The following is a 72089-nucleotide window of genomic DNA, read 5'->3' as shown; positions in this document are numbered from 1 at the left end:
GTATCCTGGGGTTGGACTTTCTTAGGAGCACAGGCTGCCAGTTAGACCTAAATAGGGGCACACTGAGCTTCCAGGGAGGGCCGGAGGTCACCATGGCCCCTAATGTCACATTCACTCAACCCAACAAACCCTTTACTCCAACAGTTAAAGCAGCAGAGACTCATGGCTGCCCCCCCTCCCCCACACCTGGGTGTGACTTTTCCCCAGCTCCCCTGTCACCTACGGCGTTGTGTTACATTCCCCCAGCTACCTCCACGGCACAGCCCTCTGTGAGCCCGGGCCGCGCCCCCCCAGCCCAGCTACCCCAGATGGGAGGGGAGAGGACACTGTCTGCAGTGAGGGAGATATGGGGGAGGAACTGTGTTGGTCTTGACCCCGAGCAGCAGGAACGGTTGAGGCAGTTGCTGTTTGAATTCAGAGACAGCTTTGCGCTGAGTGAGGAAGAGGTGGGTCAGACTCATCTGGTGCAGCATGAGATCGACACAGGTGATGCTCGACCTATCAAGATGCGTCCCCGCCGTATCCCGCTGGCACGCCAGGAGGCGGCAGACAAGGCTGTGTTGGAGATGCAGCGGGCAGACTTCATTGAGCCCTCAGACAGCCCCTGGGCGGCGCCAGTCGTCATGGTTCCGAAGAAGGGGGGCAAGCTGAGGTTCTGTGCGGACTACAGGCGGCTGAATGAGGTAACCAGGAAGGACTCATACCCCATACCACGTATCGATGAGTCGCTGGACCTGGTTAGGGGGTCCTCCTGGTTCTCCTCACTAGACCTCCGCAGTGGCTACTGGCAGGTGCCCCTCTCCCCAGAGGCCAGAGCCAAAACTGCATTCTCCACTAACAGAGGACACTGGCAGTTCAAGGTCCTGTGCTTTGGCCTGTGCAACGCTCCAGCTACTTTTGAGCGTTTGATGGACAGGGTGCTGGATGGCATCCCCCGACAGCAGTGTCTGGTATACCTCGATGACATCCTGGCCCATGGCAGCTCCTTCCAGTCAGCCCTGGGGGCACTACGGTGTGTGCTGGAGAGGGTGGCTGCCGCAGGTCTGAAGCTCCACCCCGAGAAGTGCCACTTCATGAGGAGAGAGGTGTCCTTCTTGGGCCACCGAGTGGGGAAGGAGGGGATCAGCACCATGGAGGACAAGGTAGCGGCTGTCAGAGACTGGCCCACCCCCACCGACCAGCGTCAGCTGAAGAGCTTCCTGGGCCTGGCCTCGTACTACAGGAGGTTTGTACGGGGCTTCTCAAGCGTTGCTGCTCCACTGAACCGCCTGCTGCCGAAGGACAAGGCTTTCACTTGGACAGTGGAGTGTGAGGAGGCGTTCAACACCCTCAAACGTGCACTGATCGAGGCCCCCGTGCTAGCCCCCCCTGACCTCACATTGCCCTTTATCCTGGACACAGACGCGAGCAATGTGGGCATGGGTGGGGTGCTGGCCCAGGTGGGGCCAGAGGGGGAGAGAGCGGTGGCGTACTTCAGCAAAACATTTGACAAACATGAGCGCCGCTACTGTGTCACCCGGCGGGAGCTCTTGGCTGTTGTGGCTTCCGTCAAACACTTCAAGTACTACCTGGGTGGTCTGCCCTTTACTGTAAGGACTGACCACTCTGCTCTCCAGTGGCTCATGTCTTTCAGAGAGCCAGAGGGGCAGGTGGCACGCTGGTTGGAGGAGCTTCAGCCGTATGACTTCACGGTGGTGCACAGGGCAGGGGCACGCCACTCCAACGCCGACGCCATGTCCCGTCGGCCCTGTACTGCAGACGGCTGCCGCCACTGTGAACGGAGAGAGGGACGGGAGAGAGAGCTGTGTGCAGAGGAGGGGGTCTGTGCCACAGTGTGTCGGGCGAGCGGGCCTGTCTGCTGTGAGCTGCAGACTGTCGACGTGGCTGAATGGGGGCAGCAGCAGGGACGGGACACAGACCTACAGCCAGTGCTACAGTGGGTAGAGGCGCAGGTGAGGCCACCATGGGAAGAGGTGACAGCGCTCTCACTCGCGACCAAAGGGTTGTGGTCAAAGTTTGAGCGACTGCGGCTGGCTGATGGCGTGTTACAGCGGGCATGGAAGGAGTCAGCTACGGGGGAGGAGAGGTGGCAGGTGGTGGTCCCAAAAGCATTGCGGGAGGCTGTGCTCCAGAGTACTCATGGGGGGGTGGGGACTGGACACTTTGGGGTCACAAAAACACTGCGCCGCCTCCGTCAGGGCTTTTACTGGGGGCAGCACAAGAGGGATGTGGAAGACTTTTGCCGCCGCTGTGACAACTGCACAGCGAGAAAGGGCCCCCCAGGCCGCTCTCATGCTCAGCTCCAACAGTTCCCAGTGGGGGCTCCCATGGAGAGGGTGGGAGTGGATGTAGTTGGGCCGTTCCCCACCACAGACAGTGGAAACCGCTGGGTGCTCACGGCCATGGACTATTTCACAAAATGGCCCGAGGCCTATGCTCTGCCTGACCAGGAGGCAGAGACCATCGTCGACGCCCTGACAGCGGGGATGTTCAGCAGGTTTGGAGCTGCAGAGTCCATCCACAGCGACCAAGGCAGAAACGTTGAGTCCCGTGTGTTCGCCACCATGTGTGAGAGGCTGGGTATGCACAAGACCCGCACTACTCCTCTCCATCCTCAAAGTGATGGCCTTGTGGAGCGCTTCAACAAAACGCTTGGACAGCAGCTGGCCATCGTCTCTTCCAAACACCAGCGTGACTGGGACAAGCACCTGCCTATGGTCCTCATGGCATGCCGCTCCGCTGTCCAAGACTCCACCTCCTGCACGCCTGCCCTCCTCATGCTGGGGAGAGAGATCCGTACCCCTGCGGAGATGGCGTTTGGTCGGCCCCTGGATAGCCCTCATGTTTCCCCGGGGCCGGAGTATGCCCGGAGACTCCAGGACCGCCTGGAGACAGCCAACACCTTCGCCAGAGAGCAGCTGCTGAATGCAGGTGTGAGGCAGAAGAGGAACTATGACGTGCACACCCGGGGAAGGCACTTTGTGGCTGGGGAGCTGGTCTGGGTCTACAGCCCGCTAAGGAAAAAAGGCAGATGCCCCAAGTTGGACAGTCACTGGGTGGGACCCTGCAGTGTCCTGGAGAGGGTAGGGGAGGTAGTTTACCGGGTGCAGCTTCCTCCCAGGGGGAGAAAGGTGACACTGCACCGGGACAGGTTAGCCCCATATAGAGGGGCCTCTTCACCCCAAACCCCAGGAACCCCCACAATTCCCCTCTCTGGCAATGACATTCTCCAGGCACCCACCCCCAGGTGCCGCAGACAAGGCTCCAGACAGCCCACTCCCCCTGTGTCACCGCGTGGTTCCCCAGAGCCACGGACTGTATTACCCGTTCCCGCTTCCTTGTCCCCCATGTCCTTGCCTTCATCCCCTGGTTCCCAGAGGGGCACTCTGCGGCCATCACAGCCACGCAGGCAAAGGAGACCTCCGGGTCGCTTCAGAGACTTTGTTTGTTCCCTCGGGGACGAGGGACTTTGTGGTGGGGGGGCTGTGTAGCGACCCGCACAGACAGCTGGGTGTTATGTGTTAGGCTAGTAGATGGTTGTGTTGTACCTACCAGTACCCAGTGTTCGCGGGGTCCGACATGTCAATCAACCTGCTATCTGCCAATCACGGGAATGCCTGGAATGTTCTGATGCCGGGCATCCTGGCGGTTGGCGGAGTGGCGTGGAGGGGGGTTGGGCAGGGGGATGGAGCATTGGAAGTTAAGACCAGGTTTAGCCTTTGTTCTCTCTCTTTACGTCTGGGCTTCACAAGAGAAGGTCACGATTGGCTTGTGGGTTATCTTTCATTTATTTGGCGTGGGCTACGGCCAAACAGTAGCCTGTGTAAAGTTGGTTTAATAAACCGTCCATTCGTAAACTCAATCCTCTGTCTGGACAGTTGTTCTTTTATGATCTAGTCAGGTCATTACAGTATTGACACTCCCAGCCTTAGTTACATTTGTTTGTTTTTGTCCAGAATATTGAGTCATTGAAACTGAAACAGTGCATCCCAAATGGAGGCAGCAAACAATGTACCAGGCTAACTGTGATTTACAACCTGATAGCAATATTTTTTGGACTGCCAAGAAATATATTGGTGAATTATATTAATCATGCATTGAACTGCATCCATGTATTCTGCCAACAATGCCTTCGTGTACATCATGGAACGTTGAGTCAATTATAACCTATTTTTAAAACCTCTTATTAACTTGGTTTTGTAGCATATACTGGGAATTTTATAATTTTGACTGATATTATGATTGTCTGTTTGTTTCATATCTGCAAAGTAGTTCTAATGCTGTCAGTTCCACTTTAAACTTTAGGTCACCGGTTACTTTGTGTGCTAAACATGAAATGTTTTTTACAATGGGAAGTAATAATTGTACATTTCGATTGGGAAATGCTTAGTGGTTGTGTTTTTGTATTCTTATGATTGGGACCTACAGTGAGGGAAAAAAGTATTTGATCCCCTGCTGATTTTGTACGTTTGCCCACTGACAAAGACATGATCAGTCTATAATTTTAATGGTAGGTTTATTTGAACAGTGAGAGACAGAATAACAACAACAAAATCCAGAAAAACGCATGCCAAAAATGTTATAAATTGATTTGCATTTTAATGAGGGAAATAAGTATTTGACCCCTCTGCAAAACATGACTTAGTACTTGGTGGCAAAACCCTTGTTGGCAATCAAAGAGGTCAGATGTTTCTTGTAGTTGGCCACCAGGTTTGCACACATCTCAGGAGGGATTTTGTCTCACTCCTCTTTGCAGATCTTCTCCAAGTCATGATTAAGGTTTTGAGGCTGACGTTTGGCAACTCGAACCTTCAGCTCCCTCCACAGATTTTCTATGGGATTAAGGTCTGGAGACTGGCTAGGCCACTCCAGGACCTTAATGTGCTTCTTCTTGAGCCACTCCTTTGTTGCCTTGGCTGTGTGTTTTGGGTCATTGTCATGCTGGAATACCCATTTTCAATGCCCTGGCTGAGGGAAGGTGGTTCTCACCCAAGATTTGACGGTACATGGCCCCGTCCATCGTCCCTTTGATGCGGTGAAGTTGTCCTGTCCCCTTAGCAGAAAAACACCCCCAAAGCATAATGTTTCCACCTCCATGTTTGACGGTGGGGATGGTGTTCTTGGGGTCATAGGCAGCATTCCTCCTCCTCCAAACACGGCGAGTTGAGTTGATGCCAAAGAGCTCGATTTTGGTCTCATCTGACCACAACACTTTCACCCAGTTCTCCTCTGAATCATTCAGATGTTCATTGGCAAACTTCAGACGGCCCTGTATATGTTCTTTCTTGAGCAGGGGGACCTTGCGGGCGCTGCAGGATTTCAGTCCTTCACGGCGTAGTGTGTTACCAATTGTTTTCATGGTGACTATGGTCCCAGCTGCCTTGAGATCATTGTCAAGATCCTCCCGTGTAGTTCTGGGCTGATTCCTCACCGTTCTCATGATCATTGCAACTCCACGAGGTGAGATCTTGCATGGAGCCCCAGGCCGAGGGAGATTGACAGTTCTTTTGTGTTTCTTCCATTTGCGAATAATCGCACCAACTGTTGTCACCTTCTCACCAAGCTGCTTGGCGATGGTCTTGTAGCCTATTCCAGCCTTGTGTAGGTCTACAATCTTGTCCCTGACATCCTTGGAGAGCTCTTTGGTCTTGGCCATGGTGGAGAGTTTGGAATCTGATTGATTGATTGCTTCTGTGGACAGGTGTCTTTTATACAGGTAACAAACTGAGATTAGGAGCACTCCCTTTAAGAGTGTGCTCCTAATCTCAGCTCGTTACCTGTATAAAAGACACCTGGGAGCCAGAAATCTTTCTGATTGAGAGGGGGTCAAATACTTATTTCCCTAATTAAAATGCAAATAAATGTATAACATTTTTGACACGCGTTTTTCTGGATTTTTATGTTGTTATTCTGTCTCTCACTGTTCAAATAAACCTACCATTAATTATATACTGATAATTTCTTTGTCAGTGGGCAAATGTACAAAATCAGCAGGGGATCAAATACTTTTTTCCCTCACTGTACTGGCTTATTATGTCCTAGTATATGGACTGCTTATCCTTTAACATCATGCTGTGTGTGACTTCTGTCTTTCCATCAGCCCTATGCAGTGGTGCCTGGAGAAGTGGGTATTCTCCAATTTTGACAAGAAGTTCCCAAACAGCCCGCCCAGTGAAGGAAAATCCTATGTTTTCCTGAGTTTTCCTATAGATTTTTCAGATTTTCACTCTCAAAATCACACCTTTTTTATATATATAGAAAAAAATAACAAAATGTGATGGTCTGAGTCCACGACAATGTTTAGCCACAGAAATCTGATTCGGTGGGCCTGTCAGGGCCTGGCTTCCCAGTGGGTGGGCCTCTGTCCACCCAGGCCCATCCATGTCTACGCCCCTGATGCAAACAGCACATGCTGACAATTGCGCATCACAAATAGCTTACTAACCAACACTTCGGACTAAACTTTTTCAATACCTGGTTTGCGTACTCATTGTTGCCTTAGTTAACGTCTTTCCTACCCTACCGCATTCTTCTGTGAGCTCCACGCCAAAACCAGTTGAGAACTGCACACTCTTGCTGCCTGCAGATGATATCCCGCTGAAACTGTGTGCGGTGCGCATGTGAATATATTTCACGTGCTTTGCAATTGTGTAGGCTACTTTGTGCATGATTTCTCTATTGTACTACATAATTGATAAGTCGTATACCTCCACTACACTACTTTGATACGCATCAGTAGGAATTAAGAAATGAGTATACAGGTCGAATCATGATGATGTCAGTGATCATCAGGTTGGTGCTCTAGAAAGAGGCCCGAGTTCCCGACTTGCAATTCCGAGTTGGATGACCGTTCAAAACGTATTTTCGCAGTCGGAGCTAGTTTTTGTCTGAGTTTCCAGTTGTCTTGAACTCACTGATGTCTGAGATTTCCCAGTTCCGAGTTTCCAGTTGTTTTGAGCGTGGCAGAAGTAATGTTGGATTGACAGCATGGCCAATGTTGAATGTTTATCCCTTTAAACTTGGAAAAGAGACCCTTAAACCCAGACTTGGACCACACACCCACTCCACTGAATAGCAGGCTAGTGATTGCTTTGCAATGCTTGCAGTTAGCCACTGATATCTTCCAAACCACTCATTGTTTAAATGATTTCCAACTTGTTGTGTAATGTTTATGTCCAATGGCCGATGAGCACCGATATGTTTTATCTATAATTTCTCTTCATTATTTCTCTTCATATGACAAGGATTGAAAAGGATTTGCCAGTAGATTGTTGACTTGATTCATGATGATGACTGCTAGCTTGCTAGCTAAGATTTTGAAAGTATGACGTTGAAATGACCAGTCCAATCAAAGCTACGGTAGATATAACGTGATTTGATGTAATTTTATCTGTGGCCAATGACCTTGAGCCTTCTTGGATGGGCACTTCTAATGTAACTCCATGGCAGCACCCAAGGGGCTTGAATTTTCTAGCTCTAACCATAGATTTTGCGGTGAGGTAGTGTCCCCATGAGTGACAGAGAACTGAGCCAATCACGGCACAACTAGAGAACATTACCAACCTCTACGCTCTGCCCTACCTGCCCTAAATGACGGGTCGCCACTGAGTGGGTATACTGCTTATACCTGAGTATAGCCTCCACTACACTACTGGACTTTGGTGCTTTACAAAAAGTGCACTCTTACCTGAGTGCGCTGTTATTACGGTTGCTGTCCTTTCAGAATCACAAACCTGTCACACTGAAGGCCTATAGGTTCGCCACTGCGCAAACATGTCTGTAATAGATATCAAGGCTGTTAAGATACTGTATTAATGTTTCAATAATATTTGGTATGGCGAAGCAGTTTTATGCACTGACTGAATGGAAGCTGCATAAATATGTTTTTTACTCCGCTGGTCTTGGGAAGAAATTAAGAGTCCTCACTGTCTGAGACCGAGTCAAGACCGAGTACAAATGTATTTGACAGCGAGACAAGGCCGAAACACCCAATATGTGGTCTCGAGACCGAGACCAGTCTCGAGTACTACAACACTGACTGCAGTTACTGCAATTTCAAAACTGCAATCGTATTTTGCAAGGGATAAAATCAAGTTATGAAAACAACTGATTTCAGCACCCAAAGAATAGCCCGCAATTACACGGAACAATGTTGTTTATATTATGTGACGTTAGAGCACCAGTCTGCCCACACTAGTCCCCGCTCAACCCAGCTAACAATGATCTGTCAGTCCGCCAGCATTTTTTGGGTGGCACGCCGTCAGTGGCTTGTCGCGGTTGGGCATCCGGCGGCAGACCATCCGCAAGCCGATGGTCTGCAATCGCTCATCGGTCCACTAGCGTTTCTTGAGCGGCAAGCCGCTATGCTAGGTGGAGGTCTGACCTTCAGTGGAGGAACTTCGGCATGTTGATATGCGGACCCGTGCGTGTGACCTGCTGTAACGGCTTCTCATAAATTGAATAAATACTGCTACTATTGCTGAAAACAATTTATATATACTACCATTCAAAAGTTTGGGGTCACAAAGAAAAGCAATTTTTTTGTCCATTAAAATAACAACAAATTGATCAGAAATACAGTGTAGACATTGTTAATGTTGTAAATGGCTATTGTAGAAACAAATAACTTTCTTCTGAAACTCGTCAGTCTATTCTTGTTCTGAGAAATGAAGGCTATTCCATGCGAGAAATTGGCAAGAAACTGAAGATCTCGTACAATGCTGAGAACACTCCCTTCACAGAACAGCGCAAACTGGCTCTAACCAGAATAGAAAGAGGAGTGGGAGGCCCCGGTGCACAACTGAGCAAGAGGACAAATACATTAGAGTGTCTAGTTTGAGAAACAGACGCCTCACAGGTCCTCAACTGGCAGCTTCATTAAATAGTACCCGCAATACACCAGTCTCAACGTCAACAGTGAAGAGGCGACTCCGGGATGCTGACCTTCTAGGCAGAGTTGCAAAGAAAAAGCCAAATCTCAGACTGGCCAATAAAAAGAAAAGATTAAGATAGGCAGTCTGAGATATGGCTTTTTCTTTGCAACTCTGTCGCTAACTCTGCCACCGGTGGACCGCTACTGACCTGCCGGCCATATGTTTGCTGGGAACATTCATCGTAAATTGTGGAGTTGACTTTAATCGGCTAATCTAAATTAGGCTTTAAAATAGAAATCTGCACCCCCCCAGTCAAAAAATTATTCTGCCGTCTCTGACTGCAGCCTAAAGTGCATTTTCTATTGGACTATTTGCGAGTTAGGGTAGGGTGCAGGCCTCAGATTGTCACTTTATCACATATAGTCAGACTGTTGCGGATGGGTTATTGGCAATTGCGGGCGGGTGGGGGTGAACAAACAGCTCACTCATGCGTCACTAAATGCTACTTGTACTTGACTACTTGAACACATAGGCATGTTATAGAAAATATAAGGGTTAATGTGACAATAGAAAGGTTTTGACAATGTTTTCACCAACTTTTGAATTGGTTTGAGCGGGCACCGGGGAGGGGAAGGAGGAAACATGTATGTCCTGCTAAGCCACAAACTGAGGAATGGTTTGTTTGGGGGTGGAGAAAATGTCATGACACTAATAGACAATAGCAAAGAATTCAGAAGGCAGAGGATTTTGTAGAAGCTTAAACATTTATTGAATTCTTTTAACTTATTTTGCTAAGTCATCAAACTACATAGAGTATACACATTTCCAGTTTAAAAAAGGTTTTAAAAGCAAAAATGTTTTCAGATATACCTAAATCATAGCTAACATGGCTAACATCAAATTAATACAGAGTTTTTCCCAAACAAGGAAATACCATAGACAAATGTCCAATTAACCTAGAAAAGAATCCCAATAATGATAACACAAACAAACATAACTTAAAAGCTTGATTTAACTCTTTACATCTATACTGAACAAAAATATAAACGCAACATGCAACACATTTTTTTTTCTTCCTGAGTTACAGTTCACATAACGTAATCTGTCAATATAATAAATTAATTGGGCTCTAATCTATGGATTTCACATGATTGGGCATAGGCCTACCTACTTGGAAGCCAGGCCCAACCAATCAGAATGAGTTTTCCCCCCAAAAGGGCTTTATTACAGACAGAAATACTCCAGTTTCATCAGCTGTCCGGGTGGCTGGTCTCAGACGATCCCGCCGGTAAAGAAGCCGGATGTGGAGGTCCTGGGCTGGCGTGGTTACAAGTGGTCTGTGCTTGTGAGGCCGGTTGGACGTACTGCCAAATTCTCTAAAACGACGTTGGAGGTGGCTTATGGTGGAGAAATGAACATTCAATTCTCTGACAACAGTTCTGGTGGACATTCCTGCAGTCAGCATGCCAATTGCATGCTCCCTCAAAACGTGAGACATCTGTGGAATTGTGTTGTGTGACAAAATTGCACATTTTAGAGTGTTGCCTTTTATTGTCCCCAGCACAAGGTGCACTTATGTAATGATCATGCTGTTTAATCAGCTTCTTGATATGCCACACCTCTCAGGTGGATGGATTATTTTGGCAAAGGAAAAATGCTCACTAACAGGGATGTACACATTTGTGCACAACATTTTAGAGAAATAACCTTTTTGTGCGTATGGAACATTTCTGGGATCTTTTATTTCACCTCATGAAACATGGGACCAACACTTTACATGTTGCGTTCATATTTTTGTTCAGTATACATTCTAATCTTGCCAGATAAATACAATAATTACTTTAGGCAAAAAGGAATGTGCAGGGTGGACAAAGATACAATTCCTAGTCAACACAAGATAAACCACATTGTTGGGAACTACCAGGTCAAATCATGATGTCAGTAATCTTCAGGTCAGAAAGTCTGAGCTCTAGAAAGAGGCCCGAGTTGGAAATAGGTTTTTCCCAGTCTGAGCTAGTTTTTTTTCGGAGTTCCCAGTTGTTTTGAACGCACTGAAGTCGGAAGTCTGAGATTTCCGAGTTCCCAGTTGTTTTGAACGTGGCAAGACAGACCAGTCTAGCAACTGGCCTCCTTCCTTTGGTCTAGGTCATCACGTAGCTCAAGAATGGGGGCAACTTATGAGGTCATACAGCAATTGCATTATTCATTGTAAACTGGGTGATCAGTGGAGCTCCCAAACAGCAAGGAGGGCTGGATAATGGGATAATTAATAGTGAACGTCAAATTTAAATAGTTGTTTGAAATGAGCATTCATAACCAACACCAGAGAGAGAAAATATTATTTGTTAGCTGAACTCCCTATTGAAGATTAATGAACTGTCAGTCAGTATGAACAGTCATTGGTTATTTAATGATGACTGACAGATTTCCATCCTACTAAAGTGTCAGAAGACATCTGCTAAATTATGTTAATGGTAACTTGCCAATTGTATGTTTAATTGAATGCTTTCCATAAGTGCAACTGAATGAGGGCTAGTCTGTGTTGAACGACTGCATTTCCAAGTGAGCCATAAAACAAATTGAGAGATTTCCAGAGGCATCAAAGACAAATAAAATTATTTAATAGAAATAATTAAGAAGTTTAGCTGGTATATGGTACACTTTAACAGATGTTTCCTCATTGGCCTAAATGATACAAGCTTAATGCAGGACTTACATTCATGGACAGATTGGTGCTAACATTTGATGAGTGCGTGTGGGTGTGTGAACCATCAACCTACACGTATATCAACCTCTGCATATGTATGTGTATAGGCCACACAGAGGGCTTCATCCCCTTACACTAGGACTTTGGTCATGAAGGCAGTGGTCAGGGTGGCGAGGGCCAGGGGCAGGATGCTCATTCGGTGCAGGTCCGGGGCAGCGTTACACAGGTCCTTGTCACAGCAGCTCTTGGTTAGGTTGTATACTGTGTGGTTGGAGTCGGAAGGGAAATTGGTTGTGGTCGTCTTGTTGCATTCGTCCAGTTTCAGGCAGCCTTTCATCTTGATGTCCACAATCTTAACTGTGGATGAAAAGGAAAAAATGTGATGCCTCTCAACTGAATTACTTAAGCTTGGTCAAGCCAAGTGGCACATACAGTAAGGCCTCTTAAATGGACAAACTATGAAACACACGTTTTTCATTAACTTTTTGCCCCAAGACAGAACACTGGAAAGTGACATTTGCGCATCTGCAAAAGGAATGTTAGCAGGTTGTCTTCCTTCCTTGTTTGCTTCTGAAGAGGACAGAGGCACTATGGGGTGTAAAAACAGACTAGCAAAAAATAATAAAAATGTCCCTTGCATTCGCAGTTGTCTTTTCTTACCAACACTGATTTTGCTGATAGCTGCTTTGAGAAAAGTTCTTACTTGCAACATGTGGTTGTTTATCTGCAGTACCTTAGTTGAATGGAACTGGATAAGAGCGTCTGCTAAATTCTTACAATGTAAATGAAAGACACCTATGAGCCACCTATGACCGGTGTCAGCCAGGCCTTGGGCCCTTTAGTCTTGGGTCCTTACTTGCATGTCCGACACCGCTGAAACAATACTCCCCGGCATTGCAGTTGACTTCGGTGGTATAGCACATGTTCCAAAAGCCCACGTCACATTTGTAGCACTTCAGTGCCTGGCCTGGGATAACAGAGATGGAAAGAAAAAATAAGCAATAAATTACCATATGCAATTCTTAAAATTCTCTTCATATTCAAGTAAACATTCTTGTAGATAACTCCCTTGACCTAATGCTTGTTGATGCAATCCTACGTCATTGGGACTGTTTGTCTCTAAACATGGGATGGGCCAAACACAACGGTTTAGCCGTTGACTCTCCCCGGTTTTGTTGACTGTGCACTTCAGTGGATGAAAGGCCCAACCTGTGCAGGTCATTATTATGTTAGTCATAGAAGGGCATAGTTGTTTGACAATTTGTCCACTTCTGAAAACACAGGGCGAATGCTTTGAGTGTAGCCCTCTTAGGTCTTGATGGGGACATACAAAATGGCTGCTTCACAGTAAGTGCCACTCCAGACAGAGAACCAATCGGGTCAGGAAGACGGAATGTCCCTGAGCAAGTTTACTTCTTAAACCTGTCCATCAAGTTGTATGTGTGACTAATTCATCCCATGACAGGATCCGTCATGGAAAGGCAAACATTTGTAGGTGACGTGCACACATTGACACATACAGTACATACACCATTTTGTTTGTTCCTTGTTTGAGTAACTTTGAGTAAAGTTACTCAGTCCATTTGCATTCATGTCATTAAAGTGGTAAAGACCTATTCATGGGACGATTCTACAGAACAGAGCATAGCTGCCATTTTAAATGAGCAACACATATTTGTCACATTTAGGTACCAACTTCACTATTTTTAAAAGAGGGAAAACATGGCGTGGCCTTCAGTTATGAATGTCTGGTTGACAAAACAACAAATAATCTAAGCAATTTGTGATTGAGCCAAGGAGCATTGAGCTGCTTAGCAAGGTATAAAAGGTTTAAAAAAGTATTATTATTATTATTATTAAAAACGCCATGCCAAAACCTGCCCTCCCTTCCCCTCCCAAACACTGGTTTCGGTCACACCCCACGGCAGAGGAGTTCACAAGAGACTTGGGTTACAAAGAAAATGCCACTCCTGATCCCCCCCCAAAAAACACACAAAACATACATTGAACAAAAATATAAACGCAACATGTAATGTGTTGGTCCCATGTTTCATGAGCTTAAATAAAATATCCCAGGAATGTTCCATATGCACAAAAAGCTTATTTCTCTCAAATGTTGTGCACACATTTGTTTACATCCCTGTTGGTGAGCATTTATCCTTTGCCAAGATAATCCATCCACCTGACAGGTGTGGCATATCAAGAAGCTAATTAAACAGCATGATCATTACACAGGAACACTGTGTGCTGGGGACAATAAAAGGCCACTCTAAAATGTGCAGTTGTCACACAACACAATGTCACAGATGTCTCAAGTTTCAAGGGAGCCTGCAAATGGCATGCTGACTACAGGAATGTCCACCAGAGCTGTTGCCTGAGAATTGAATGTTCATTTCTCTACCATATGCCGGCTCCAAGGTTGTTTTAGAGAATTTGGCAGTACGTCCAACCGGCCTCACAACCGCAGACCACGTGTATGGCATCGTGTGGGCGAGCGGTTTGCTGATGTCAACGTTATGAACCGAGTGCCCCATGGTGGCATTGGGGTTATGGTATGGGCAGGCATAAGCTACAGACAACGAACACAATTGCATTTTATCGATGACAATTTGAATGCACAAAGATATCGTGACGAGATCCTGAGGCCCATTGTGAGGCCCATTTTTCCAACAGATGCATATCTGTATTCCCAGTCATGTGAAATCCATAGATTAGGGCCTAATACATTTATTTCAATTGACTAATTTCCTCACATGAACTGCAACTCAGTATAATCAATGAAATTGTTGCATGTTGCATATTTTTGTTCAGTGTACATTGAGAGCATGAGTGGATCCCCACAATCCAACCAAATGACTCAACTGTTTGATCATATGTAAAGAGGGACGCAACAGAATCTCTTTGTCGGCTTGGGTATCCACTTATATCAAAGATCATTATGCGATCTTGCAGACATCGATTCAGCTTTGATCTAACTTTATTTAACAAGCATTATTCACCGGAGTAGCCTGTTCTCTACGTATAAAGTAGAAAATATGCACATGCACAGAAGCTTTGGGAAGCCGCAGCCACTCCGTATATCAAAGCATCTCATTACCAAGTGATCTGATCATTCAATCAATGTTTGAATTCCATTCTTTAGGTTCAAATATGAAATAAGGTGTCTTTCCGGGAAGGACAAATGCATCCTTGAGAGAATAGCCAGAGAACACAGATAGGTAAGACATGTCAACGCACAAGTAAACTTCCACTTGTCAAAAACCCTCCCACTCAAGAATGCTTTGACCAAAATGTACTGAGGCTGCATTTGCACAGGCAGATTCTGATATTTTTCCACTTATTGGTCTTTTGACTAATCAGCTCAGCTCTTTATAATTGGTCAAAAGGTCAGAATTGGGCTGCCTGTGTAAATGCTGCCTAAGTGGCGGTTTCCGATACACAGATTAAGCGTAGTCCCGGACTAAAAAGCTATTTTAATGGAGATTCTCCATTGACCACACTTTTTAGTTCAGGAATAGGTTTAAATCTGTGTCTGGTAAACCGGCCCTAAGAGTGAAAATAATCAACTGTCCTCAATCAGAATGCCAATTCCCCTACCACTACAGTACGTACAACAACATGCATTTGAGGACACAGGCTCAGCCCTTGGAACCACATCAAACAACCCTTGTGATAAGGTTGCCATACTGTGCGTAGTAACGTACAAGCCAACACAACGTATATGAATCATGACATGATGCACATGTCTCTGTCAGTCTCTGCATGGGGCTTTGGAGGGTTTTGGGCCACGCCTTGACTTTACCCCCTTCAGAAATCCTGTCAAATGGGTTCCCTTCACTCATGTCACACCACCAATCTGTCACCGCCTCACACACACACACACACACACACACACACACACACACACACACACACACAGGTGACGCACAGGTGACAGTCAGGTTTCGCAAACGAAGCTGCCTCTTGGCTTACACACTTGGCTGCATTCTATCCACAACAGGTCATTTACAGATACAATGAGGGGTTAAGTTAAGGATGAGCGCACAAGCCTTGATTGGGTAATACTGAGCACGGGGAGAAGAGTCATACGGGAACCGACTGGGGCATCATAATGATGGTCATTGTAGGATGCTATATTTGTTATAAGGATGAGGGGGATGATGTTCACAATTGGTCTCCACCATCTCTCATTATTGTTACCTTTAAGAGGACTGAGGACACAGTGCCCATTGAGTATGAATAAACAGTTGCTCATATAAGTCACTCAAAAAAAGCAAAAAAGATCATGATCATGTGGCCTAGGACTATCAAAAATGTTTTGCTTTAGTGCAGACCATTAATTGTCATGGGAAATGTTTTTGATGATCATTATTAACCATATGGTTTGTGTTATAAGTACCACTATTGGGGAATTATTATTACATGGACAAAGTGTGATGCCGAAATAATTACCCACAAGAGACAACTATTTGATGACATAGTAGTCATGGAGAATTTTGCTGGCCTCTAGCAACATTCAAGCATCCTTTAAATTCCCCCACCCAAAAGAAAACTCCTGGTGGGCCTATGCAGTATGCATGTCATGCATGGACTCCATCAGAATTAGCAGGGAAATAAAAACTAACCTGATAATCAGTTGTATTGTCCCCTGTACAGTCCCCAGCCATATATACAGTCCCCAGCCATATACAGTGGGGAGAACAAGTATTTGATACACTGCCGATTTTGCAGGTTTTCCTACTTACAAAGCATGTAGAGGTCTGTAATTTTTATCATAGGTACACTTCAACTGTGAGAGACGGAATCTAAAACAAAAATCCAGAAAATCACATTGTATGATTTTTAAGTAATTAATTTGCATTTTATTGCATGACATAAGTATTTGATACATCAGAAAAGCAGAACTTAATATTTGGTACAGAAACCTTTGTTTGCAATTACAGAGATCATACGTTTCCTGTAGGTCTTGACCAGGTTTGCACACACTGCAGCAGGGATTTTGGACCACTCCTCCATACAGACCTTCTCCAGATCCTTCAGGTTTCGGGGTTGTCCCTGGGCAAATACGGACTTTCAGCTCCCTCCAAATATTTTCTATAGGGTTCAGGTCTGGAGACTGGCTAGGCCACTCCAGGACCTTGAGATGCTTCTTACGGAGCCACTCCTTAGTTGCCCTGGCTGTGTGTTTTGGGTCGTTGTCATGCTGGAAGACCCAGCCACGACCCATCTTCAATGCTCTTACTGAGGGAAGGAGGTTGTTGGCCAAGATCTCGCGATACATGGCCCCATCCATCCTCCCCTCAATAAGGTGCAGTCGTCCTGTCCCCTTTGCAGAAAAGCATCCCCAAAGAATGATGTTTCCACCTCCATGCTTCACGCTGGGATGGTGTTCTTGGGGTTGTACTCATCCTTCTTCTTCCTCCAAACACGGCGAGTGGAGTTTAGACCAAAAAGCTCTATTTTTGTCTCATCAGACCACACTACCTTCTCCCATTCCTCCTCTGGATCATCCAGATGGTCATTGGCAAACTTCAGGCGGGCCTGGACATGCGCTGGCTTGAGCAGGGGGACCTTGCGTGCACTGCAGGATTTTAATCCATGACGGCGTAGTGTGTTACTAATGGTTTTCTTTGAGACTGTGGTCCCAGCTCTCTTCAGGTCATTGACCAGGTCCTGCCGTGTAGTTCTGGGCTGATCCCTCACCTTTTATTGTCCCCAGCACAAGGTGCACTTACAGTGGGGAGAACAAGTATTTGATACACTGCCAATTTTGCAGGTTTTCCTACTTACAAAGCATGTAGAGGTCTGTAATTTTTATCATCATAGGTACACTTCAATTGTGAGAGACGGAATCTAAAACAAAAATCCAGAAAATCACATTGTATGATTTTTAAGTAATTAATTTGCATTTTATTGCATGACATAAGTATTTGATCACCTACCAACCAGTAAGAATTCCGGCTCTCACAGACCTGTTAGTTTTTCTTTAAGAAGCCCTCCTGTTCTCCACTCATTACCTGTATTAACTGCACCTGTTTGAACTCGTTACCTGTATAAAAGACATCTGTCCACACACTCAATCAAACAGACTCCAACCTCTCCACAATGGCCAAGACCAGAGAGCTGTGTAAGGACATCAGGGATAAAATTGTAGACCTGCACAAGGCTGGGATGGGCTACAGGACAATAGGCAAGCAGCTTGGTGAGAAGGCAACAACTGTTGGCGTAATTATTAGAAAATTGAAGAAGTTCAAGATGACGGTCAATCACCCTTGGTCTGGAGCTCCATGCAAGATCTCACCTCGTGGGGCATCAATGATCATGAGGAAGGTGAGGGATCAGCCCAGCCAGAACTACACAGCAGGATCTGGTCAATGACCTGAAGAGAGCTGGAACCACAGTCTCAAAGAAAACCATTAGTAACACACTACGCCGTCATGGATTAAAATCCTGCAGCGCAAGCAAGGTCCCCCTGCTCAAGCCAGCGCATGTCCAGGCCCATCTGAAGTTTGCCAATGACCATCTGGATGATCCAGAGGAGGAATGAGAGAAGGTCATGTGGTCTGATGAGATAAAAATAGAGCTTTTTGGTCTAAACTCCACTCGCCGTATTTGGAGGAAGAAGAAGGATGAGTACAACCCCAAGAACACCATCCCAACCGTGAAGCATGGAGGTGGAAACATCATTCTTTGGGGATGCTTTTCTGCAAAGGGGACAGGACGACTGCACCGTATTGAGGGGAGGATGGATGGGGCCATGTATCGCGAGATCTTGGCCAACAACCTCCTTCCCTCAGTAAGAGCAAGATGGGTCGTGGCTGGGTCTTCCAGCATGACAACGACCCGAAACACACAGCCAGGGCAACTAAGGAGTGGCTCCGTAAGAAGCATCTCAAGGTCCTGGAGTGGCCTAGCCAGTCTCCAGACCTGAACCCAATAGAAAATCTTTGGAGGGAGCTGAAAGTCCGTATTGCCCAGCGACAGCCCCGAAACCTGAAGGATCTGGAGAAGGTCTGTATGGAGGAGTGGGCCAAAATCCCTGCTGCAGTGTGTGCAAACCTGGTCAAGACCTACAGGAAACATATGATCTCTGTAATTGCAAACAAAGGTTTCTGTACCAAATATTAAGTTCTGCTTTTCTGATGTATCAAATACTTATGTCATGCAATAAAATGCAAATTAATTACTTAAAAATCATACAATATGATTTTCTGGATTTTTGTTTTAGATTCCGTCTCTCACAGTTGAAGTGTACCTATGATAAAAATTACAGACCTCTACATGCTTTGTAAGTAGGAAAACCTGCAAAATCGGCAGTGTATCAAATACTTGTTCTCCCCACTGTATACACCTACCTAATATTGAGTTGCACCCCCTTTTGCCCTAAGAACAGCCTCAATTCATTGGGGCATGGACTCTACAAGGTGTCAAAAACGTTCCACAGGGATGCTGGCCCATGTTGACTCCAATGCTTCCCAGAGTTGTGTCAAGTTGGCAGGATGTCCTTTGGGTGGTGGACCATTGTCGATACACACGTGAAACTGTTGAGCATGAAAAACCCAGCAGCGTTGCAGTTTTTGACACACTCAAACCGGTGCGCCTGGCACCTACTACCATACCCCGTTCAAAGGCACTTAAATATTTTGTCTTGCATATTCACCCTCTGAATGGCACACATACATAATCCATCTGTCTGAAGTCTTAAAAATCCTTCTTTAACCTGTTCCCTCCCCTTCATCATTGAAGTAGATTTAACAAGTGACATCAATAAGGGATTATAGATTTCACCTGGTCAGTCTATGTCATGGAAAGAGCAGGTGTATCTAATGTTGTGTACACTCAGTGTATGTTTTTGTATATTATCTGGTGTCGTTTTTATGTCCTGTAAGGATTTGTTATGAAGCAAGACACATTTCTGTGAAAACAGACAATAAAATGCTATCTTAAAGTGATATAGGCCTAACAGTTTACTTTAGGTATGTAAAGGTTGTTTCCCTGTGTTACTGTAGGACAAACACCACCACACCATTGTGTTTGATCTACAAAAACACTACATTGGCAAATCCCTCATATTTCGTCAGGCTTGACTTGTGTTATTGAAGATTTACCTTGAAACAAAGTCAGACGCCATATAAAAAATTACACTGGGGACATACTGGTGGCGGAATTGGAAGGAACAGCATCTTTATTAACAAAGAGGTTGGGTATTACGGATTTAATGAAAGAACCAATGCTGTATTGGGTATTGGCCAAATAGGAGAGCAGATCAAGTTACTCTGTTCAACTGATTTCAGATCAGGGCCCGTAACCTCAAACCATAGTGCCAAGTACCACAGTCCAAATCAGACTACTGTTGCACTCTACAGTTCACTCACAGCAACTACGTCAAAAGAGTTGATCAGTTCATGATGAGACCCCATGATGATGGGAACCATGTATACCATAAGTGGGATTCCAAAACAACAAACATTGGTCAAAATTGATTTCATTGAATCCTCTTGAAATTAAGGCATTTGTGTTGGGATATTGATAAGTGAAACAAGACTTGATACAGATTTGTAAAATTAGTACTAAAGTTGTCCACATGATGGCAATGTTGCCTGATATACAGACTGCCATGGTGTGTTCTGTCTTCTAACCTAGAGCCTGGACCAAGAAGTATTCGATGGGGATCTTAATAAATCAAATCAAAAAGGTATATTTGACAATTACAAATGCCATTAATCCCGTGACCTGTGTCAACATAGTTGTTAAGATCTAGAGCCAGTATTCACAGGTAGCTTAGTGGTTAAGAGTGTTGTGCCAGTAACTGAAAGGTTGCTGGTTCTAATCCCCGAGCCAACTAGGTGAAAAATCTGTTGATGTGCCCTTGAGCAAGGCACTTAACCCTAATTGCTCGTGTAAGTCACTCTGGATTAGAGCGTCTGCTGAATGACTAAAATCTAATTGAGCAAACAAGTTTTACCTTGAGAGGGTAGTCAGTAATATACACTAGTTCTACTCCATAGTGTCCCTGAAAGGGTTAAACTAATATGGCTTCCTGTAATTGCCAACACCTTCCACCCACAAGGCATGAGACCAAACACCTGACCTTAACTAACTGCTGTCTTAATGTTGCTGTCACAACATTACTAACACCAAATTGCAAAATTGAGCTCAATCTAACTGAGCTACAGACATCTCCCTTTGGCCTGCTCTCCACACAGTATACTAAGAGGCTTGTTAGCCTACACATCAGCCAAATGATCAGGGTCACGGTATCAATGTAACTCGCTGTGAATCAAACATGTGACACCAGGGGTGTATTCATTAGATAAAGACCGTTGCAAAATGTTTTGCAATGGAAACCGTTTATCCCAAACTGAGGTAGGCCCCTCCCCATTTCATTCCGTTTGCTTCCGTTTGGCTCCTAGTGAATACACCCTAGAGCACTACACTCAGAATGATGAATACTCTCCAAGTTAAGGGCCAAAAGGGGAAGCCAGCAGAACTACATTTTCTCATGTCTTAGTTTCACTAAAATGTTTTGTTAGGGAACCTATGCAAATGTTGTATGAGATCATGTTCCCAAAAATATTGATGAATGTGGGCAGAAATTTTGTTTCTGTTATTTTGATTCTTACATATTCACAATTCAGGAAGAACTCAATCAAGGTAGACAAATGCAGAAAATCATATAGAAAGGGTGTGGTTTGAAACCTGAGATGGGGACAAAGGCTTGTTTAGCGGAACTAAGTTATAAACTATGGGTCATCCATAAAGGCAAGAATAACGGTTTATTTTGTCTTTACAGTTAAATATTCTGAACCATTCTCTCATAAAGGGGTCAAATTAGTTTGGAAGTAGGTTAGGTCAATGTTGGCATATCTCAGCCTTTAAATCAAATGCATAATGTGGACAGGTTCTGATACGCAATCTAGGTGAGCCTAGTATGCCTGGATCTGTGGCTAAGGGTTAGACAAACCACACATACCAACCCTAAACTTCTAATAGGGTGGACTCAATTCACCTAGAAGAAAAACACTTTTTTGACAATAGCCACCAGGTTAGGAATAGGAATAATGGAGTGTCATGGCAAATAAAAAAAGGGATAGTTTACCCAAATTACATATTGGTTTCCTTACCCTGTAAGCGGTCTATGGACATGATTTTTATTGTAACCCACTTATGGGAGAATCTGAACCTTCAACTACAAACATTAGGCTGCGTTTACAAAGGCAGCCCATTTGAGATATTTTTACACTAATAATTGGTATTTTGACCAATCAGACCAGTTCTTTTGCCAATAATTGGGCAAAAGATCAGAAACACTGGCTTAAGACATCCACATTTTCTAATTGATTGTATTCGGATGAAAAGCTTGCCTATTTATATTATAAACTATAATGCTTCTTGTTGCAATAAATTGAAAGTATACATAGCATTCGAATGACGAAAAAACGAACATCATTTAGACTACCCAATTCATTACAATCGCATCAAACATATAATAACGCAATAAGCAACGATTGAAATAAGCAAACAAATACATTTGACAAATTTAAATAAGCAAACAAATACATTTGACAAACTATTATATCTTACCAACTGCAAAACACAGGCCAACTGTGAAAATGCTGAGAAGAATTCTGTTCATCTTTGAAAATGTAAAAAAAGATCAGTGTCGACAAGTTTACCAGAGTTTTTTCCGTGCCTCTATATAGACAGTTAGCTACTGTGGTCAAACAACACAATTCGTCACCAACTCGCTATTTATAATCTCCCTCCCATCTTCATAGACGCGTCACCATTATCAAATTCAACATAGAAGTGTCTGGGACACGTTCAGAAATAAATCCCATGAATAGAGCCGACCCACTGGACACAGACGTAAATTCAATGTATTTTCCACGTTGGTTCAACGTAATTTCATTCACCTAGTGTCTGCCAGTGAGGACGTGATTCCTTATTCTACATGTCGGAGAAGCATGTTTTTAGGCTCACATTTTCCAAGGCTCACTTTTTTTTTTGTAGGCTCACATTTTCCATGACTAGCCTACATTACATACACACTTAGGCTATGTCAATATCCTTAATTTACCTGTACTCCCGAAAACCACACAATCAACCAGTTTGTCTAGTTGCAAAGACTATGCCCTGACCTGTATGTTCCCACAGCAACTAGAAGGGTACACTAGTTATATAACTTGTAGGCTTTCTCTTTTGACACAACTCTCATCTCCCCATCCTTTTACGGTTGTTATTATGCCCACCTAGTAGGTTAGAGGGGCTTCATAACTAAATCCATAAAAAACGTAGGCAATTATATAGGCATTAGGTATAATGCATAGAGGAACAGGACACACATGGCCGGCCCTAGCCTTTTGGAGGGCCCCCCCACCTTGCGGGCAAAACATTTAAGTGTCCCCACTCTTGACAGCGGAGAGAAAGTTTTCTGCAATTCTACACATTTTGCCATGGGGTAAAGATTTTCTTTTGCAGTTCTAAAGCAAATTTCCAGAAATTCTACACATTTTGCCATGACTTATGCCATGTTAACATGTTATCTGAGTGAGAATGACTAACAGGGCCCCTGGGCGCGTTACTACAAGTTTAGATAGCTGGGTAGACTAATTTACCAATCTAAAAATAAATTGTGGACATGGGGTAATTGAGTGACTGTCAGTGACTGACATAACAAGAGAAAACTGTTGATGCACAACCAAATTTAGAAATTGCACCTTTTGTATTCAACTATTCTAACTCTCAACAGTAAGTTGAGAAAAAAAAAAGCAATAATTTTAGTCGGTACCCCCTAGCGGCTGGAGGCCCTAAACGACCACTTATGTCGCTTATGCCTAGGGCCGGCCCCAAAGACACAATAGGCATACATTTTGTTACCAGTAATATTATTTTTGGTTCCAATTAGTCTGCTGAAAGGAGAGGTAATCTAGATGTTGGGAAAGTGTATACCCTATGGTAAAAACAGAAGTGAGCAAACAGGCTCAAATAGATAGTTTAGACTACACAAAAATGTATATCTTTCAAATGAAAGACATTGGGTTGGGTTCTTTTTTGTGTCATAGTTTTTTCCAATATCTTTTCCAATATCTCAGGCTGCCTATCCTGTCTGAAATGTGTCTGTGTTGTTCTGTGAAAGAGCAGGGTCCAGTTCTATTCAAATGTTGAGCTGTATTTGCATTTGGTGCGTGTGAACATTTATATTTTTATTTTACTTTATTTTTCTAGAAAGGATTACGTTTGAAGATTAGCTCTATTGGAATATTAATATTATAATGATTTGCAAATAATAATATTAGCTGTATGTCTATACCCCTTAGAGGTGTGGCAGTTGGTTCTTTAAACCACAGCGTCTATGCATGGGTTCCCAAACTCGGTCCTGCGGCCCCCACGGTTGCACATTTTGGTTTTTGCCCTAGCACTACACAGCTGATTCAAATAACCAACTCAGCATCAAGCTTTGGGGTTGGCCCAGGACCGAGTTTGGGAAACCCTGGTAAAGAACAAACCTCCAAAGGACATACAAGTACAGCTAATATGAAGTACATACAGGGATGGGGATAGAGTAGGCTTCCTACCTCCAATGTCAATGTGGGGGATTTTTCCATCAGCAGTAGTAAGTCTCAAATATGCATGTCCGCACGCACACACACACACACATAGTATTGTACAGCTAACCTTGTGGGGACACACAATTCAGTCCCATTCAGAATTATATTCTCCCTAACCTAATCCTAACCCGTACTCTTACCCTAACCCTAACCTTAACCCGAAAACCTAACCTTAATCCTAACCCTAGCTCCTAACTCTAACCCTAAAACTAACCCTAGCTCCTAACCCTTAACGTAATTCTAACCCTAACACTAATTCTAACCTTGTGAAATTTCAACCACAGGATTATGTCATCATGACAACCAAATTTCTACATAGACAAACCTTGTATAAAATATGTTAAAATTCTACATTTAGAACAACATCAGATTTTCAACGTTATATCCACTATCAGGAAGAAAAAAATAACTATAGCTTGGGCAGCACCTCCTACTGGAGAATTGATCTATCTACAGCTACCTCTAGGCCTCCCATCCAAGGTTTTAACCAAGCCCAGCTATGATATTTGTTACTGACTATTACCAATGTACTATCATGAGAATGATTGTTGAGAGATCTCCACTTAAAAACTAAATAGATTCACTGTTGCTATGGAAGACATTCCAAAGGGTAGGTTTAACAGAGCAAATGAAATGTGACCATGCTTTATCAATCATTAATGATGCTATTTAGGCCTACAGTATATAGCATTTGCAAAGTCATAAACAGATATTGTTTCAATTCAACCTAGAATTAAACAAAAAAATAGACACTACAATAGGCCTAGGGTTTCAAGCTCTGGTTGATTTAAAATGTAATGATATTTAGTGCTATTCAATTGTGTTTGGTTGTCAACGCAACCAAATATCAACATTTGAAGTAGATGTACTGTATTTTCTGCTTGGATAGTTCCATCTGTGCCACTGACTTAGTCTGGCTTTAATCCCAGTTTGTCTGTAAATAAAAAATGTATATGTTGGATTCACGTCTCCATCTCAAATTGTGCTCATGATATGTCAGTCTCTCATTTTAATCTTGGTCAGCTTTTCAGGTTTGAGTCAGCAAAATACAAAACAGTTAGTAAAGGAGTTAACAGTGACTGACAGAGTGACTCCCACTAGTGTAACTGGAAAAGCAAATATTGGTTACTTTTGAATAAGTGCTTGAGTTTATCTTGAATCATTGTTTCCTTACCCTTGTGGTCGGTGACTTTGAGCAGGAATGACTGTGTGTGGTTTTAAGGGGCGTTTGTGAGTCTCCGACATGTTTCTCAACTGTTGTCATTAATGCGAAGGGCATTTGGGAGTAAACAACAATGCTAATCTCTATTCTGATCAGTCACTGCAGCAGGAGAGATCCCAGGAGTGATAAAACAAGAGAGAAGGAGAAGGAGTATGGAAAGGATTGGAGAGTTAGAGCTTTTGATTATAATGTAATTGTGGACAAGAATTCTACATCCAAAAGTTTTGTAAGTGTTTTTTCTGGAGTTGCAGCTGGCTTAAAATAAAATAAAATAAAAAACAATCGTAAGAAAGAGCATACTGTAGATGTTAGGACTAGGAGGAAGATATTTTTTAAAAATAGTGTAGGAGAGGGTGTGGTGAAGCCAGCAGGCGTGGTTGAGGGAACATGTCACATGACTCTGTGAGCAACAGGCATACGGTCACGGATAATGTGCTGTTACACAAATTGTTTTTCATGAACAATGTTCCAACTTCAGACTATACATGAATTTCCATACAACATAACATATACAAGCACACACTCAAACACAGATAGACTAAACAAACTTTTGAGGATCCTTTTGGATCCTATCATACAAATTCAATCACTCTTATATTTTTGAAGTTACTGTATGTTGCCCAATGCAATCTCTTGAGTGCACTGCCCAGAAAGCATACACTTGACCACAAAAGTACAATTGCTAAATAATGGTCATATCAGTAGGAAACAAAGGGGAAACTTGTTGGCCTTCTGCCCAGTGTGCCCAGGGTGTGTAAGGAGAGACCAAGGGAGGGACAGGCCCTTACTCCTGATGCTGTGGTCAAAACTCCTGAGTCATGTGGGGACTCCTCCTCTCCCGCTCTCCTCTCCCTGGAAAATGTGACGGAGTCAGGGCAGGCACATGGTTGCATACTGTTCATTTTACTAAAGAGGAGCAGCACTGTCTTTGGGAAAAGTAGAATGCAAAAAACGGTAGTATATATTCACTGGCAAGGCTTCCCAGTTTTGTTTTTTACCATGGCATTGGTCTTTCTTGTTTACACAGAAAAACACATTTAGGAAAACATTTCAGAGATTAAGCAGATTTTTTTATGTTTAAAATATCTTATTATAGAGTAGATACAGTGCTGTGAAAAAGTGTTTGCCCCCTTTTTGATTTTCTCTATTTTTGCATATTTTTTATGCTGAATGTTATCAGATCTTCAACCAAAACATAATATTATATAAAGGGAACCTGAGTTTACAAATAACAAAACAAATGTATACTTATTTTATTGATTTAATTAACAAAGTTATTCCCCCTTACACTCAATAACTGATTGTGCCACCTTTAGCTGCAATGACTGCAACCAAATGCTTCCTGTAGTTGTAAATCAGTCTCTCACATCGCTGTGGAGGAATTTTGGCCCACTCTTGCATGCAGAACTGCTTTAACTCAGCGACATTTGTGGGTTTTCAAGCATGAACTGCTTGTTTCAAGTCCTGCCACAACATCTCAATTGGGATTAGGTCTGGACTTTGACTAGGCCATTCCAAAACTTCAAATGTGTTGCTTTTTAACAATTTTCATGTAGACTTGATTGTGTGTTTTGGATCATTGTCTTGCTGCATGACACAGCTGCACTTCAGCTTCAGCTCACAGAAGGATGGCCTGACAGTCTCCTGTAGAATTCTCTGATACAGAGCAGAATTCATGGTTCTTTCTGTTAAGGCAAGTCGTCCAGGTCCTGAGGCAGCAAAGCATCCCCAAACCATCACACTACCACCACCATGCTTGACCGTTGGAATGAGGTTCTTACTGTGGAATGCAGTGTTTGGTTTTCGCCAGACATAATGGGACCCATCTCGTCCAAAAACTTCACTGAAGTTTGCCAAAAAGCACCTGGAAGCACCTGGATGATCATCAAGACTCTTGGAAGAATGTTCTATGGACAGATGATTCAAAAGTATAAACTATCTAATGTAATTGGCAGATCATTTTGCTTATTTTAACCTAAAATAGGCTTAATACAAGTAATGTATCTTATTTCAAGATAGTTTTAAAGATATTTTACCTTAATATGATGATTAAGGAAAAATACCTTTAAAAATATTGTAAAATAAGATAATCGTGAAGAAGAAAATATACTACTTAAAAATGGACATTGCCTCAATGGTGCTGCCCATGCTGTCACAGACGCTATAATGGCACAGATACAAAGATGAGTCCTCAATCTATCACTATGGAAATTGAATAACTTCCTGTAAATGAATAAGCCCTGTATGAAGTGTCACAAACATGTGACGCACCACGTTGCCAGGAATTAAGACACACGCAAAGTAAGCCCTTAGAATAGAATTGAGGTTGGACGTATACAGTTGAAGTCGGAAGTTTATATACACTTAGGTTGGACTCATTCAAACTTGTTTTTCAACCACTGCACAAATTTCTTGTTAACAAACTATAGTTTTGGCAAGTCGGTTAGGACATCTACTTTGTGCATGACACAAGTACATTTTTCAAACAATTGTTTACAGACAGATTATTTCACTTATAATTCACTGTATCACAATTCCAGTGGGTCAGAGGTTTACATACACTAAGTTGACTGTGCCTTTAAACAGCTTGGACAATTCCAGAAAATTATGTCATGACTTTAGAAGCTTCTGATAGGCTAATTGACATAATTTGAGTCAATTGGAGGTGTACCTGTGGATGTATTTCAAGGCCTACCTTCAAACTCAATGCCTCTTTGCTTGACATCATGGGAAAATCAAAAGAAATCAGCCAAGACCTCAGAAAAAAGATTGTAGACCTTCACAAGTCTGGTTCATCCTGAAGGTACCACGTTCATTTGTACAAACAATAGTACGCAAGTATAAACACCATGAGACCACGCAGCCGTCATCCCGCTCAGGAAGGAGACGCGCTCTGTCTCCTAGAGATTAACGTACTTTGGTGCAAAAAGTGCAAATCAATCCCAGAACAACAGCAAAGGACCTTGTGAAGATGCTGGAGGAAACAGGTACAAAAGTATCTATATCCACAGTAAACGAGTCCTATATCGACATAACCTGAAAGGCCACTCAGCAAGGAAGAAGCCACTGCTCCAAAACCGCCATAAAAAAGCCAGACTACGATTTGCAACTGCACATGGGGACAAAGATCGTACTTTTTTGAGAAATGTCCTCTGGTCTGATGAAACACAAATATAACTGTTTGGCCATAATGACCATCGTTATGTTTGGAAGAAAAAGGGGGACACTTGCAAGCCGAAGAACACCATCCCAACCGTGAAGCACGGGGGTGGCAGCATCATGCTGTGGGGGTGCTTTGTTGCAGGAGGGACTGGTGCACTTCACCAAATAGATGGCATCATGAGGAAGGAAAATTATGTGGATATATTGAAGTAACATCAAGACATCAGTCAGGAAGTTAAAGCTTGGTCGCAAACGGGTCTTCCAAATGGACAATGACCCCAAGCATACTTCCAAAGTTGTGGCAAAACGGCTTAAGGACAGCAAAGTCAAGGTATTGGAGTGGCCATCACAAAGCCCTGACCTCAATCCTATAGAACATTTGTGGGCAGAACTGAAAAAGCGTGTGCGAGCAAGGAGGCCTACAAACCTGACTCAGTTACACCAGCTCTGTCAGGAGGAATGGGCCAAAATTCACCCAACTTATTGTGGGAAGCTTGTGGAAGGCTACCCGAAACGTTTGACCCAAGTTAAACAATTTAAAGGCAACGCTACCAAATACTAATTGAGTGTATTTAAACTTCTGACCCACTGGGAATGTGATGAAAGAAATTAAAGCTGAAATACAGTGGGGAAAAAAAAGTATTTAGACAGCCACCAATTGTGCAAGTTCTCCCACTTAAAAAGATGAGAGAGGCCTGTAATTTTCATCATAGGTACACGTCAACTATGACAGACAAAATGAGGGAAAAAAATCCAGAAAATCACATTGTAGGATTTTTAATGAATTTATTTGCAAATTATGGTGGAAAATAAGAATTTGGTCAATAACAAAAGTTTCTCAATACTTTGTTATATACCCTTTGTTGGCAATGACACAGGTCAAACGTTTTCTGTAAGTCTTCACAAGGTTTTCACACACTGTTGCTGGTATTTTGGCCCATTCCTCCATGCAGATCTCCTCTAGAGCAGTGATGTTTTGGGGCTGTCGCTGGGCAACACGGACTTTCAACTCCCTCCAAAGATTTTCTATGGGGTTGAGATCTAGAGACTGGCTAGGCCACTCCAGGACCTTGAAATGCTTCTTACGAAGCCACTCCTTCGTTGCCCGGCGGTGTGTTTGGGATCATTGTCATGCTGAAAGACCCAGCCACGTTTCATATTCAATGCCCTTGCTGATGGAAGGAGGTTTTCACTCAAAATCTCACGATACATGGCCCCATTCATTCTTTCCTTTACACGGATCAGTCGTCCTGGTCCCTTTGCAGAAAAACAGCCCCAAAGCATGATGTTTCCACCCCCATGTTCTTTGGATGCAACTCAGCATTCTTTGTCCTCCAAACACGACGAGTTGAGTTTTTACCAAAAAGTTCTATTTTGGTTTCATCTGACCATATGACATTCTCCCAATCCTCTTCTGGATCATCCAAATGCACTCTAGCAGACTTCAGACGGGCCTGGACATGTACTGGCTTAAGCAGGGGGACACGTATGGCACTGCAGGATTTGAGTCCCTGGCGGCGTAGTGTGTTACTGATGGTAGGCTTTGTTACTTTGGTCCCAGCTCTCTGCAGGTCATTCACTAGGTCCCCCTGTGTGGTTCTGAGATTTTTGCTCACCGTTCTTGTGATCATTTTGACCCCACGGGGTGAGATCTTGCGTGGAGCCCCAGATCGAGGGAGATTATCAGTGGTCTTGTATGTCTTCCATTTCCTAATAATTGCTCCCACAGTTGATTTCTTCAAACCAAGCTGCTTACCTATTGCAGATTCAGTCTTCCCAGCCTGGTGCAGGTCTACAATTTTGTTTCTGGTGTCCTTTGACAGCTCTTTGGTCTTGGCCATAGTGGAGTTTGGAGTGTGACTGTTTGAGGTTGTGGACAGGTGTCTTTTATACTGATAACAAGTTCAAACAGGTGCCATTAATACAGGTAACGAGTGGAGGACAGAGGAGCCTCTTAAAGAAGAAGTTACAGGTCTGTGAGAGCCAGTAATCTTGCTTGTTTGTAGGTGACCAAATACTTATTTTCCACCATAATTTGCAAATAAATTCATTAAAAATCCTACAATGTGATTTTCTGGATTTTTTTTTCTCAATTTGTCTGTCATAGTTGACGTGTACCTATGATGAAAATTACAGGCCTCTCTCATCTTTTTAAGTGGGAGAACTGCACAATTGGTGGCTGACTAAATACTTTTTCCCCCACTGACATTTCACATTCTTAAAATAAAGTGGTGATCCTAACTGACCTAAGACAGGGAATTTTTACTAGGATTAAATGTCAGGAGTTGTGAAAAACTGAGTTTAAATGTATTTGGCTAAGGTGTATGTAAAGTTCCAATTTCAAATGTAGGTATTAGTCATACATTCACACACACATTTTACCTCAGAGCATGTGCTTGCTCGCCCGTATGCAAGGCTGAGGGAAGACATTTTGAGTTGAGGGTGCTGCCAGATGGTTGAGAAAAAAATCCCCTTCATAATAAAGCATTGCATGCATCTATAAATCACATTTGTGTAGTAGCATACAGTTGAGCAGATGCGTTTTTAGGATTTCCACACATGGGGAACATTATTTAGCAGGCTCTATTGTTTTAGGAAAGTAAAGGTGGTGAAGAGTGGAGAACGTCCTCTCCAAGGATGCGACAGAGATCGGACGACAGAGGCACAGTTTGATTAGGGTTTCTACTTCTCTGAAGAGTCCTCTCGTTTGTGAGTTAAGTTGGGCCAAAGTTAAAGTAACCTCTGGGACAGTGCTGTATGGGGTATATTTTGTGAATAGTTTTATTTTTGTGAAGAAATACTCAAAGAACAGCTAGTGTTGGGATTCCGGGATGATGACTTTTATCGGGAGATGAGACAGTCCTGAACGAGAAGAAAACGTCGTTCATCGACGTGATGATTGCTGCCATCACTTGGTCAGAGGTGGAGGAGAACCACGCTCTAACCCCGGCCAAGAACAGCAACAAAACGTGAGTCACGGTGAGTGCAGCTGCGGCGGCAGCACCAGTAACGCAGTCATCTCCTATAACCTTAGAGAAGCAATTCAGAAGATAGCTGCTCGTCAGGATGAACTGGTTCAGGAAGTTTGCCAGACCAAGAGAGGCCAAACCCCTCAAGATGATCAGGTCCCACACAGGAGAAACACCAGACCTTCACTGAAAGACAACGATGGTAGATACAGTGCCTTTGGAAAGTATTCAGACCGCTTGACTTTTTCCACATTTTGTTACTTTACAGCCTTGCTCTAAAATTGATTAAAATCGTTGTCCTGTTGGAAGGTGAACCTTCGCCCTAGTCTGAGGTCCTGAGTGCTCTAGAGCAGGTATTCATCAAGGATCTCTGTACTTTGCTCCGTTCATCTTTGCCTCTATCCTGACTAGTCTCCCAGTCCCTGCCGCTGAAAAACATGCCCACAGCATGATGCTGCCACCACCATGCTTCACTGTAGGGATGGTGCCTGGTTTCCTCCAGACAGCCTGGTTTCCTCCAGACATGACGCTTGGCATTCAGGCCAAAGAGTTCAATCTTGGTTTCATCAGTCCAGACAATCTTGTTTCTCAAGGTCTGAGAGTCTTTAGGTGCCTTTTGGCAAACTCCAAGAGGGCTGTCATGTGACTTTTGCTGAGGAGTGGCTTCCGTCTGGCCACTCTACAATAAAGGCCTGATTGGTGGAGTGCTGCAGAGATGTTTGTCCTTCTGGAAGGTTCTCCCATCTTCACAGAGGAACTCTGGAGCTCTGTCAGAGTGACCATCTGGTTCTTGGTCACTTCCCTGATCTCCCCCGATTGCTCAGTTTGGACGGGCGGCCAGCTCTAGGAAGAGTCTTGGTGGTTCCAAACATCTTCCATTTAAGAATGATGGAGGACACTGTGTTCTTGGGGACCTTCAATGCTGCAGACATTTTTTGGTACCCTTCCCCAGATCTGTGCCTCGACACAATCCTGTCTCGGAGCTCTACGGACAATTCCTTTGACCTCATGACTTTGTTTTTGCTCTGACATGCACTGTCAACTGTGGGACCTTATATAGACAGGTGTGTGCCTTTCCAAATCATGTCCAATCAATAGAATTTACCGCAGGTGGACTCCAATCAAGTTGTAAAACACAGGATGATCAATGGAAACAGGATGCACCTGAGAGGACCATGCCGTGTTGGGCCAACTAACAGACGCTGATGGCCAGGATGAGAGAAGCCCATCAACCATCAATAGTCAGTCCGCTGGTTACAACTCTTTGAAAGAAAACCAGGCTAGTCAGACCTCTAAAGCTTTTGGTAACTGTCTGATAGTTGACGTGGCAATCGCTGGAGTCAAGACGAGGTGTTTACTTGATACGGGGTCAGAGGTCACCACTATTACTGAGACACATTAAGAAGCACGTTGGGGATGGTGATACAGAACTTTTGTGTGCAAAGTGAGTGCGTCTCCCAGCCGCCAACGGGCTGGAGATTCCTGTTATTGGCTGTCTGGAGACAGACATCGAGTGCATGGGAAGAACGCTCCATGGGAACTGTGTCTTCGTCTTGAAGGATCCTCCATCTGAGAGTGAAGAAACCCAAGGGGTACCCGGCATCGTGGGAATGAATGTCCTCAGTGACCTTCAAGGACTCCTCGTCACTTACCAGGAAGGGGTGACAAAATTAGATCGCTATCAACTAGCTTGAGAGAAAGCAATGCTGAAGGCCATCATTGGGAATATTGAGAGGCAGAACAGTTATGTTGCTCCAATGGGTAGGACTGGCTTTGTAAAGGTGGCGGGAAGCCGGAAAGTCACAATCCCTCCGTACAGTGAGAAGATCGTTGAGGGGCGATACAGAGTTCCTGTGACGCAAAAATGCCAGGTTTTGGTAGAGCAGATGGCTGGGGTGAACCTGCCAATTGGAGTCCTGGTGGCCAATGTTCTTACCCACACCCATGAGGGCAGGGTGCATGTGAGACTGCTCAATGCTACAGACAAGACTGTTATGGTGCTGCCCAGGACTAGATTGACTGAAGTTTGCAAACCCCTGGAGGTTAATCTGAAAGAGCCAATTACCATTGAGGAGGAAGATGATGCCCTGCACAACCAGATCCTGAACAAGGTTTGAACTGGTGTAACCGAGGTAAAGGCTGACGTTTACTTGTGTCAATTGGAGCAAACCTGGAGACTCTGATCCCACAGCAGATAACAAGGTAGAGGGCGTTGTTGGAAGAGCACAAGGATGTATTCTCCAAGACCGAAAATGACTATGGCCACACAACGGCAGTGATGCATCGTATACCAACGGGAGATGCAGAGCCAATTAAGCAACGACATAGACAGATCTCACCTCAAGTTTTCCAGGAAGTCAAACAACAGGTGTACAACTTGGTGTCGCAAGGAACTCTGAAGGGAAGTTGCAGTCCGTGGGCTTCGCCAGCAGTCATCTTCATCAAGAAGGATGGTAGTGTACCCTTGTGTTGCAATTATAGGAGGTTGAATCAGGTGACCTGCAAGGATGCTTACCCCCTTCCCCGTGTGGAGGAGTCCCTGGATGCTTTGGGCAACTCCTGCATCTTCTCAACATTGGATCTGACTTCCAGGTTGCGGTGAGTGAGGAGGATCAAATGAAGACTGCTGTGACCACTCCCTTTGGCCGGTTCGAGTGGACCCGTATGCCCTTCGGGTTATGCAATGCGCTGGCCACATTCCAGCCCCTCATGGAGGTGGTGCTCGGAGACCTGGCCTTTGACTCAGCTGGTGTATCTAGATGATATTATTGTTTTCTCAAAGGATTTTGATCAGCACTGTGAGAATTTGGATGTAGTGTTCACCCAATTGAGGGAAAACAACTTGAAATTAAAGCCGTGAAAATGCTATCTGTTCAAAGCCCAAGTCAAATTCTTGGGCCATGTCATCTCAGAGGAAGGAGTCCAGGTGGATAGGGAGAAAGTGCAAGCTCTGGAGTGGCCAATCCCGAAGAATGCAAAAGAGGTTTGGCAGGTATTGAGCTTCATGGGTTACTACAGGCGCTTCGTACCAAAGTTTGCCCACATCGCTAGACCACTCCACAGCTTGATGTCCAAGGCTGGTAGCTCTGGTAAAGGAGACAGGTCTCAGGTATTCATGTGGCACAACGACTGCCAAGAAGCCTTTGATGCACTGCGGAAAGCTTTGACATCTCCCCCTGTTCTTGCCTATACTGATTTCAGCTTGCCGTTCACCGTGGCAACTGATTGAAGTTTCTGAGGTCTGGGAGCGGTACTTAGCCAGAAGCAGAGTGGTGTTGAATGGGTGATTGCCTATGCAAGTCGGGGACTGAGGAAGTCTGAAAGGAATGATCACAATTACAGTGCTTTTAAGCTCGAGCAGCTTGCCCTTAAATGGGGGTCACTGAAAAATTCTTAGATTATTTGCTCCACAGCAAGTCAACTGTCATTACAGACCACACTCTGCTGAGATACTTGGACTCCGCAAATCTTGGTGCAGTGGAACAAAGATGGGTTGCCCAGTAGGCAGAGTATCAGTTCAAAGTACTGTACAAGCCTGGCAAGCAAAACACCAACGCAGATGTGTTGTCAAGGATTCCGGAGGACACAGAACCAGAACAAGCAGACACCAGCCCAGACTTCCTGCTGATAAACGAAGGGGAAGTGCGGGCATGCCTCTGGCCACATCCGGAGACCAATCAGGAAGAAAGTCCCCACACACCGGTGACACAGTCAGTCATAAGGAGAAGAGTAATCGGGTATGATTAAGAGGAAATCCAGGAAATGCAACAACGTGATCCCACAGTAAGTCCGGTCTACACAGCAGTCAAGACTAAAGTGAGACCAGCGAGAGACTAGCTTAGGATCATGGAAGCTCCTGCCAGGAAACTTCTAGGCAAATGGGAAAGGCTTTGTTTGCACCAAGGGGTTCTCTTCAGAAGGCTCCTAGATCCTAGAGATGGAGAGGAAATGTGGCAGTTCGTAGTGCCAGAACCATTGCAGTTCCAGGCGTATGAAGTGAAGCACCGTGGAGGACACTTTGGAGAAAGCAACCCCATAGCAGCGATGCGTAAGAGCTACTACTGGCCTGGAATGCTGAACAATGTCCAGACATGGGTAAAACAATGTCAACGATGTGCCTTGGCTTGGGGTGTGTTTCCTATGCAAAGGGAACCCATGATTGCAGCAACGTGACGGCACCAAGAGTTGTTGTGGCCATGGACTTCACGCTGTTGGAGAGGACAACATAATGTCTTGGTCTTAACAGACATGTTTACCAGGTACACCATACCAGGTACACCATGTCAACGAAGAACCAGATAGCTCACACTACGGCTAATGTCGTGTTGCAGTATTGAATCAAATATTATGGTTGTCCAACAAGACTGCATTCTGACCAAGGGAGGTGTTTCGAGGCCAACGTGATCAAGGAACTATGCAATCTCTATGATATCGGTAAAAGTCGCAATAGCCCCTACCACCCCTAGGGAAATGGTTAGTGTGAAAGGTTTAATCATACGATGCTTGACATGTTGAGAGCACTGCCCCAGGACAAGAAGTGGAAGTGGGAGGATCACCTGCCGGAGTTGGTGATGGCATAAAAATAATCAGACCCACTCATCTACCTCATGTTCAGGACCGATGCTCACCTATCCTTCGATGTGCTTGGAGGTGAAGAACCCAGGGAGGCCACAGGTTCAAAGAACACCAAGGCCGATGCCCTGTCCCGTCTCTACGATTCGGGAGAGGTTCCTGTCCTGAGTGCACCCATAATTCCGCCCTCTCAAGTCGTAGCCCCCATGCTCTGGGACGTAGAGGTGGACATTCGCCAGGCCCTGGAGAGGGAACCCGCACCTGCTACCTGTCCTCCTGAGCGCACCTACGTTCCCACGGGGATAAGGGATCGTCTGTTAACCTGGGTGCACACAGCTGTCGTCACTGGACATCCAGGTATCACCCGCACTAATCAATCCATCTCTGGAAAGTACTGGTGGCCCACCTTGGCGCAGAACGTCGCTCGCTATGTCAACTCCTGTTCCGTATGTGCCCAAACTAAATCTCCCCAGTACACTCCAGCAGGGAAACTCCTTCCCCTTCCCGTGCCTCAGCGTCCCTGGTCTCATCTGTCCATTGATTTTGTCACTGATCTCCCCTCCTCTGATGGTTTCACCACCATTTCACCAACTGCACCTGCTTCCTAACTCCCTGCGTCTTCGTTACAAATAGCTCCGGTCTTGATCGCATGGCGCTACAAAGGGTTGTGCGGACAACCCAGTACATCACTGGGGCCGAGCTCCCTGCCATCCAGGACCTCTATATCAGGCGGTGCGAAAAGAAGGCCCGGAAAATCGTCAAAGACCCCAACCACCCAAGCCATAGACTATTTTCTCTGCTGCCGCATGGCAAGAGGTATCGGTGCATCAAGTGTGACACCAACAGCTTCTTGAACAGCTTCTATCCCCAAGCAATACGACTGATAAATAGCTAACAAAATAGCTACACGGACCAAGTTTACCTTGTATCTTTATTGACCTTTTATTTCAGTATTTTGCACTGTCTCTATGTATACTCACAGGGCCCTACACACTCACACACACTGTCACTCCAACACACACACAAACACTCACTCCCATCATTTTCTCACTCACACATACATTAATACTGACTCTACACACCTGCACACCCACTCACATGCAAGCTGCTGCTACTCTGTTTATCTTATATCCTGTTGCCTAGTCACCTAACCCCTATACATATCTACCTCCTTCACTCCAGTATCCCTGCACATGTAAATATTTATTGTATATAGTATGCTTACTTACTTACTTACTTTATTGCGTATTTCATATTCTTATTTCTCGTGTGCTATTTTCTAGCAATACATTGTTATTAATTATTGCATTGTTGGGTTTTGAGTTTGCAAGAAAGGCATTTCACTGTACTTGTGCATGTGACATTAAAATGTGAAACTTGAAACTAGTCCGACAGTTGCAAACGAGAGTTTCTATTTGACAAATTCAGGTATGTTTATCCCCGTTCCGTTTGCTTCCGTTTAAGAAACGTTTTTCAACAGAATTGGTGGAATGAATACATCCCTGATCACATGCAAACAGTTCACTTCATAGCCTCATACAAACAGCTTGTTGTATTCCTTCTCGCATCTACGCGCTCTCCTCTCAGTTTTTCCCTTCGCTTGTGGACTTCAATGCACAACACATCACCTGTCTGTGACCAGACAAAAAAAACTTTCCAAGCCAAACCATCCTATAATAACCGCTACACCAGCCTACATCGTTGTCACCATATTAGCTAAAGTAATATCATAGTCAACATACTGTAGCTAATAGAATGCGTTAGTTAACATTTACATTTTAGTCATTTAGCAGACGCTCTTATCCAGAGCGACTTACAGTTAGTGAGTGCATACATTTTTACGTATGGGTGGTCCCGGGGATCGAACCCACAACCCTGGCGTTGCAAACGCCATGCCCTACCAACTGAGCTACATCCCTGCCGGCCATTCCCTCCCCTACACTGGACGACGCTGGGCCAATTGTGCGCCGCCCCATGGGTCTCCCGGTCTAGGCCGGCTACGACAGAGCCTGGATAACCCGCTGCAATAATATATAATAATATGCCATTTAGCAGACGCTTTTATCCAAAGCGACTTACAGTCATGTGTGCATACATTTCTACGTATGGGTGGTCCCGGGGATCGAACCCACTACTCTGGCGTTACAAGCGCCATGCTCTACCAATTGAGCTACATAGGACCAATCTGTACAGTCAAGCAGTTTAGCAATTACAGCGGCAGGCCCCAGTTGCATAACTTACTACATTTGCAGACGTATATAGATTTTCTCTTGTGTTATTGACTGTACGTTTTGTTTCTTCCATATGTAACTCTGTGTTGTTGTTTTTTTTATCGCACTGCTTTGCTTTATCTTGGCCAGGTCGCAGTTGTAAATGAGAACTTAACAGGTTAAATAAAGGTGAAATAAAAATAAAAATAAATAAAAAAGCTTACCTTGACTTGGAAGAGTTCCAGTGTTGGATAGTCATAGCCAGCTAGCTAACATAGCATCCCTCTGTTTGAGCCGGGTGTTTGAGTAGGCTAAACTAGCTAGCTGCATTTACTAGCTAAGTAAGACAAAGTGAATAAAATGACAAAATATAGCTAGCTCTCTCTGTCTCTCTCTTGCTTCTCCTTTTTGAAGAAATGTATTTGTTTAAAACTGTTCAACTATTGTCTTTCTCTCTCTTTGAGTCAACTCACCACATTTTATGCACTGCAGTGCTAGCTGGCTGTAGCTTATGCTTTCAGTACTAGATTCATTCTCTGATCCTTTGATTGGGTGGCCAACATGTCAGTTCATGCTGCAAGAGCTCTGATAGGTTGGAGGACGTCCTCTGGAACTTGTCATCATTACTGTGTAAGTCTATGGAAGGGGGGTGAGAACCATGAGCCTCCTAGGTTTTGTTTTGAAGTCAATGGCTGCATTCCAAACACGTAAAAGACACACCCTCTCTCCTCAGCCCTCAAATTAAGTGGACACTTCTGATTACGTATCATGACGTATGATGAGTTGACTTGCACGGAAATGTGTCACTCCTTCACGCCACGGTTGTGTTTTCAGTCATCATGGAACCACCGGTAGCTGTTGTGTGTGCTTTATATGGACTACAGCCAATTATGATTGCATTTCATATCTTGGCTAGAAGACAACGCATCCGCAGACATCGAATGCTAGCCATCCGACGTCCGACGATATCAAGTAAATCAAAAATTACAATGTATAAGTGTCAGGGAAAGTTGTATGCGCTAGCTAACGTTTCCAAAACAAAAACATCATTACTTTTACGATATGTGTTTTTGCATTAGTGCGTTATGTGCATTAGTAGCACCATTTCTAACATATTTACATTAATTTTTACTTACACTTGTATGTTGACTCCTCCATATTGATGTTGGCTTTAAGTTTTGGCAGACTTTTCTTAGCGGATGTACAATCATCACAAATTGAATTATGGGCCGTTTCAGGCCCCGGAGTGAACAGAATTGTACACTTGAAAACTCCATCACAAAGGAGGGCTGAGGGGCTTATGTTGCCTACTTCCCTTGCTTGTCTAATTGTTTGGACCGACGACAAGGATGGCCGCGGGGATACCCCCATGGGCATAAGGCTAGGGTAAGTGGAGGAGGGTGTGTCTTTTACGTGTTTGAAACGCAGCCAATGTACCCAGAGGAGGACGGAAGCTAGCTGTCCTCCGGCTACACCATGGTGCTACGCTACAGAGTGCTGTTGAGGCTACTGTAGACCTTCATTGCAAAACAGTGTGTTTTAATCAATTATTTGGTGATATGTGGACATATTTTGTATAGTTTTATCTAAAAAGGATAACTTTTTTAATGTTTCATTGTTTGATTAAATTTTTATGAAATTCACTGAGGATGATCCTCCCCTTCCTCCACTGCTCTACGCAACTACACGCTCAGCCATGCATTGAACACTGCAGTCTTCTTTTGCGAACAGTGATTGAGTTAATGTGCTTTCAGAAAGTATTCATACCCCTTGACTTATTTCACATTTTGTTGTGTTACAGCCTGAAATCAAAATGGATTAGGTAGATTTTTTCCTCATACAATCACACACAATACCCCCATAATGACAAACGGAAAACATGTTTTTAGAAATGCTTTATTGAAAACGAAATACATAAATATCTAATTTACATACAGTACCAGTCAAAAGTTTGGACACACCTACTAATTCCAGGGTTTTTCTTCATTTTTACTATTTTCTACATTCTAGAATAATAGTGAAGACATCAAAACTATGAAATATAACACATGGAATCATGTAGTAACCAAAAAAGTGTTAAACAAATCTAAATATATTTTATATTTAAGATTCTTCAAAGTAGCCACCCTTTGCCTTGATGACAGCTTTGCACACTATTGGCATTCTCTCAACCAGCTTCATGAGGTAGTCACCTGGAATGCATTTCAATTAACAGGTGTGCCTTCTTAAAAGTTAATTTGTGGAATGTATTTCCTTCTTAATGCGTTTGAGCCAATCAGTTGTGTTGTGACAAGGTAGGGGTGGTATACAGAAGATAGCCCTACTTGGTAATATACCAAGTCCATATTATGGCAAGAACAGCTCAAATAAGCAAAGATAAACAACAGTCCATCATTACTTTAAGACATGAAGGTCAGTCAACACAGAACATTTCAACAACTTTGGAGGTTTCTTCAAGTGCAGTCGCAAAAACTATCAAGCGCTATGATGAAACTGAAACTGGCTCTCATGAGGACCGCCACAGGAAAGGAAGACCCAGAGTTACCTCTGCTGCAGAGGATAAGTTCATTAGTGTTACCAGCCTCAGAAATTGCAGTCCAAATAAATGCTTCACAGAGTTCAAGTAACAGACACATCTCAACATCAACTGTTCAGAGGAGACTGCGTGAATCAGGCCTTCATGGTCGAATTGCTGCAAAGAAACCACTAGTAAAGGACACCAACAAGAAGAAGAAGAGACTTGCTTGGGCCAAGAAACACGAGCAATGGACATTAGACCAGTGGAAATCTGTCCTTTGGTCTGATGAGTCCAAATTTGAGATTTTTGGTTCCAACCTCCGTGTCTTTCTGAGACGCAGAGTAGGTGAACAGATGATCTCCGCATGTGTGGTTCCCACCGTGAAGCATGGAGGAGGAGGTGTGATGGTGTGGGGGTGCATTTTAACAACAGACCAGCAGACGTGAAGCGTGAGCTAACCGTTACAAAATGGTTTAAAACTACAACTCCATTACCAAAGGAAGAACAGTAAGCCCCACGGCTTAAAATGGTTGAAACTCTACAGACCAGCAGATGTGAAGCGTGAGCTAAACGTTGTAAAATGGTTGAATTTCTACAAGACCAGAAAGACCAGAAAACGTGAGATGTTAGTCCACACGTTTGAAATGGAGAAATGGAGAAACTCTCAACCTCTACACGAGGTGAAGAAGAAGACAACGCACCAGACCTTATCATTTCAGTCTGCAGCTGGCATGTATAGTCGTCTAGAGAACTTTCACTAAAGACACAAGAGGAGAGGACAATCCCTCTCAGATAACCGCTGGTACATCTGAAGTATCCATTCTAAACACTACTACGACCAGAAACTCTACCAAGGACATTGGGATCCAGAGGTCTACATCATCAACTCAACTATCGACGACAGCTAAACGTAAATTCATGTTTCATTTCTAATCCGAATGAGCTTTTAGTGGGGTTTTAAGCATTTGTATCTCCGTGTAGCGTAGTTTCCAAAGTAACCACGATAGTTTGAATCTCTGTCTCTCCCTTCCATTCTGACCCCTCCACTACTCACGCATTCATGCTATTGTAAGTCCAGTCCACTAGGAACCTGATTTCATTGTATTATGTTAGTAATCAATAACCTATGTGTGTGTGTGTTTTTGTATTGTGTTATTATTTAGTTAGTAAATAAATAATTAAGCCAATTTGTGTATTGCTGATTCATCAATAAGGTTAGGGTTCTTGCAGGTTCAAGGATTATGCGACGTTCAGAATGAGACTGATAAGAGGTAATTATTTAATAAGTGACTTATCGATATACAGTGGAGAGAACAAGTATTTGATACACTGCCGATTTTGCAGGTTTTCCTACTTACAAAGCATGTAGAGGTCTGTAATTTTTATCATAGGTACACTTCAACTGTGAGAGACGGAATCTAAAACAAAAATCCAGAAAATCACATTGTATGATTTTTAAGTAATTAATTTGCATTTTATTGCATGACATAAGTATTTGATACATCAGAAAAGCAGAACTTAATATTTGGTACAGGAACCTTTGTTTGCAATTACAGAGATCATACGTTTCCTGTAGGTCTTGACCAGGTTTGCACACACTGCAGCAGGGATTTTGGCCCACTCCTCCATACAGACCTTCTCCAGATCCTTCAGGTTTCGGGGCTGTCGCTGGGCAATACGGACTTTCAGGTCCCTCCAAAGATGTTCTATTGGGTTCAGGTCTGGAGACTGGCTAGGCCACTCCAGGACCTTGAGATGCTTCTTACGGAGCCACTCCTTAGTTGCCCTGGCTGTGTGTTTCGGGTCGTTGTCATGCTGGAAGACCCAGCCACGACCCATCTTCAATGCTCTCACTGAGGGAAGGAGGTTGTTGGCCAAGATCTCGCGATACATGGCCCCATCCATCCTCCCCTCAATACGGTGCAGTCGTCCTGTCCCCTTTGCAGAAAAGCATCCCCAAAGAATGATGTTTCCACCTCCATACTTCACGGTTGGGATGGTGTTCTTGGGGTTGTACTCATCCTTCTTCTTCCTCCAAACACGGCGAGTGGAGTTTAGACCAAAAAGCTCTATTTTTGTCTCATCAGACCACATGACCTTCTCCCATTCCTCCTCTGGATCATCCAGATGGTCATTGGCAAACTTCAGACGGGCCTGGACATGCGCTGGCTTGAGCAGGGGGACCTTGCGTGCGCTGCAGGATTTTAATCCATGACGGCGTAGTGTGTTACTAATGGTTTTCTTTGAGACTGTGGTCCCAGCTCTCTTCAGGTCATTGACCACGTCCTGCCGTGTAGTTCTGGGCTGATCCCTCACCTTCCTCATGATCATTGATGCCCCACGAGGTGAGATCTTGCATGGAGCCCCAGACCGAGAGTGATTGACCGTCATCTTGAACTTCTTCCATTTTCTAATAATTGCGCCAACAGTTGTTGCCTTCTCACCAAGCTGCTTGCCTATTGTCCTGTAGCCCATCTCAGCCTTGTGCAGGTCTATAATTTTATCCCTGATGTCCTTACACAGCTCTCTGGTCTTGGCCATTGTGGAGAGGTTGGAGTCTGTTTGATTGAGTGTGTGGACAGGTGTCTTTTATACAGGTAACGAGTTCAAACAGGTGCAGTTAATACAGGTATTGAGTGGAGAACAGGAGGGCTTCTTAAAGAAAAACTAACACGTCTGTGAGAGCCGGAATTCTTACTGGTTGGTAGGTGATCAAATACTTATGTCATGCAATAAAATGCAAATTAATTACTTAAAAATCATACAATGTGATTTTCTGGATTTTTGTTTTAGATTCCGTCTCTCACAGTTGAAGTGTACCTATGATAAAAATTACAGACCTCTACATGCTTTGTAAGTAGGAAAACCTGCAAAATCGGCAGTGTATCAAATACTTGTTCTCCCCACTGTATAACATATACACTAACGTTCAAAAGTTTGGGGTCACTTAGAAATTTCCTTGTTTTCGAAAGAAAATCAATTTTTTTGTCCATTAAAATAACAGCAAATTGATCAGAAATACAGTGTAGACATTGTTAATGTTGTAAATGGCTATTGTAGTTGGAAACAGCTGATTTTTCATGGAATATCTACATAGGCGTACAGAGGCCCATTATCAGCAACCATCAGTCCTGTGTTCCAATGGCACGTTGTGTTTGCTAATCCAGGTTTATCATTTTAAAAGGCTAATTGATCATTAGAAAACCCTTTTGCAATTATGTTAGCACAGCTGAAAACTGTTGTGCTGATTAAAGAAGCAATAAAACTGTCCTTCTTGAGATTAGTTGAGTATCTGGAGCATCAGCAATTGTGGGTTCGATTACAGGCTCAAAATGGCCAGAAACAAAGAACTTTCTTCTGAAACTCGTCAGCCTATTCTTGTTCTGAGAAATGAAGGCTATTCCATGCGAGAAATTGCCAAGAAACTAAAGATCTCGTACAACGCTGTGTACTACTCCCTTCACAGAACAGCGCAAACTGGCTCTAACCAGAATAGAAAGAGGAGTGGGAGGCCCCAGTGCACAACTGATCAAGAGGACAAATACATTAGAGTGTCTAGTTTGAGGAACAGCTTCATTAAATAGTACCCGCAAAACACCAGTCTCAACGTCAACAGTGAAGAGGCGACTCCGGGATGCTGATCTTCTAGGCAGAGTTGCAAAGAAAAAGCCATATCTCAGACTGGCCAATAAAAAGAAAATAATAAGATGGGCAGTCTGAGATATGGCTTTTTCTTTGCAACTCTGCCTAGGTGGTCAGCATCCCGGAGTCGCCTCTTCACTGTTGACGTTGAGACTGGTGTTTTGCGGGTACTATTTAATGAAGCTGCAGCACCTCCAGCACCCATATTTCCCGCGGCTATGCCCGTATGCACATGCATGTTCACACACACACACACACACAAATAAACAGTCTTACTTTCAGTGCATTACATGGGCATGCCATGAAAACGCATACCCCTATTGTAGGGTGATACAGTTGTACTGACCTGGGCACAAACTGGTTGGGTGGGCTTCTTGGGCCTGTACTCGGGGTGAATCCAGTGCCAAAGTAGACCCAGTCCGTATACACTTAGGGCAGTACAGCTTCACCATAGCCTCACCTGGGATGTCCGACAGAACTAGGGAGGGATTGGGAGACGAAGAGGGGGAAGATTTTAGACACATTACTGGTCTGAAGTTATCATGAAAGGCTCGAGTACACACCATTGTATTCATCCACGATCTGATATAATACATTGAAATCTTCTATAAAAAAATGTATTAACATTACAAAGAGGATTCAGAGATATGGTACTGTATACAGAGGATCTGCTTTGCATAGTTTGGGTTATGAATGCAACTTGGCTGGATGCCAAAGACAAAAACTATTCTGGGTATGTGACATTGCAAAGCCATGATGCAAATAGTGCACTTTGAGGTGGATCAAAACAACCCTTAAGTTTTATTCAGTGTCAGTTGTTTCTCCCCACACTAGGCATGGGTGGTAATGGATACGTACCAAAATAGTCTACATGTATTATCCAGCTCATCATTGACACCATTTGGCCAAGAAGCAGAAGTACAGCTGTATCTGAGGGGTTTGCTACAATATTTCCGGTATCGGACAGGAAATTAATGAGAAGATTAGATAATGTACATTTTCTCAATTTTCAAGATGCTCACAGAACTGCTGACTTGCAGGGCAGCTATGTATACTAGTGGCCACTCTGTGAGGCAGCGGAACAGTGCAGTATCAAACCTATTGAGCGGTGTCGCTTAACAGATCAAGGGACGTAGTCCCATACTTTCTAGGGATTTTTTAAAACAAAAATGTCATGGTGACTATGGAGAAATAAGTATCTAATTTATACATAAACCAATCAACACAATTGTATGAAAAGAAAAAAAGTTTATTGAGAATTCTGAATCCTGGTCACTCATCCGCAGTTTCAAAAAACACAGACATTAATTATAATCTTGACAAATCATCCTTATCGTTCTGGATCAAAACATATATCAAGTGTTCTACTTTTTGCAACAAGGAATCAAAAGTACATGTGTAGTGGGGCGATGAAACCCCAACTGCATCACAAAATAGGAGCTGATTTTCTGTCGCTAGATTTTACATAAATAATCCTACTATAATGTGTGGAGGGACACCAGTTAAATCAGTGCAGTTGTGGAGAGAGATGTGTCCTGTTACAATGATACTAGCCCAGCAACATGTGACATTGACAGAGCTGACCTTCACACCTTGCCATACCACACAAACAGGACTATTGTTTTGGGTGACACAGAGACAGCAGGTGGGTTGTTATGATGTATTTTCTGGGACATTCTAGAACATGTAATTAATTTCAGGTTTATTCGTGTCTATCCTACGTCTAACAAAAATTCACAGCTATATTATGTCCTAGATTTGCACTTCCTGTAAACCATAGCACCCGTGCGTTTCTCAAAGTTTAAGGCAAATTTGACAGAACACTTTGTATTGTGAATGACCGCCTTGACACACTGGCCTCAGTGAGTATCATACAATAAAAGTGATACAAGCCTGCATGAGTGCCTTGGTAAAACAATGGTTTACAGAAGAGGTGAAATGGCAACACCCTTAGTGACAGACTTTGTACTTATCATCATCATCAACCAAGTGATCTCTGTGAGTGCCAGCCACAGTATACATGGGTATGGGTGTGGCGGAGGAATTGTTATTCAGCCAGTGGTGATGGACTACCATCACCCTTTACCAAACTGTGCCAAAGACAGGACAGAAAACAACTCAACGTGGAGCAAGTTCATAGGGGAAAAAGGGGTAATAACAAAGGGAAACAGCAACGTTAAATCCAATAACATTCATAGACTGTCTTTCCCTCCCCTCTTTCGGCACTGGTGAGTTTGGTAACATAGATGCATGGAATCCTAAGTGTGTATTTCTGTGTAGGTGTGTAGGTGTGTGTGTAACGGTTTGGAATCGAAGCTGTGCGTTTTTGTCTCGCTCACACAATCGTCCTAATCTAAACCAAATAATAAAGTCTGCAGGACAGAGGAGGCATCTGTATGGAGCTTTGTGCAGATGACCCATCCCCTCATAATCATCCCTTTCTCTTTCTTCCCCTCTCTCTCTGGCCTTTAGCTGTATAATTTTTTGAGGATCTGAGGACCCATGACAAATCTTTTCAGTCTCCTGAGGGGGAATAGGCTTTGTCGTGCCCTCTTCACGACTGTCTTGGTGTGTTTGGACCATGATAGTTCGTTGGTGATGTGGACACCAAGGAACTTGAAGCTCTCAACCTGTTCCACTACAGCCCCGTCGATGAGAATGGGGGCGTGCTCAGTCCTCTTTTTTTTCCTGTAGTCCACAATCATCTCCTTTGTCTTGGTCACGTTGAGGGAGAGGTTGTTGTCCTGGCACCACACGGCCAGGTCTCTGACCCCCTCCCTATAGGCTGTCTCATCGTTGTCGGTGATCAGGCCTACCACTGTTGTGTCGTCGGCAAACTTAATGATGGTGTTGGAGTCGTGCCTGGCCATGCAGTCATGGGTGAACAGGGAGTACAGGAGGGGACTGAGCACGCACCCCTGAGGGGCCCCCGTGTTGAGGATCAGTGTGGCAGATGTGTTGTTACCTACCCTTACCACCTGGGGGGCGGCCCGTCAGGAAGTCCAGGATCCAGTTGCAGAGGGAGGTGTTTAGTCCCAGGATCCTTAGCTTAGTGATGAGCTTTGAGGGCACTATGGTGTTGAATGCTGAGCTGTAGTCAATGAATAGCATTCTCACGTAGGTGTTCCTCTTGTCCAGGTGGGAAAGGGCAGTGTGGAGTGCAATAGAGATTGCATCATCTGTGGATCTGTTGGGGCGGTATGCAAATTGGAGTGGGTCTAGGGTTTCTGGGATAATGCTGTTGATGTGAGCCATGACCAGCCTTTCAAAGCACTTCATGGCTACAGACGTCAGTGCTATGGGTCGGTAGTCATTTAGGCAGATTATCTTAGAGTCCTTGGGCACGGGGACTATGGTGGTCTGCTTGAAACATGTTGGTATTACAGACTCAGTCAGGGACATGTTGAAAATGTCAGTGAAGACACTTGCCAGTTGGTCAGCACATGCTCGGAGTACATGTCCTGGTAATCCGTCTGGCCCGGCGGACTTGTGAATGTTGACCTGCTTAAAAGTCTTACTCACATCGGCTACGGAGAGCGTGATCACATAGTCATCCGGAACAGCTGGTGCTCTCATGCATAATTCAGTGTTGCTTGCCTCGAAGCGAGCATAGAAGTGGTTTAGCTCGTCTGGTAGGCTTGTGTCACTGGGCAGCTCGCGGCTGTGCTTCCCTTTGTAGTCTGTAATAGTTTTCAAGCCCTGCCACATCCGACGAGCGTCAGAGCCAGTGTTGTATGATTCAATCTTAGTCCTGTATTGACTCTTTGCCTGTTTGATGGTTCGTCGGAGGGCATAGCGGGATTTCTTATAAGCGTCCGGGTTAGAGTCCCGCTCCTTGAAAGCGGCAGCTCTACCCTTTAGCTCAGTGCGGATATTTCCTGTAATCCATGGCTTCTGGTTGGGGTATGTACGGTCACTGTGGGGACGACATCATCAATGCACTTATTGATGAAGCCAGTGACTGATGTGGTGTACTCCTCAATGCTGTCTGAAGAATCCCGGAACATGTTCCAGTCTGTGCTAGCAAAACAGTCCTGTAGCTTAGCATCTGCGTCATCTGACCACTTTTTTATTAACCGAGTCACTGGTGCTTCCTGCTTTAGTTTTTGCTTATAAGCAGGAATCATGAGGATAGAGTTATGGTCAGATTTGCCAAATGGAGGGCGAGGGAGAGCTTTGTATGCGTCTCTGTGTGTGGAGTAAAGGTGGTCCAGAGTTTTTTTTCCTCTGGTTGCACATTTAACATGCTGGTAGAAATTAGGTAGAACGGATTTAAGTTTCCCTGCATTAAAGTCCCCGGCCACTAGGAGCGCTGCATCTGGATGAGCGTTTTCCTGTTGATTTATGGCCTTATACAACTCATTCAGTGCAATCTTAATGCCAGCATTGGTTTGTGGTGGTAAATAGACAGCTATGAAAAATATAGATGAAAACTCTCTTGGTAAATAGTGTGGTCTACAGCTTATCATAAGATACTCTACCTCAGGCGAGCAAAACCTCGAGACTTCCTTAGTATTTGATTTTGTGCACCAGCTGTTGTTTACAAATATACACAGACCGCCACCCCTTGTCTTACCGGAGTCAGCCGTTCTATCCTGCCGATGTAGCGTATAGCCCGCTAGCTGTATGTTATCCATGTCGTCGTTCAGCCACGACTCGGTGAAACATAAGATATTACAGTTTTTAATGTCCCGTTGGTAGGATAACCGTAATCTTAGGTCATCCAATTTATTCTCCAATGATTGAAGATTGGCTAATAGGATTGATAGGAGCGGCAGTTTACTCGCTCGCCGTCGGATCCTTACAAGGCACCCCGACCTACGTCCACGATATCTCCGTCTCTTCCTCATGTGAATGACGGGGATTTGGGCCTTGTCGGGTGTCTGTATGATATCCTTCGCGGCCGCCTCGTTGAAGAAAAAATCTTTGTCCAATACGAGGTGAGTAATCGCTGTCCTGATATCCAGAAGCTCTTTTTGGTTATAAGAGACGATGGCAGAAACATTATGTACAAAATAAATTACAAATAACGCGGAAAAACACAACATAATAGTACAATTGGTTAGAGGGCTGTAAAACGGCAGCCATCTTCTCCGGCGCTGTTCTAAAATTGTGCAAGTTCTCCCACTTAAAAAGATGAGTGAGGCCTGTAATTTTCATCATAGGTACACGTCAACTATGACAGACAAAATGAGATTTTTTTTCTCCAGAAAATCACATTGTAGGATTTTTTATGAATTTATTTGCAAATTATGGTGGAAAATAAGTATTTGGTCACCTACAAACAAGCAAGATTTCTGGCTCTCACAGACCTGTAACTTCTTCTTTAAGAGGCTCCTCTGTCCTCCACTCGTTACCTGTATTAATGGCACCTGTTTGAACTTATCAGTATAAAAGACACCTGTCCACAACCTCAAACAGTCACACTCCAAACTCCACTATGGCCAAGACCAAAGAGCTGTCAAAGGACACCAGAAACAAAATTGTAGACCTGCACCAGGCTGGGAAGACTGAATCTGCAATAGGTAAGCAGCTTGGTTTGAAGAAATCAACTGTGGGAGCAATTATTAGGAAATGGAAGACATACAAGACCACTGATAATCTCCCTCGATCTGGGGCTCCACGCAAGATCTCACCCCGTGGGGTCAAAATTATCACAAGAACGGTGAGCAAAAATCCCAGAACCACACATAGTGAATGACCTGCAGAGAGCTGGGACCAAAGTAACAAAGCCTACCATCAGTAACACACTACGCCGCCAGGGACTCAAATCCTGCAGTGCCAGACCTTAAGCAGTGCCAGACCCCTGCTTAAGCCAGTACATGTCCAGGCCCGTCTGAAGTTTGCTAGAGTGCATTTGGATGATCCAGAAGAGGATTGGGAGAATGTCATATGGTCAGATGAAACCAAAATAGAACTTTTAGGTAAAAACTCAACTCGTCGTGTTTGGAGGACAAAGAATGAGTTGCATCCAAAGAACACCATACCTACTGTGAAGCATGGGGGTGGAAACATCATGCTTTGGGGCTGTTTTTCTGCAAAGGGACCAGGACGACTGATCCGTGTAAAGGAAAGAATGAATGGGGCCATGTATCGTGAGATTTTGTGTGATGGTGTGGGGGTGCATTTTAACAACAGACCAGCAGACGTGAAGCGTGAGCTAACCGTTACAAAATGGTTTAAAACTACAACTCCATTACCAAAGGAAGAACAGTAAGCCCCACGGCTTAAAATGGTTGAAACTCTACAGACCAGCAGATGTGAAGCGTGAGCTAAACGTTGTAAAATGGTTGAATTTCTACAAGACCAGAAAGACCAGAAAACGTGAGATGTTAGTCCACACGTTTGAAATGGAGAAATGGAGAAACTCTCAACCTCTACACGAGGTGAAGAAGAAGACAACGCACCAGACCTTATCATTTCAGTCTGCAGCTGGCATGTATAGTCGTCTAGAGAACTTTCACTAAAGACACAAGAGGAGAGGACAATCCCTCTCAGATAACCGCTGGTACATCTGAAGTATCCATTCTAAACACTACTACGACCAGAAACTCTACCAAGGACATTGGGATCCAGAGGTCTACATCATCAACTCAACTATCGACGACAGCTAAACGTAAATTCATGTTTCATTTCTAATCCGAATGAGCTTTTAGTGGGGTTTTAAGCATTTGTATCTCCGTGTAGCGTAGTTTCCAAAGTAACCACGATAGTTTGAATCTCTGTCTCTCCCTTCCATTCTGACCCCTCCACTACTCACGCATTCATGCTATTGTAAGTCCAGTCCACTAGGAACCTGATTTCATTGTATTATGTTAGTAATCAATAACCTATGTGTGTGTGTGTTTTTGTATTGTGTTATTATTTAGTTAGTAAATAAATAATTAAGCCAATTTGTGTATTGCTGATTCATCAATAAGGTTAGGGTTCTTGCAGGTTCAAGGATTATGCGACGTTCAGAATGAGACTGATAAGAGGTAATTATTTAATAAGTGACTTATCGATATACAGTGGAGAGAACAAGTATTTGATACACTGCCGATTTTGCAGGTTTTCCTACTTACAAAGCATGTAGAGGTCTGTAATTTTTATCATAGGTACACTTCAACTGTGAGAGACGGAATCTAAAACAAAAATCCAGAAAATCACATTGTATGATTTTTAAGTAATTAATTTGCATTTTATTGCATGACATAAGTATTTGATACATCAGAAAAGCAGAACTTAATATTTGGTACAGGAACCTTTGTTTGCAATTACAGAGATCATACGTTTCCTGTAGGTCTTGACCAGGTTTGCACACACTGCAGCAGGGATTTTGGCCCACTCCTCCATACAGACCTTCTCCAGATCCTTCAGGTTTCGGGGCTGTCGCTGGGCAATACGGACTTTCAGGTCCCTCCAAAGATGTTCTATTGGGTTCAGGTCTGGAGACTGGCTAGGCCACTCCAGGACCTTGAGATGCTTCTTACGGAGCCACTCCTTAGTTGCCCTGGCTGTGTGTTTCGGGTCGTTGTCATGCTGGAAGACCCAGCCACGACCCATCTTCAATGCTCTCACTGAGGGAAGGAGGTTGTTGGCCAAGATCTCGCGATACATGGCCCCATCCATCCTCCCCTCAATACGGTGCAGTCGTCCTGTCCCCTTTGCAGAAAAGCATCCCCAAAGAATGATGTTTCCACCTCCATACTTCACGGTTGGGATGGTGTTCTTGGGGTTGTACTCATCCTTCTTCTTCCTCCAAACACGGCGAGTGGAGTTTAGACCAAAAAGCTCTATTTTTGTCTCATCAGACCACATGACCTTCTCCCATTCCTCCTCTGGATCATCCAGATGGTCATTGGCAAACTTCAGACGGGCCTGGACATGCGCTGGCTTGAGCAGGGGGACCTTGCGTGCGCTGCAGGATTTTAATCCATGACGGCGTAGTGTGTTACTAATGGTTTTCTTTGAGACTGTGGTCCCAGCTCTCTTCAGGTCATTGACCACGTCCTGCCGTGTAGTTCTGGGCTGATCCCTCACCTTCCTCATGATCATTGATGCCCCACGAGGTGAGATCTTGCATGGAGCCCCAGACCGAGAGTGATTGACCGTCATCTTGAACTTCTTCCATTTTCTAATAATTGCGCCAACAGTTGTTGCCTTCTCACCAAGCTGCTTGCCTATTGTCCTGTAGCCCATCTCAGCCTTGTGCAGGTCTATAATTTTATCCCTGATGTCCTTACACAGCTCTCTGGTCTTGGCCATTGTGGAGAGGTTGGAGTCTGTTTGATTGAGTGTGTGGACAGGTGTCTTTTATACAGGTAACGAGTTCAAACAGGTGCAGTTAATACAGGTATTGAGTGGAGAACAGGAGGGCTTCTTAAAGAAAAACTAACACGTCTGTGAGAGCCGGAATTCTTACTGGTTGGTAGGTGATCAAATACTTATGTCATGCAATAAAATGCAAATTAATTACTTAAAAATCATACAATGTGATTTTCTGGATTTTTGTTTTAGATTCCGTCTCTCACAGTTGAAGTGTACCTATGATAAAAATTACAGACCTCTACATGCTTTGTAAGTAGGAAAACCTGCAAAATCGGCAGTGTATCAAATACTTGTTCTCCCCACTGTATAACATATACACTAACGTTCAAAAGTTTGGGGTCACTTAGAAATTTCCTTGTTTTCGAAAGAAAATCAATTTTTTTGTCCATTAAAATAACAGCAAATTGATCAGAAATACAGTGTAGACATTGTTAATGTTGTAAATGGCTATTGTAGTTGGAAACAGCTGATTTTTCATGGAATATCTACATAGGCGTACAGAGGCCCATTATCAGCAACCATCAGTCCTGTGTTCCAATGGCACGTTGTGTTTGCTAATCCAGGTTTATCATTTTAAAAGGCTAATTGATCATTAGAAAACCCTTTTGCAATTATGTTAGCACAGCTGAAAACTGTTGTGCTGATTAAAGAAGCAATAAAACTGTCCTTCTTGAGATTAGTTGAGTATCTGGAGCATCAGCAATTGTGGGTTCGATTACAGGCTCAAAATGGCCAGAAACAAAGAACTTTCTTCTGAAACTCGTCAGCCTATTCTTGTTCTGAGAAATGAAGGCTATTCCATGCGAGAAATTGCCAAGAAACTAAAGATCTCGTACAACGCTGTGTACTACTCCCTTCACAGAACAGCGCAAACTGGCTCTAACCAGAATAGAAAGAGGAGTGGGAGGCCCCAGTGCACAACTGATCAAGAGGACAAATACATTAGAGTGTCTAGTTTGAGGAACAGCTTCATTAAATAGTACCCGCAAAACACCAGTCTCAACGTCAACAGTGAAGAGGCGACTCCGGGATGCTGATCTTCTAGGCAGAGTTGCAAAGAAAAAGCCATATCTCAGACTGGCCAATAAAAAGAAAATAATAAGATGGGCAGTCTGAGATATGGCTTTTTCTTTGCAACTCTGCCTAGGTGGTCAGCATCCCGGAGTCGCCTCTTCACTGTTGACGTTGAGACTGGTGTTTTGCGGGTACTATTTAATGAAGCTGCAGCACCTCCAGCACCCATATTTCCCGCGGCTATGCCCGTATGCACATGCATGTTCACACACACACACACACACAAATAAACAGTCTTACTTTCAGTGCATTACATGGGCATGCCATGAAAACGCATACCCCTATTGTAGGGTGATACAGTTGTACTGACCTGGGCACAAACTGGTTGGGTGGGCTTCTTGGGCCTGTACTCGGGGTGAATCCAGTGCCAAAGTAGACCCAGTCCGTATACACTTAGGGCAGTACAGCTTCACCATAGCCTCACCTGGGATGTCCGACAGAACTAGGGAGGGATTGGGAGACGAAGAGGGGGAAGATTTTAGACACATTACTGGTCTGAAGTTATCATGAAAGGCTCGAGTACACACCATTGTATTCATCCACGATCTGATATAATACATTGAAATCTTCTATAAAAAAATTTATTAACATTACAAAGAGGATTCAGAGATATGGTACTGTATACAGAGGATCTGCTTTGCATAGTTTGGGTTATGAATGCAACTTGGCTGGATGCCAAAGACAAAAACTATTCTGGGTATGTGACATTGCAAAGCCATGATGCAAATAGTGCACTTTGAGGTGGATCAAAACAACCCTTAAGTTTTATTCAGTGTCAGTTGTTTCTCCCCACACTAGGCATGGGTGGTAATGGATACGTACCAAAATAGTCTACATGTATTATCCAGCTCATCATTGACACCATTTGGCCAAGAAGCAGAAGTACAGCTGTATCTGAGGGGTTTGCTACAATATTTCCGGTATCGGACAGGAAATTAATGAGAAGATTAGATAATGTACATTTTCTCAATTTTCAAGATGCTCACAGAACTGCTGACTTGCAGGGCAGCTATGTATACTAGTGGCCACTCTGTGAGGCAGCGGAACAGTGCAGTATCAAACCTATTGAGCGGTGTCGCTTAACAGATCAAGGGACGTAGTCCCATACTTTCTAGGGATTTTTTAAAACAAAAATGTCATGGTGACTATGGAGAAATAAGTATCTAATTTATACATAAACCAATCAACACAATTGTATGAAAAGAAAAAAAGTTTATTGAGAATTCTGAATCCTGGTCACTCATCCGCAGTTTCAAAAAACACAGACATTAATTATAATCTTGACAAATCATCCTTATCGTTCTGGATCAAAACATATATCAAGTGTTCTACTTTTTGCAACAAGGAATCAAAAGTACATGTGTAGTGGGGCGATGAAACCCCAACTGCATCACAAAATAGGAGCTGATTTTCTGTCGCTAGATTTTACATAAATAATCCTACTATAATGTGTGGAGGGACACCAGTTAAATCAGTGCAGTTGTGGAGAGAGATGTGTCCTGTTACAATGATACTAGCCCAGCAACATGTGACATTGACAGAGCTGACCTTCACACCTTGCCATACCACACAAACAGGACTATTGTTTTGGGTGACACAGAGACAGCAGGTGGGTTGTTATGATGTATTTTCTGGGACATTCTAGAACATGTAATTAATTTCAGGTTTATTCGTGTCTATCCTACGTCTAACAAAAATTCACAGCTATATTATGTCCTAGATTTGCACTTCCTGTAAACCATAGCACCCGTGCGTTTCTCAAAGTTTAAGGCAAATTTGACAGAACACTTTGTATTGTGAATGACCGCCTTGACACACTGGCCTCAGTGAGTATCATACAATAAAAGTGATACAAGCCTGCATGAGTGCCTTGGTAAAACAATGGTTTACAGAAGAGGTGAAATGGCAACACCCTTAGTGACAGACTTTGTACTTATCATCATCATCAACCAAGTGATCTCTGTGAGTGCCAGCCACAGTATACATGGGTATGGGTGTGGCGGAGGAATTGTTATTCAGCCAGTGGTGATGGACTACCATCACCCTTTACCAAACTGTGCCAAAGACAGGACAGAAAACAACTCAACGTGGAGCAAGTTCATAGGGGAAAAAGGGGTAATAACAAAGGGAAACAGCAACGTTAAATCCAATAACATTCATAGACTGTCTTTCCCTCCCCTCTTTCGGCACTGGTGAGTTTGGTAACATAGATGCATGGAATCCTAAGTGTGTATTTCTGTGTAGGTGTGTAGGTGTGTGTGTAACGGTTTGGAATCGAAGCTGTGCGTTTTTGTCTCGCTCACACAATCGTCCTAATCTAAACCAAATAATAAAGTCTGCAGGACAGAGGAGGCATCTGTATGGAGCTTTGTGCAGATGACCCATCCCCTCATAATCATCCCTTTCTCTTTCTTCCCCTCTCTCTCTGGCCTTTAGCGGATGGCTTTGACAGGGCTCTTGAAGCTGGAGGCTGCTTGCAGCTGGAGCTGATAGGCCATGGGGTGGATCTTGAATCCATAGAGCCTGTTGTGAGGACATGAGCATTCATTAGATCTTGATGTGAGCATGATCTGGGTCTATAAAGAGATTATCATTATGGTAACACTTATTTTACATGACTCTTTCCTCTGGTATGTTCCTGGAATTTCTTAGGAAATTATCTGCTATCAATGAATAGAAATTGATCTAGGACCCTTTTGCTTTCAGTGCGTTATGTGGGCATGACATTAAAATGCACACCCCTATTGTAGGGTGACACAGTTGTACTGACCTGGGCACAAACTGGTTGGCGGGCCTCTTGGGCCTGTACTCGGGGTGCACCATGAAGAGCATGTGGGGGAATCCAGTGCCAAAGTAGGCCCCGTCCGTGTGGTGGTGCCGGGAGGACTTGGGCGTGTATACGTCCATACACTTAGGGCAGTACAGCTTCACCATAGCCTCGCCTGGGATGTCCGACAGACCTAGGGAGAGATAGGGAGACGAAGAGGGGGAAGATTTTAGACACATTACTGGTCTGAATTTATTATGAAATGCTTGAGCACACGCCATTGTATTCATCCAGGTGTCTCTTGGAAACGAGATTGGTTCTGACATGGATCTGATATAATACATTAAATCCTTACACATAGGACTCAGAGATATGGTACTGTATACAGAGGATCTGCTTTGCATAGTTTGGGTTATGAATTCAATGTGGCTGGATGCCAAAGACAAAAACTATTCTGGGTATGTGAACATGCAAAGCCATGATGCAAAAAGTGCTCTTTGAAGTGGATCAAAACAACCCTTAAGTTTTATAAAGTGTCAGTTGTTTCTCCCCACACTAGGCGTGGGTGGTAATGGTTGAAACAAGACCGACAACACACTCACCAATGGGAAGCATGGGCTGATTCTCACAATAGACGCGGGGGCAGTAGCCAAAGTCCCCCTGCTGATACTTCTCCAACTGAGAAAGAGAGATGGAGATAAATTGAGAACGTGAAAAACATTTCAGGAGAAATGCTGCATACAATTGACATGCTGTATACATTTGACATGCAGCCTTTCAACAAACATTGGAAACAGAGAAGGGTAGTTGCTGTACCATCTGAGCGATGCCCCTGTTGGTGAGGATGTATCGTGCGTGGATCAGCCCGTAGAGCATCTCTGCTGCCTGCTCTATGAGGTCACTCTGGTTGGGGTTGTCCTCCAGCTCCTCATCTGTGGAACAGAGAGAGGAGGGAAGAGGTTATAAGAGAGGAGGGAAGAGGTTATAAGACAGAGAGAGAAAGAGGCCATTCATATGTTGTTTTGATTTAAAGATTACTCACAAAAGCAGAATTGTGCACATGTACATAACTGTGACCCGTTACAGAAAGATGGGCATATGACACACGTCACTACTTCACAGGAGAGGCATTTGAAAGTAAAAAAAGGTTTTCTGCAGAAATGCCTTCTTGAACATGTGAACTTGCATGTGCCTTAATAACAATCTCGTATGTACTCTGTAAATATAAATAAAATGTGAAATCACAAAGCTGTTTAGACACAGAAAATAAAGAATCGTGCCTAGCCATGATTAGTTGAGATAATGATTGGGCTGGGACATTCACGAGAAAGAGAGTCCATTCTGTCACTCAAGGCTTCTCTGTCAAATGGCATATCCTGCTCTCCGCAACCGTGGATATTTGAAAGATCCATTGGATTTACTAATATTTTCATCATGGACTACATGCAAAGTGTAGCTAAAGCTTTCAATACCAGTGCTGTCCTGAATACAGCTGCTGGTATCGACACAGACTTGGCACTCCGGTACCGCTTGCCGTGCGGTAGCAGAGAGAACAGTCTATGACTAGGGTGGCTGGAGTCTTTGACAATTTTGAGGGCCTTCCTCTGACACCGCCTGGTATAGAGGTCCTGGATGGCAGGAAGCAGTGATGTACTGGGCCGTACGCACTACCCTCTGTAGTGCCTTGCGGTCGGAGGCCAAGCAGTTGCCATACCAGGCGGTGATGCAACCAGTCAGGATGCTCTCGATGGTGCAGCTGTATAATTTTTTGAGGATCTGAGGACCCATGACAAATCTTTTCAGTCTCCTGAGGGGGAATAGGCTTTGTCGTGCCCTCTTCACGACTGTCTTGGTGTGTTTGGACCATGATAGTTCGTTGGTGATGTGGACACCAAGGAACTTGAAGCTCTCAACCTGTTCCACTACAGCCCCGTCGATGAGAATGGGGGCGTGCTCAGTCCTCTTTTTTTTCCTGTAGTCCACAATCATCTCCTTTGTCTTGGTCACGTTGAGGGAGAGGTTGTTGTCCTGGCACCACACGGCCAGGTCTCTGACCCCCTCCCTATAGGCTGTCTCATCGTTGTCGGTGATCAGGCCTACCACTGTTGTGTCGTCGGCAAACTTAATGATGGTGTTGGAGTCGTGCCTGGCCATGCAGTCATGGGTGAACAGGGAGTACAGGAGGGGACTGAGCACGCACCCCTGAGGGGCCCCCGTGTTGAGGATCAGTGTGGCAGATGTGTTGTTACCTACCCTTACCACCTGGGGGGCGGCCCGTCAGGAAGTCCAGGATCCAGTTGCAGAGGGAGGTGTTTAGTCCCAGGATCCTTAGCTTAGTGATGAGCTTTGAGGGCACTATGGTGTTGAATGCTGAGCTGTAGTCAATGAATAGCATTCTCACGTAGGTGTTCCTCTTGTCCAGGTGGGAAAGGGCAGTGTGGAGTGCAATAGAGATTGCATCATCTGTGGATCTGTTGGGGCGGTATGCAAATTGGAGTGGGTCTAGGGTTTCTGGGATAATGCTGTTGATGTGAGCCATGACCAGCCTTTCAAAGCACTTCATGGCTACAGACGTCAGTGCTATGGGTCGGTAGTCATTTAGGCAGATTATCTTAGAGTCCTTGGGCACGGGGACTATGGTGGTCTGCTTGAAACATGTTGGTATTACAGACTCAGTCAGGGACATGTTGAAAATGTCAGTGAAGACACTTGCCAGTTGGTCAGCACATGCTCGGAGTACATGTCCTGGTAATCCGTCTGGCCCGGCGGACTTGTGAATGTTGACCTGCTTAAAAGTCTTACTCACATCGGCTACGGAGAGCGTGATCACATAGTCATCCGGAACAGCTGGTGCTCTCATGCATAATTCAGTGTTGCTTGCCTCGAAGCGAGCATAGAAGTGGTTTAGCTCGTCTGGTAGGCTTGTGTCACTGGGCAGCTCGCGGCTGTGCTTCCCTTTGTAGTCTGTAATAGTTTTCAAGCCCTGCCACATCCGACGAGCGTCAGAGCCAGTGTTGTATGATTCAATCTTAGTCCTGTATTGACTCTTTGCCTGTTTGATGGTTCGTCGGAGGGCATAGCGGGATTTCTTATAAGCGTCCGGGTTAGAGTCCCGCTCCTTGAAAGCGGCAGCTCTACCCTTTAGCTCAGTGCGGATATTTCCTGTAATCCATGGCTTCTGGTTGGGGTATGTACGGTCACTGTGGGGACGACATCATCAATGCACTTATTGATGAAGCCAGTGACTGATGTGGTGTACTCCTCAATGCTGTCTGAAGAATCCCGGAACATGTTCCAGTCTGTGCTAGCAAAACAGTCCTGTAGCTTAGCATCTGCGTCATCTGACCACTTTTTTATTAACCGAGTCACTGGTGCTTCCTGCTTTAGTTTTTGCTTATAAGCAGGAATCATGAGGATAGAGTTATGGTCAGATTTGCCAAATGGAGGGCGAGGGAGAGCTTTGTATGCGTCTCTGTGTGTGGAGTAAAGGTGGTCCAGAGTTTTTTTTCCTCTGGTTGCACATTTAACATGCTGGTAGAAATTAGGTAGAACGGATTTAAGTTTCCCTGCATTAAAGTCCCCGGCCACTAGGAGCGCTGCATCTGGATGAGCGTTTTCCTGTTGATTTATGGCCTTATACAACTCATTCAGTGCAATCTTAATGCCAGCATTGGTTTGTGGTGGTAAATAGACAGCTATGAAAAATATAGATGAAAACTCTCTTGGTAAATAGTGTGGTCTACAGCTTATCATAAGATACTCTACCTCAGGCGAGCAAAACCTCGAGACTTCCTTAGTATTTGATTTTGTGCACCAGCTGTTGTTTACAAATATACACAGACCGCCACCCCTTGTCTTACCGGAGTCAGCCGTTCTATCCTGCCGATGTAGCGTATAGCCCGCTAGCTGTATGTTATCCATGTCGTCGTTCAGCCACGACTCGGTGAAACATAAGATATTACAGTTTTTAATGTCCCGTTGGTAGGATAACCGTAATCTTAGGTCATCCAATTTATTCTCCAATGATTGAAGATTGGCTAATAGGATTGATAGGAGCGGCAGTTTACTCGCTCGCCGTCGGATCCTTACAAGGCACCCCGACCTACGTCCACGATATCTCCGTCTCTTCCTCATGTGAATGACGGGGATTTGGGCCTTGTCGGGTGTCTGTATGATATCCTTCGCGGCCGCCTCGTTGAAGAAAAAATCTTTGTCCAATACGAGGTGAGTAATCGCTGTCCTGATATCCAGAAGCTCTTTTTGGTTATAAGAGACGATGGCAGAAACATTATGTACAAAATAAATTACAAATAACGCGGAAAAACACAACATAATAGTACAATTGGTTAGAGGGCTGTAAAACGGCAGCCATCTTCTCCGGCGCTGTTCTAAAATTGTGCAAGTTCTCCCACTTAAAAAGATGAGTGAGGCCTGTAATTTTCATCATAGGTACACGTCAACTATGACAGACAAAATGAGATTTTTTTTCTCCAGAAAATCACATTGTAGGATTTTTTATGAATTTATTTGCAAATTATGGTGGAAAATAAGTATTTGGTCACCTACAAACAAGCAAGATTTCTGGCTCTCACAGACCTGTAACTTCTTCTTTAAGAGGCTCCTCTGTCCTCCACTCGTTACCTGTATTAATGGCACCTGTTTGAACTTATCAGTATAAAAGACACCTGTCCACAACCTCAAACAGTCACACTCCAAACTCCACTATGGCCAAGACCAAAGAGCTGTCAAAGGACACCAGAAACAAAATTGTAGACCTGCACCAGGCTGGGAAGACTGAATCTGCAATAGGTAAGCAGCTTGGTTTGAAGAAATCAACTGTGGGAGCAATTATTAGGAAATGGAAGACATACAAGACCACTGATAATCTCCCTCGATCTGGGGCTCCACGCAAGATCTCACCCCGTGGGGTCAAAATTATCACAAGAACGGTGAGCAAAAATCCCAGAACCACACATAGTGAATGACCTGCAGAGAGCTGGGACCAAAGTAACAAAGCCTACCATCAGTAACACACTACGCCGCCAGGGACTCAAATCCTGCAGTGCCAGACCTTAAGCAGTGCCAGACCCCTGCTTAAGCCAGTACATGTCCAGGCCCGTCTGAAGTTTGCTAGAGTGCATTTGGATGATCCAGAAGAGGATTGGGAGAATGTCATATGGTCAGATGAAACCAAAATAGAACTTTTAGGTAAAAACTCAACTCGTCGTGTTTGGAGGACAAAGAATGAGTTGCATCCAAAGAACACCATACCTACTGTGAAGCATGGGGGTGGAAACATCATGCTTTGGGGCTGTTTTTCTGCAAAGGGACCAGGACGACTGATCCGTGTAAAGGAAAGAATGAATGGGGCCATGTATCGTGAGATTTTGAGTGAAAACCTCCTTCCATCAGCAACGGCATTGAAGATGAAACGTGGCTGGGTCTTTCAGCATGACAATGATCCCAAACACACCGTCCGGGCAACGAAGGAGTGGCTTCGTAAGAGTCCTGGAGTGGCCTAGCCAGTCTCCAGATCTCAACCCCATAGAAAATCTTTGGAGGGAGTTGAAAGTCCGTGTTGCCCAGCGACAGCCCCAAAACATCACTGCTCTAGAGGAGATCTGCATGGAGGAATGGGCCAAAATACCAGCAACAGTGTGTGAAAACCTTGTGAAGACTTACAGAAAACGTTTGACCTGTGTCATTGCCAACAAAGGGTATATAACAAAGTATTGAGAAATGTTTGTTATTGACCAAATACTTATTTTCCACCATAATTTGCAAATAAATTCATTAAAAATCCTACAATGTGATTTTCTGGATTTTTTTTCTCATTTTGTCTGTCATAGTTGACGTGTACCTATGATGAAAATTACAGGCCTCTCTCATCTTTTTAAGTGGGAGAACTTGCACAATTGGTGGCTGACTAAATACTCCCCCCCCCCCCCCCCACTGTATATAGCTAGCTAGACAGTTGCATACAGGTACCATTACAGCTTGCTTCGTTGTGGGACGAAGCAATGTTAAACAGCTAACTAGCTGGCCAGTTGCATTCTGCTGTTAATGTTGATTGCTGATGTGCTAAGGCATGCATGACATGTTACACTTTTTCATGTATGCCAGTTTGTCATTTTAAACTAGCTAGCTAACGAAAATAGCCACTGTGATGCGAATGCTAATCTACTTGCAAGCTAATAAAACCTCATGTTAGTTATAGGGACACATGCTAAGTTGGCTAGCTAGTGAGCCATGATGAAATTATAGCTAAATAGCTAGCTAGCTATTGGATGATAGATTGAGGTAATTTCTTTGCATTTTCAACTAGCTGGCTGGTACCATTTGCATCTAGCCAGCTGGTAAATTATGAAGCTAGCTATATGTTTGCTAAATCTAGCTAGTTATCTTGTGTCTGCATTGCCATTGTTGGGCTGGAAGCAGGTTAAGTGTGTACAGGACATTTTAGTACAGCTGTGACAGTCAAAAGGCAATAACAACCTATAGGACATGAATTAATTAATGTTTTAATCTATTTTTCTGGAATTTGTCTTTCAGCATAAAACTGCTCTCCGCCACCAGTACAAGGAGATGATTGAGAAGCAACACTTCAGGTATTTTGTCTTTGTACTTTGAGCTTATTGCGTTGACTTGGGGGTCAATGAATGTTATTGCTGGTATGCAAGGTTTTAATATCTTGTCTATTTCTGTCTGCTTTACTCCTTCACAGCTTTAATTGTCTGGAGCCTGGTGTTGTGGCCAAGGAGCTTTCACTCAGATGGAACCAGGTTTCAGCTGCTGTGTAATGTTGATGTCCTTCGTCCCAGAGATGTGAAAGCATCCCCCGGACTGGACACAACCCGGCAAACATATATTTTTGAGAAGATCAGGACTTTGCAATGAAAAGGCCATGGACATTACATGTCCTGCTCCACAGGGCAGGACAGAAATATGCTCTCAGGCTAGATTCCTTTGTTCATATCATAACATGAACTAAAGTTACTCAAATGATCTTACGATATAGGCCTAGGTATAGATATTGTTTTTACCTAAGCCTTTATGTGTTTTAAGTTTTTCCTAATTGTAGACTACTACCTTTAGCACTTGAAGTTAATAAAGTATTTTATTGTTGAAATCTTTTATTTGTTTTTTAAGCACTACCTCACGGTCACATTCGCATGTGTTCCAATGTGAATTCTTGAAGGGATGGGAGGGTCTAAAGCTTTAGAGCAGGGGTGTCAAACGTCCGGCCCGCGGGCCGGATCAGGCCCGCAAACGGGTTTAATCCGGCCCGCGAGATGATTTTGGAGAAGAAAAAAAATCCAAAAAAATTAAAAAATAAAAATGTTTTGTAAAGTATAAAAATGCGCTGCAATTTTTCAATTAAATAAACTGATGTTCCAATTGCGTCCACTGGATGGCGCAATAGCAATTGTGTTAAGCAAGCAAACTGTTTATACCGGGGCAGAGCAAGTAGGTCAAGCACGTGCAGCCAATGAGCTACTTTGTTTTGCCCGCGATATTTATTACGGCTTCTACTTTTAACATTATGTGCTTTGGCACCCTCATTGCCCCAATATGTCTCTGTCAAAAAAGAGAAAAGTGGACGCAGAGTGCAGAGTGTTCCAAGAAAAATGGTCATCCTATTTATTCACGGAATTGAATGGGAAAGCTGTATGTTTGGTGTGTTCAGAGCATGTTGCAGTGCTGAAAGAATATAACTTTCGTCGCCACTATGTGAGTCTTCATGCCGACAAATATGACAACTTTCAAGGACAGCGGAGAGAAGGTGAATGAACTGTTGGCGGGTCTGAAGAAACAGCAGTCTGTGTTTACTCACAGCCGAGACATCAGTGACGCTGCAGTGAAAGCTAGCTACCTCATTGCTAATGAAATCGCAGTGGCTTCAAAACCATTTAGTGAGGGTGAATTTGTAAAAACATGCATGATGAAGGCAGCGGAGATTGTGTGCCCTGAAAAGCGGCAGGCTTTTGCAAATATCAGCCTGACAAGAAACACAGTTGCAGACAGGATTTCCGATCTTTCAGTGGATTTGGACAGCCAGATGAAGCAAAAAGTAAAGTCATTTATTGCGTTTTCGGTTGCAATTGATGAAAGCACGGACATTACAGATGTTGCACAACTGGCCATTTTCATCCGCGGAGTTGATGACACATTGACCGTCACCGAGGAGTTCGTGGAGTTGGTGCCGATGACAGATACAACGACAGCAGCTGATATTTTTACCGCACTCGTCGGCGCGCTGGACAGGGTCGGAGTGGACTGGTCCCGCATTGTCAGCCTGGCTACAGATGGTGCGCCCTCAATGATCGGGAAAAAAGCAGGCGTTGTGACAAAGTTCAGAGAGAAAGTGCAATCTGCAAATGGAGGACGTGATTTTTTGACTTTTCACTGTATTTTGCACCAGGAGGCTTTGTGTTGCAAGTCATTAAAGATGGATAACGTCATGAAGGTGGTCATCCAAACTGTTAATTTCATCCGATCCAGAAGCCTGAATCACTGTCAGTTTGACAGCCTTCTCAGAGAGAAAGACCACATCTATGGCCTGCCATACCACACTGAGGTAAGATGGTTAAGCCGAGGTGCTGTGCTGAGGCGTTTCTTTGATTTACGAGAAGAAATTGAACAGTTCATGGAAGAAAAGGGCAAACCAGTGTTAGAATTTCATTCCGCAGAATGGATGCAGGACCTTGCATTTATGGTGGATGTTACAGAGCACCTGAATAACTTGAACAAACAGCTGCAAGGGCGCAACAAAGTTGTCACGCAGTATTATGACAGCATACGTTCTTTCAAGTTGAAGCTGTCATTGTGGGAGACGCAACTTGCCGGTGGTGATGCAGCTCACTTCCCCTGTCTGAAAAATGTGTGCGCGACCCAACATGTGGCAGACATGAAGCGGTTCAAAGATAAAATAACGGGACTGTTACGGGAGTTTGAGCAACGCTTTCAGATTTATGTTTATATGTTTTTATGTTGATGTGCTATTGTTTTTAATTGATTTTATTTTATTTGTATATTTAACCTATTCTTGACTCTGTGGTTCTTGCACTTGTTTGGGGAACAGGATTTCATTATTTTTATCTACATTTCTGCCTGAGAAATGACAACCTGATATAGTTCTGTGATCTGTGATATACTTCTGTGAATCACTGAGGCATTGTGTGTTTGTGTGTTCTTTGTCCTCAGAACTTTCAAATAACTTGAGGTGTTTTATGATTAATAGTGATGTTGTGCTTTTGGACACTGTCCTCAGGCTCCAGCTTTATGTTGTATGTTGATCGTATTAAAACAAAGAAAACAATCTGAAGTTGTTGTTTTTAAGTTATATATACCATGATTTTTCCGGTCCGGCCCACTTGGGAATAGATTTTCCTCCATGTGGCCCCTGAGCTAAAATGAGTTTGACACCCCTGCTTTAGAGGGTGTGAACGATGCTAAATGGGCATAAACAAAGAACAGCACTGTAGCTGTTCAATGTGAAAGGTTATCTTTATTATACAATAGGCAAGTTAATACTGTAAATGGCTTGCCTAATGGGATAACTTGGCGAGATATTGTTCAGAGAAGCCATTTCGGTAAAGTATTCATTTTCTAAAACCATGTTTATGTAGCGCTAGCGTGAAAATCCCAGCAAAACGTTTGAACGCCCTTGTCTCCTAAATGGGATTATACATTTATCAGCTTTTAAAGCAGCATTACTTCCCCATGTTTCCTCCAACTACATTGTATGATATGCCATTTTGAAGCTCTGAGTCTGTACTTTTATCCAATGTAAAAAACACAATTTAAAATGTTGGAACATAAGACTGTGCCGACAACACACATGCTAAAAATATCGTCATCTAATACGGCAGCCCCAAAATTTTGAATCAAGTGTTTTAGTGCTGGGCTAGAACAAAAGCCTGCCACACACTATAGCTCACCAGGATCAGGGTTGGTGAGGCAATTTAATGTGCGTACACGACTTTAACACTGAGGTAATGCAACTAGGGCTGTTGCGGTGACCGTATTACTGCCAGACAGGCAGTCACGAGTCATGAAGGCAGTCAAATTCCATGTGACCGTTTAGTCACAGTAATTAGGCTTCTCCAAGCTCTGATGCTGCTGATGGTCATTAGTAGCCTACCAAACTTGCTAACTGCCTGGTACTCAGCACTGTATTGTCCCTCTAATCACTCTGACATCAATGCATATGTTTTCGAAAATCTATTCCAACACTTCATGAGAGCCCATGAGCTCATGTTGCGCAAAATTTCTATAGGCTATGCAATTGCGCGAGAAAACAGAGTGATGGCCTCTACTAAAAAGAGGAGGATCCCATCAGCTTTCTATAGGCTAGGCCTACTATATTTATTCCTCAACTTTCCTAATATTAAGCACATTGTTTATCTTTACAACAGGACTATAGCCTACCTGTCTGGCATGAAAATCAACCACAGGAAAAGCGCCCTCCATTTGCTATTTAAGTGCATTGATTACATGTATTTTTTCCCGCTGCCCCTGTTTCGAGACAGGTGCATGATAATGGTCCATTCTAAATCAAAGCAAATGTCACACATATTATTCTGTATATGTAAAGACAAGACTAAACCAAGAATAGTCTGATGGGTGACAATATTAGCCTATCAACTTGTGAATTATATATTATCACTTGTGAATGATGCCCAGCATAAGTACTGACTTTTTTTGGGCTACTTCTCGAATCATAGTCGCACACCTCATATAGCCTTGCCCATAGGCCTATATGTTTTGATAAGGTTTGTAACACAACTAAAGTGGCCAAATAACTTCTTAAAATTAAGCACATTAATCTGCTTTACCAGTGGTTTAGAGCCTAACTGGCATACATAAGGAGCACGTGAGTTTCAAGTTTGGGGAAGATATTTTTCACTATACAATTGCACCTTTATAATAAAAGCATTACATGCATAATCGCATTTGCAGTCACTTTGGACAATGGTGTTTTCCAGCTAATGGAACATTCGCACTTATAGCCTACCGCCATGTGTGCATTGCTGCGCTTATAATGTGAAGAAATAGCCTAATAGTTTATCAACATTTTAAGCTAAATGCTCTGATCTGTTGTGTCAGCCACATTGCGTAAAAAAGGTTTTTGATGATAGTGGTTGTATTAATTTGGGATCTATTCCATCCCACAACTGTCCCAGACTACGTATGGAATATTTATTTCTCACACAGAATAGGTCGACTTTTGTACTATGGGGGATAGAAGATTGACATAGGCTAGTGCTTTTGCTGTTCGTTAGGCCTACTCATCTTGTTGGCTGACGAAAAGTAAATGTGGACAGTTTTTCTAATATCTTCGCGCAGTTGCGTCCCAGATGTGTCTGTCTTCACTTGTAGCCTGTGAGAAAGACCCGATCACGTGATTGGAGAAGGGCACAACGGCCACTGGCCGCAAAAGGAAATGCCGCCGTGAAATTTGATATATTATCAAATGCTTGTCAAATTGTGAATGAGAGACTGATGAAGTGTGTACAGCCTGCGCAGAAAACAAAGCAGAGCTCATGCCTTTCAAGCGACTTTTTTCAAATCATCATTAGTCGCATCATGCAGCCTTACAATGTATTAAAAATCTAAACACACAGTGCCTTCGGAAAGTATTCAGACCCCTTGACTTTTTCCACATTTTGTTACGTTACAGCCTTATTCTAAAATTGATTAAATAAATACAAATCCTCAGCAATCTACACACAATAACCATAATGACAAAGCGAAAACAGGTTTAGAAATGTTTGCACATTTATTGAAAATAAAAAAACAGAAATTTAAAAATGTATTCAGCCCCTTGCTATGAGACTCGAAATTGAGCTCAGGTGCATCCTGTTTCCATTGATCATCCTTGAGATGTTTCTACAACTTGATTGGAGTCCACCTGTGGTAAATTCAATTGATTGGACATGATTTGGAAAGGCACACACCTGTCTATATAAGGTTCCACAGTTGACAGTGCATGTCAGAGCAAAAACCAAGCCATGAGGTGGAAGGAATTGACCGTAGAGCTCCGACACAGGATTGTGTTGAGGCACAGATCTGGGGAAGGGTACCAAAAAATGTCTGCTGCATTGAAGGTCCCAAAGAACACAGTGGCCCCATCATTCTTAAATGGAAGAAGTTTGGAACCACCAAGACTCTTCCTAGAGCTAGCCGCCTGGCCAAACTGAGCAATCGGGGGAGAAGGGTCTTGGTCAGGGAGGTGACCAAGAACCCGATGGTCACTGACAGAGCTCTAGAGTTCCTCTGTGGAGATGTGAGAACCTTCTAGAAGGACAACCATCTCTGCAGCAATCCACCAATCAGGCCTTTAAGGTATGGATATTTTTCAGCGGCAGGGACTGGGAGACTAGTCAGGATTGAGGGAAAGAGCAAAGTACAGAGAGATCTTTGATGAAAACCTGCTCCAGAGCGCTCAGGACCTCAGACTGGACGAAGGTTCACCTTCCAACACCACAACGAACCTAAGCACACTGCCAAGACAACGCAGGAGTGGCTTCGAGACAAGTCTCTAAATGTCCTTGAGTGGCCCAGCCAGAGCCCGGACTTGAACCCGATCGAACATCTCTGGAGAGACCTGGAAATAGCTGTGGAGCGACACTCCCCATCCAACCTGACAGAGCTTGAGAGGATCTGCAGAAAAGAATGGGAGAAACTCCCCAAATACAGGTGTGCCAAGCTTGAAGCGTCATACTCAAGGCTGTAATCGCTGCCAAAGGTGCTTCAACAAAGTACTGAGTAAAGGGTCTGAATACTTATGTAAATGTAATATTTCAGTTTTTCAATTATTTTTTATAAATTAGGAAAATTTTCAAAAAAACTGTTTTTGCTTTTTCATTATGGGGTAATGTGTGTAGATTGATGAGGGGAAAAAACTATTTAATCAATTTTAGAATAAGGCTGTAACGTAACAAAATGTGGGAAAAGTCAAGGGGCCTGAATACTTTCCGAAGGCACTGTATAGCCCAACGTTTGTAGAACAACTAAAGTTACAGTAATAACTCTAAATTAAGCATATAGGAGTACCTATTTATTTGCTAACGGCTTAACACAGAATAACCGCATGTGCGCGCTCCATCAAAACGTTTGGAGAAAATATGTATATTTTATTAAGCTTTGTTCAATTGTATTCTTCATACTATAAAATAATGCCACGGAATTCTAAGCAAATCTTGTCTGCTAAATGAACTGGTGTAGCCCACAGCCATTTGGCATAGCCAGATCAGGACCTTACATAAGGACAACTCAGAGTATGCTATTCTGTTCTTCTGAAATAGACTACATTTTCTTCATATCATGCTTCTTTAGACCTGTCTAAAAGGTGTAGGCTATATTACATGGATTTACTAGACTTTTTAAAATGTAGATGTTCCAAAGGTCTGCATCAGTGGTTTGTAGGCTGTGTGGAAGCCAGGAGATTCATTAATGGTAAATTACTGTGAGACCAACAGTTATTTGCTTGACAATCACCGGCTGACGAAATTTCGTGAACGCCACAGCCCAGATGCAACCATAACATTTGTATTCCGATCTAAATTGTGTGGAATGTTCTGTGCAGTAGAGATGGTTCTGGAGTTGGACTGACCTGGTTCTAGGTCCAGGATCATGTCCAGAGCCTGACGGTAGTGGGGAACCTGCTCATTGAGCCCAGTCAGGTTGAACTTGTCCTGTATGTAGTCCTCATCCACCTGTCAATGGGTGACAGAAGTTAGCAATAAATACCAGACCTATTCCTGCTTGAAATAGTGTTTGTGTAGTAAGAGGTGGCTGTGAATAATAGGATTTTGTTCCAGCCCTACTCAACTCACCACCTCCCCATCAGGACCTTGGTTAGCTGAATCAGGTGTGTAGGGCTGAAGCAAAAACCTGCACACCCAGGATAAGGGTTGGCCACCCCTGTCTTAGCTTACATTAACTTTTTGGTCAATGAGAGTAGCAATATTGCTGTGTGCTGTTAGATACTGACCTCACAGAAAAACTCGTTTCCCCTCAGTCCACAGAACCAGGAGATCCATGACACTTCCTCTGAACTGCTCATCTCGGGAGACTAATGGGTAAAGACATTCAACACAGACATAGGTTTCAGTCTACTGCAACTCTTACCCTACGAGGTCCGGAGCCTGCTGATTTTCTGTTCTACATGATAATTAATTGCACCCACATGGTGTCCCAGGTCTAAATCAGTCCCTGATTAGATTGGAACAATGAAAAAGTACAGTAGAACTGACTTCGAGGTCCAGAGTTGAGTTTGAGGGGTCGATTGCATTCAGTCATGGGAAAACGGCCTGAACTTGATAGTTCAGCAACAAACACATTATAGGTAGCTAACTACACTCAAAAATATATTTTTTCAAAATCATAACAGAGCTATTAGCTTGGTAGCGTTAAGTTAACTAGAAAATGTTAACTGTAAGACGCTTAACGTTACCTACTAACGTTAGTTAGCTAGCGCTACCGACCGTGCAAATGTGTGTAGCTAAAAATTGGTAGTTGATATTGGAAGTGTACGAAATAAGGATATTACCCATGAAAATACCTATGTCACATCAACAATCGTAGTTAGTAGCGTACACAAGAGTTATGCTAAATGACCAGCAGAAGAACATGATAGCTAGTTAGCTACATCCTTAGCTAGCAGCTAACGCCAGATGGAAATTCAATATGGCGCATAGTCCAAACTAGGCCGCATGAAATTTGTTCAGTTTTCAGTCACAAGTCCTCTAAAGCTATATCATATCTCATATGAAAACATATAGTAATTCAGGTAACTTACCCCCTCTTCAGTGAGTTTCACACCAGTAAAATATAATAATCGTAATATTTAGTGTTGTAAATTAAATGGACACCACCTCCCAGTTAACCGCTGCAGAGGTACGCGTTTTCGTTGTAGGGAAATTGATGACGTACAAATTCAGAGACACTTCTATGGATACTGTAGTTTAAGTTCTTCAACAACTACAATATTTTTTGAGTTATCAACAGAAAATCTGAAAAACTGAGGTTTTATTATATGATTAATATATTGTCCAGTATAAACTGTAGGGTGGGAAGATAAGTTATATATTCCTCTTATATAGATAGACCAGTGTCTCTCACAATCTTCTCTGGTACAACATCAGAGTGAGGGCAGTCTAGAGCAAGACAAAACAAGACAAATATATTTGATATTTCCTCGTCTGCTTGTAATTACTTTTCTACAGATTATATGCCTATTGTGGACAATGCAAGAACACGGTTCCTCATATTTTTTTGGGGGGGTCCTTCGTGAATCATGCTGTAACAAAGGTGGCAAAGTTCTGTAGTGGCGGCATTGATTTTACATGGCTTGCAGTAGCCAGTCTATTCTTATTAATGCAGTTTGCTGAGTCAAGATTTAAATAACACCAGTACAATAGTTGAGCAGTATTCCCCAATCAAAT

The 72089-nt window shown here is 43.7% G+C and overlaps 2 protein-coding genes across 2 annotated transcripts; both read right to left on the bottom strand.

Moving 5' to 3' along the window:
• Nucleotides 1-9622: 9622 nt before the first annotated feature.
• LOC311132083 (prostate stem cell antigen-like) lies at nucleotides 9623-22575 on the bottom strand. The gene is made up of 3 exons (XM_084165259.1): nucleotides 22165-22575; nucleotides 12437-12547; nucleotides 9623-11937 (listed from the first exon to the last, which is right to left on the bottom strand). Exons 1-3 carry the CDS (start codon nucleotides 22214-22216, stop codon nucleotides 11711-11713), a joined length of 390 nt encoding a protein of 129 aa, XP_084021385.1. The 5' UTR covers nucleotides 22217-22575; the 3' UTR covers nucleotides 9623-11710.
• Nucleotides 22576-55066: 32491 nt separating this feature from the next.
• Nucleotides 55067-71577, bottom strand: LOC311132294 (casein kinase II subunit beta). The gene is made up of 7 exons (XM_084165532.1): nucleotides 71444-71577; nucleotides 70637-70717; nucleotides 70256-70358; nucleotides 57454-57569; nucleotides 57240-57315; nucleotides 56641-56830; nucleotides 55067-56393 (listed from the first exon to the last, which is right to left on the bottom strand). Exons 2-7 carry the CDS (start codon nucleotides 70706-70708, stop codon nucleotides 56303-56305), a joined length of 648 nt encoding a protein of 215 aa, XP_084021658.1. The 5' UTR covers nucleotides 70709-70717; nucleotides 71444-71577; the 3' UTR covers nucleotides 55067-56302.
• Nucleotides 71578-72089: the final 512 nt, after the last annotated feature.

This window comes from Coregonus lavaretus (assembly GCF_964263955.1).
Source record: "Coregonus lavaretus genome assembly, chromosome: 7".
Taxonomy (NCBI): domain Eukaryota; kingdom Metazoa; phylum Chordata; class Actinopteri; order Salmoniformes; family Salmonidae; genus Coregonus; species Coregonus lavaretus.
The sequence above is the reverse complement of the archived record's forward strand: the minus strand, read 5'-3'. Positions and strand labels throughout refer to the sequence as shown.

Excerpts from the sequence above, each read along its gene's own strand:
- LOC311132294 (XM_084165532.1), bottom strand. The coding sequence starts at position 70,708 with ATGAGCAGTTCAGAGGAAGTGTCATGGATCTCCTGGTTCTGTGGACTG. Across the intron at positions 57,316-57,453 it reads ACAGGGGCATCGCTCAGATG|TTGGAGAAGTATCAGCAGGG; the intron begins GTACAGCAACTA and ends TCTCTTTCTCAG. Across the intron at positions 56,831-57,239 it reads TCAGCCCATGCTTCCCATTG|GTCTGTCGGACATCCCAGGC; the intron begins GTGAGTGTGTTG and ends ATCTCTCCCTAG.
- LOC311132083 (XM_084165259.1), bottom strand. The coding sequence starts at position 22,216 with ATGAACAGAATTCTTCTCAGCATTTTCACAGTTGGCCTGTGTTTTGCA. Across the intron at positions 12,548-22,164 it reads TGGCCTGTGTTTTGCAGTTG|GCCAGGCACTGAAGTGCTAC; the intron begins GTAAGATATAAT and ends CTGTTATCCCAG. Across the intron at positions 11,938-12,436 it reads CAGCGGTGTCGGACATGCAA|TTAAGATTGTGGACATCAAG; the intron begins GTAAGGACCCAA and ends TTTCATCCACAG.